Source organism: Neovison vison, chromosome 2, assembly GCF_020171115.1.
Source record: "Neovison vison isolate M4711 chromosome 2, ASM_NN_V1, whole genome shotgun sequence".
Taxonomy (NCBI): domain Eukaryota; kingdom Metazoa; phylum Chordata; class Mammalia; order Carnivora; family Mustelidae; genus Neogale; species Neogale vison.
Window position 1 is genome coordinate 201,614,144 of NC_058092.1, and position 72,089 is coordinate 201,686,232.

Sequence of the window (72,089 nt, forward strand, 5' to 3'; positions counted from 1 at the left end):
CTGTTGCTGCATCTAAAGGTTTTTTTTTTAAATTTTCAAAAATTTTATTTTATTTTTTCAGTGTTTCAAGATTCATTGTTTATGCACCAAATCCTGTGCTCCACTTAATAGGTGCCCTCCTTAATACCAAACACCAGGCTCACCCATCCCCCACACCCTCCCTTCCAAAACCCTCAGTTTGTTTCTTAAACTCCACAGTCTCTCATGCTTCCTTTCCCACTCCAATTTCCCCCAATTCATTTTTCCTTTCCTTCTCCTAATGCCCTCCATGTTTTGATGTGGTGTTCCGTGATTCATTAGTTGTGTATAACACCAAGTGTTCATTACAACCTATGCCTTTTTTTAAAATCTGATCTTGGTTTTCTCCCTCAGACTGTTGGAATTCTTTTCCTGCTTTAGGTCTTAAAATTTCTAGGGACATCATCACCATCATCACTATCATCATAATTATCTCCATCACAATAAATATGTAGGTCACACAGCTAAATCCATCTCAGACATTACGTTGCATTATTTATATTAATTTACTTAGTCTTAATCTTGTTTCACAGATAAGAAAACAAAGTTGCAGTTTTTACTTTTTCTGAAGATAGAGATCATTTGGTTATTTCATGGGAACAAATTATCAAGAATTTAAGTAGAAGATGCTGCATGAAAAGCAAAGTTTATAACTCCTAGCTGCTCACTAAGTGTTTATAATTCAACATTTTGTCAATAGCTGAATGGTGGGAGATTCTGCACTGAAAATCATTCGCCCAAAGCCTAAAAGCCTCAACCTACTTTCTCTTAATATCAAAAGTTGCAACAGAAGTTGATAGATGGAATTCTGTGGTCTTTTGCAGAAGGGGTATTTTTATTTATTTTTTAGTCTGGAAAGATTTTAAGATTTCTTTATATTTGGTGTTTGTAGGCTGTATCATGCATGTCTAGATACCAACATTTTAATTTTTAAGCTGTTCATACAAGCAATTTGGAATTTGTCTTGACCGTTTATGTAATAATTTATTTCCCTATTTTTTCTGTGTTCTCTATGCCAAAATCCCCAATAGACAGAATTTGGGTATTTTGGGCCAAATTACTCTCCCTACAAATTTTCTACCTCCTTCTCTGTCTGTATTTTACTTTCTGAAATGTCTCCATTTGCTTATTTGCCAACAATCCTAATGATTCTTTTCTTTCAGCTATTACACTTTTAATTTATAAAAGCTTTTTCTTTTTTTAATAGTTGACCTCAAAACTTAGCAGTGTTTTAAGGATGCAATATTATCTTGGAGCAACGTGTGCTAAATTTTGTTTATCATTTTCTTTTTCGATGGGTTTGGAGGGAAGAGGTAACAGCAGTTGTTTCCACTCTGCTCTACCCTACCCTCTAGATCACAGCAGATGGCACTCATTTTAGAGACTCCCTTGCCAGTAGTGATCCAGATTGAATCCCACTAGTGAAAAACATAGTGTGATGGCTGGAAGGTAGAAGGAAGAAGAGCCATTATTGTTCCCTTAAAAGTGATGGTTGCATGTGCTACTAAGAAAATGGTATCAAGGAATTGAAGGCTGGAGAACTCAGTGTGGTTGTGGAAAACATTTAATAAAACTGCAGACTCCAGTTACTCTTAAAACAACTCACATCCCCACTGAAGCCATAATGACCCTACTAATGCAAATCTGACCTAGCTTACCAGGGTTTCAACCCTAATGAATACCCTGTTGCCCTCAATAAGCTAAAATCATCACTCACAAGTCTTCCTATTTTGGTTCCTGAATGTCTGTCTATTTCCATTCAACTACTGAAAAACTCTCTTCCTGCATGTGGTATTTGACATCACTGATAGTTTAGACTCTGCCTATGCCTTCAGCTCATCTTGTTCTATTTCTTTTCCATCTCACCATCCCTGTAAGCATATGGAAACATGATTTTATAGAGACATGCTTCACAAATGCTGTTGACCCTCTTAAAATACCCTCTATTTTCATTACCAAAATGGAAAATTTCTTGTGTGTTCTAAGACACAACATTTCTTATGTCTTCCTTCTGTTCAATAGATGAATTTAATTTACCGTGGTATCCCATAATAAAGACTAAACTTAGCCAAGACACAATGACAAGGTGATCATTGCATTATTATGTCCCTGATCCAATGGATCTATACGTATACAAAATGAATGTTTTTGGTGATAGTGTATGTGTAGGCATGTGCTATTGATGAATGGCTTTCTGCTTTAAAACATATGCATTGGTATACAATTTGGGTTTCTTTTGTTTTAGTTTTTTTATTAATTATTTTTATTAACATATAATGTATTATTTGTCCCAGGGATACAGGTCTGTGAATCGTCAGGCTTACACATTTCACAGCACTCACCATATCACATACCCTCCCCAATGTCCATAATACAATTTGTTTTTACCATTACATGGCCCTACAACTGCTTTGAAGCTATAATCCAGTTATATAATGGGAATCAGATATTAGATATTTGAGCTCAATGAAATTATTCCAGCCATTCTTCCTTCTGGTAGTTCCATAACTCAACATGTGAGATGGGTTTGAATCTGTCTTGTTTTTGAAGAACTTATAAAAAATGATCTACTTAACAGAGAGAGCAAAGAGTAGCTTTTAGCTCTCAGCTAAACCATGAATTTAACAAACAAAAAAACTTTCTGATTGTCTTCAAAACATATAGAGTACTTTCTCCCATTCTGTGAGTTGCCTCTTTGTTTTGCTGATTGTTTCTTTTGCTGTGCAGAAGTTTTTTATCTTGATGAAGTCCCAAAAGTTCCTTTCACTTTTGTTTCCTTTGCCTTTGGAGACATGTCTTGAAAGAAGTTTCTGTGGCCCATGTCAGAGAGGTTACTGCCTATGCCCTCCTCCCGCTCCCAGGATCCTGATAGATTCCTGCCTCACGTTGAGGTCTTTTATCCATTTTGAGTTTATCTTTGTGTGTGTTGTGAGAAAATGGTCGAGTTTCATTCTTCCATGCATAGCTACCCAATTTTCCCAGCACCACTTATTGAAGAGACTGTCTTTTTCCCGCTGTATATTATTTTTTCCTGCTTTGTTGAAGATTATTTAACCATAGAGTTATGGGTCCATATCTGAACTCTCTACTCTGTTCCACTGGTCTATGTCTGTTTTTGTGCCTGTACCATGCTGTCTTGCTGATCACAGCTTTGTAGCAAAGCTTGAAATCAGGGCTGATATCCATGATCTAAAAAGAACTCCTCAAACTCAACACACACAAAACAGATAATCACATCAAAAAATGGGCAGAAGACATGAACAGACACTTCTCCAAAGAAGACATACAAATGGCTATCAGACACATGAAAAAATGTTCATTATCATTAGCCAGCAGGGAGATTCAAATTAAAACCACATTGAGATACCACCTTATACCAGTTAGAATGGCCAAAATTAACAAGACAGTAAACAACAAATGTTGGAGAAGATGTGGAGAAAGGGGAACCCTCTTACACTATTGGTGGGAATGCAAGTTGGTACAGCCACTTTGGAAAACAGTGTGGAGATTCCTTAAGAAATTAAAAAATAGAGCTACCCTATGACCCTGCAATTGCACTACTGGGAATTTATCCCAAAGATATAGATGTAGTGAAAAGAAGGACCATCTGTACCCCAATGATCATAGCAGCAATAGCCACAATTGCCAAACTGGAAAGAGCCAAGATGCCCTTCAATAGATGAATGGGTAAAGAAGATATGTCCCATATATACAATGGAGTCTTATGCCTCCATCAGAAAGTATGAATACTCTACATTGTATCAATTTTGCATCAACATGGACAAGACTGAAGGAGATTATGCTGAGTGAAATAAGCCAAGCAGAGAGAGTCAATTTTCATATGGTTTCACTTACTTGTGGAGCATAAGGAATAACATGGAGGACATTAGGAAAAGGAAAGGAAAAGTGAACTGGGGGAAATCAGAGGGGGAGACTGTGGACTCTGAGAAACAAACTGAGGATTTTATAGGGAAGGGGGTAGGGGGATGGGTGAGCCTGGTAGTGGGTATTAAGGAGGGCATGTATTGTATGGAGCACTGGGTGTGGTGCATAAACAATGAATCTTGGAATACTGAAAAAAAATAAAATAAAAATTTTTAAAAAACATATAAATAGACAAGAAAACAAACTATTAAAAAAATGGAAGAAGAAACTGAATAGACACTGTTCCAAAGAGGAAAAACAAATGGTCCACAGGTACATGAAAAGATGCTCACCACCACTAATGCAAATGCAAATGTCACTAAAGAAAAAATACAAATAAGACCACAATCATATATCACTTCACACTTCTTTAGATAGCTTTTACCAAAACTCCCCACAAAGGATAAGAAGAGTTAGGAAGGATGTGAAGAAGAAGGGACGCTTGTACACTATTGATGAAAATGTAAATTGATGAAGCTTGTCTGGTAAACACTGTATTTTCTGAAACATTTCAAAATAGAATTACCATTTGATCTAGCAATCCCACCTCTGGGTATATAGCCAAAGAAATTGAAATATGGATCTCAAAGAGATATCTGTACTCCGTGTTCACTGCAGCAGGTTTCACAATTGCTACAATGTGCAAATAACCTTAAAGTCCACGTAAAGAAGAATGGATAAATAAAATGCAGTATATATACATTATGGAATATCATTCAACCTTTGCAAAGAAGAAGATCTTGCCACTTGCAACCACATGGATATATGTGGAGGACACTATTCTAAGGAAAAATGCTGGCAACAGAAAGACAAGCATTGCATGATTTCACTTATACGTGGAATCTAAACAAATACCTGGAAGCAGAATGTAGAAGGGTGATTGACAGGGGCTGAGGGAGAGTGAAATAAGGAGGTATTGATCAAGTTTCAGTTATACATAATAAGTAAGTTCTGTAGGTCTGTATAGCATAGGACCTGTGACTAAGAATAGTTTATTGCCTATTTAAGATTTTGCTAAGAGATTTAGATCTTAAATTAACTGCTTTTACCTACCATGTAAGGGCAAAAATTCAACAACAAAAGGGTCAGGAAGAAATTTTTGAAAGTGATAGATAGATTAATGGCATTGATAGTAGTGATGGTTTTAAGGGTGTATACTTATTTCTGAATACATCGAATTATAAACATGATATCTACAGCTTTTTGAATGTCAATCATACATCAGTGAAGTAGTTTAATTTTTATATTTGGAAATGTCATGAATACAGAATTGGCTTAGGGAACTTGTCTCAATAAAATGTTTTAAGGATCACAATTTAGTGCATTAATCTCCAAATTAGGGTATGTCCTTCACGGGGGACCATATACAGCTGGCAACGACCATCCTGGATTTATAGACTCAGTTTTGGATTTCTGGTCTTCATTTTTCTATTTGTCATGCTCAGTCTTCAAGTCTCTCTCAAGGTAATATGAAGTGCATTTAGTTACTTTAAGTATAATAAATTATCATCAAATCCTGGCTAACACCAGGATTTGATAATAATTTATCAAACAGAAAACTGATTCACACTGTTTTCTGTAGTTTGAACACAATTCCTTGATTTATTGCTAAATTATTGAAACTTATCTACTTCCATATACTCTTCAGGAGTTCAAATCACAGGGTGGAACATTATTTCCATGTTTCTGCAGCATCTTGCTGCTATGTCCATGAGTATTTTCAAGTGGACCCTAGAGATCATCTGGCTCAATCTTCGTATTTTATGAAGAAGAAGACTTACATATTTTTGGAAGTTGGCCAGTTGAAGGCAGCACAGGCTTGTCCAGTGCAAATGATTCAGAGTCTACTTTGGCCCCTTTGTATTCCATTCCCACTGGCACTTCCCTAAGCCATTATTCTTTTTCTTGGGAAAGAGAATGGGTACAGTGTCTGTACCCATTGTTGTACTCTGATCTTGGCTTTTACAATTTCTGTTCAATACAATGTGTACAGTCATTTGTGAATTTTAGGGCATCTTTGATATTTCTTCATTGTCCATCAGGTGAAATCTGAACTTTGTAATGGAACCATCAAGGCCAAATAAGATCTTATATTGGTGTAGAATATGTTTCATAAAAGGTATTTGAGATTATCTAACCTTGGGGTCTGGTTTAAAAATAAAACAAAAATTGTGTTAATCTTTGTAAAGATATCTCCTCTGAAGAAAATATAGATACATCCTAGTTGGGAAATAAGTGTGAAAGGTACAAAAGTTTAAGGATTGAGTTCATGGAAATGTTAGTTCTAATGTGGGTTATTTACTAATAACCCACATTATTATTATTAACAAGGTTCTTCACAAGATAACTTTATAGTTGACAACACAAGTCAAGCAAAAAAACTGTTTCATTAGTTTCTTTTCATTAGCACTATGAAGTATGTAAGCAAATAACTTAGGTTCCCTCAACCTGAAACTTCAGAAGAAATTTTGGAAGTATGAGATAAGTGCTCCCTTCCACAGATGTACACAAGTACTCTGTGACAGCTGTAGGAGAGGGATCAATCATAAGTATGCATTATGATCTGAGGGGTTAGAGCTGGAATAAATAACTTAAGAAATAGGAGCTAGTCAGCTGTGGAATGATGTAGTCATTCCTTCTTCCTGGACAGTGGTCTAAGCCTGAAAAGAATTCTGTTTCTCTCCAGCATGGGATGATGCATACATATATACCTAAGCTAACAACATTTCAGAGCATACCTGAATCAAACCAAATATAGTCCAAGGTGCCAGAATGCAGACAAATGGTTCTCTGAAGTCCTCCACTCTAAGGCCATGTCATTTTTTTTCATCTTCATCTTTTCATTCTGCACATCATCTCTCTCAGAGCCCGGTGGACCTGCTTGTTCCGCAGAGTATAGATGACAGGGTTCAGCAGTGGGGTCACCACTGTGTTCACAAGGGCAGCCTCCCTGTTGGAGTCCAGCCTGTTCTTTTGCCTTGGTTTCACATATATAAAGACACTACTTCCATACATCAGAGAGAGGACTATGAGGTGAGAGGAGCAGGTGGAGAAAGCTTTCTGTTTCTCCTTAGCTGATGGGAGTCATACAATTGTGACTACTATGTTGCTGTATGCAATGATGGTTATGATAAGGGATGTCAACAAAATAAATAAGGCAAGGAAAAAAGCCAACATTTGGATAGACCAGGTGTCAGAACAGGAGAGTTGAATCAGGGGGCCTACGTCACAGAAGAAGTGGGGGATGACATAGGGACCACAGAAGGATAACTGGGAAATCTTCACTAGTGGACCTGTGATAAGACTGAAGGACAATGTGAAGCAGGTAGCGACCAGGATAAAGCAAGTCTTCAGGTTCATGATAGTCGGGTAATGCAGAGGCTTGCAAATGGCCACATACCGATCCAGAGACATTACTGCTATGAGGAGGAAACCTGTTGCTCCCAGAAATACAATAAGAAATGCTTGTATGAAACAGGCAGGAAAGGAAATAGTTTGCCTGCCTAAAAGAAAGATGAGCAACAACTTAGGGATAACAGCATTTATGAAACAACACTCCAAAAAGGAAAAGATGCTCAGGAAAAAGTACATAGGTGTGTGGAGTTGGGAATCGGCACAGGTGATGGTGATTATGATCGCATTGCCTACAGTGGATGCCAGGTATGCCAGCAGGTGTACAAAGAAGAGGACCTTTCCCAGGTGCTGGATGGCAGGAAACCCTTCCAAGGTGAATTCTTGGACAGTTGTCCCATTCCTCATTTCCATGGACATCTTCTTCTATAGCAGCATCCCTGCTGATCTTATCCTTCAATAGAGACATCAAGGAGAACAAAGGTTTTAGAGGACCATATGATCCAGTTATCTGCCTATCCAAAAAGGTGACTAGGCTGATAGGAAAGTAGTTTAGGCAGTTGGTCCTTGAGTCAGAAGGACCTGAGTTCAATACTAGTTCAATACTAAGTTCTAACTCTGAAGGGATGGATCTCCTTTGGAAGGGATGTTAAGCTTTGCGAACTTCACTTTCAGCCTCTTAGAATGAAAATGATAGGAACGACCTGTTCATGTTCTTGTGAGAATTAATTAAGATAAAGCATGTAACTCACTTGGCATATGATGTTAATGTTTCCTTTGTGTCCCTGAAAGTCTAATTGTAATGTTATGGTCATTAATATAATGCTTAAATAGAGCATCACTAGGAGGCAGGAGTTGGTATTTTTGTAATTATACTACATTTTATTGTTTTTAATAATATTATCAATTTGTAAGTAAGCATAACAGTGATATTAGTAATATTCTTTTGGATATCTGCTTTAATAATATGATACATTTTATAGTCCAAGTTGTCAGATCATCATCATTTGTTGAGGACTTATGCATGGTACTATGCTTATCACTGATATTCAGTATTTCTATTTTTCTTCAAAATAACCATGAGCCCCTTCCTCTCCAGAAACAGAAACTGAGGCTTAGAGAGTTCCAGAGAGCTTAGGTCACAGAGTTAGTTCTTTAGCTGGAACTGCCAGATCTTAGAGCCCCTCCTGTTTTTAACTACAGTGTTAAAATATTTTAAAAGGGAAACAAATGTATTGCTGATGAAAGATTTGCTTTATTTATCTTGATTCCATCCTTAGTTAGAGTCGCTGATGAGTTACTGACCTGTGGAATGACATGGGGCTTACAGAGGATCTACATTAACACAAGCATTTTATAGAAGAGACTGGAGACTAGAGACATTATGGACCACTCAGTGGCATGACATAAAATAGAAATCCAGGATTTAACACCGCCCCCACCCAAGGTTCATGCTGGGTTTTGGTGGAGGTGGGAGTGACAGTAGGTCATAGGATTAACCCTGTTAGGTGAATATGATGGACACCTGGTATTCATATACTCACTCTTACATCAAAGCTCAGGAACATTTTCTCTCTTCAGTCCTCTCAGTGACTTCTCTGAGGATGGTTTTTGGCTCCTGCATATCAATAATAGGGTAAAGGGTGGCAGTGTGGTACGTGTCACTCTCACTTACCAACTGTGGGCCCGGTCCTCTGGGTCTTGAAACCGAACTCCTCACCCCCGAGTGGTACAGCATCAAGGAGCCCCTGCTTCTGTTCCTGTTGACCCCATTAAGTCCATCAAGGCACCAGGACCCTGTGACCAGGTGTACACACAAGTCACCAAATGGGGGGCAGGGCTTCCTCCTCTTGCAGCTATTGTATTCTAAGAAATCAAGAGCTTGCTCTAGGCTGAGGGGAAAGGAGAGAGAAGGAATCTCATTTGTTACAGCCTGTTGTCCTTGAGGAGGGTGAATGTGCATCCCATGCTGTCAGGGTCTGGCCGACAAAGCCCTGTTTCCACAGCCCAGAATGTGTCATAGCACAAGTCTGCAGGGCAGCCTTGACCACTGAAACCCTAGAAAGGATCAGAGAGATTAAAACAACCATATTTCACTGCCTCCAATTCATGACTGGAGCTTGACTCCCAGACTACGTAGGGTTCTGATAAAAGGTCTGGCCCTGCCTCCTCAGTGGGTTAAAGCCCACCAAACATGCAACGTTGCTGCCCACCTCCCATACTCTTCAGCAGGAGCTGGCATCTTCTATGTTAAGCTCTGGGTGTTACCAAGACAAGGCTCCCTCTACTGCAGTGCTCCTCATAATGGGTTCCACTCTTCCAAGACACCTTCTAAGTTACAAAGCTCCTCCACCAAATGCTCACCTTTCCAAGGGAGAAGCAGCCTTATTTTACTATATTCTAATGAGAAGGTGCTGACAGGCAAGTTTGAGGCTCTGTGATAATTTTGCCATAAGACTGGTCACCAAGTAGGATGGACCCAGGCAATGAACAAAGAGTGAAGGCCCCCAAACCTTATGAGATGCTGAAAAGACAGGTGAAGAAAGGAAAGACATGACTAGTGTGCTGGGTGCAGCTAATTGGTCACTGTTGAGGATAGGTGTTGTTGGTGCAACCCTTATATTTGTCTTTCCATTGTCTGTGGTGATGCTGACTCCCAGATGTCTGCATTGTTCTCTGCCAAGATTTTTCAAGGAAATTATATGAAAATTTCCCAAGGGTTTCTAAAACCCCAAGTTGAATATTGCTACTGATAGGAAGTAAAAGTCCAGACTACAAGTTTCTACATGTGGTTTATGCACGTTGGCCAGAACACTGTTGTTAACAGAATAGATTTTATGGTGAATAAGAGCTGGTTTACCCCCTGGCTTTCATCAGACTTTTGGGAAGATACTGGGGGAAGTCCTTCTGAGTGTTTGGATCCTCTTTCCTCTACTCTCCCATTGATCCTCAAGCCACATTCTTCATGTCTACAACTTTATGGCCTTCCACTAAATGGTTTTCTCTACACTTTTAATTTCTATCCCTCTGTCTCTCAAGACACAGGATCCACAGTGACTGTGATACCTTCCTGTTTTGTCTTTTTACATATCAGTGGTTTAAGAGAGAAACAATACAATTCTTACGGACTCTTTCAAAAGGTGTGGAAAGAGTTTATGAAATTAAAAAAATATATAAGTAGAATATTCTCTTTTCCTTCAGCTTTATTATGATCTAATTGACATATAACTATCTAAGTTTAAGGTGTACAAAGTGATGATTTGATATACCTATACTTTATGAAATGTTTACCACAGTAAGGTTAACTAACACCTCCTTTGCATCACATAGTTACCATTTCGTGGTGGTGGTGGTAAGAACATTAAAGTTCTACTCTCACAGCACTTTTCTGGTGTGCAATACAGTATTGTTAGCTATACACACTGTGCTGTATCTTAGATCATCAGAACTTATTCATTTCATAATTGAATGTTTGCACCCTTTGGCCAACATCTCCTCCTTTCCCCCACCACTCAGCCCCTGACAACCACCATTTCACTATCTGTTACTATGAGTTAGATGTTTTTAGTTTTCACACACAAATGAGTTCATACAGTATTTGGGTTTCTCATCTGACTTATTTGACTTAGCAATAAAATATACACCAGCAGATATATGACAAAAATGACGGTGTAATGCAGTAGAGCAGTGGAAGTCCTTCAATAAAGGTAGATGGTGCTTTGTCAAGTGGGTATTCAAATGGAGAAAATACATCTTGACCCTTACTCTTTATCATACCAAAAAAAATTTTTTTTAAGAGGAAAAAAAAAACATTGCAGAAGATGCACTGTAGATCTAACTGTAAATGGTATAACACTCATCTAAAAGAAAACACATGTTGTTTCCTGTCTTGCTAATTTTGGCCATTCTAACTGGTGTAAGGTGGTCCTCAATGTGGTTTTTTTTTTTTTTTTTTAATATATGTGCTTTTTTTTTTCCCCCAATTTATTTATTTTCAGAAAAACAGTATTCATTATTTTTTCACCACACCCAGTGCTCCATGCAAGCTGTGCCCTCTATACTACCCACCACCTGGTACCCCAACCTTCCACCCCCCCGCCACTTCAAACCCCTCAGACTGTTTTTCAGAGTCCATAGTCTCTCATGGTTCACCTCCCCTTCCAATTTACCCAAATTCCCTACTACTCTCTAACGCCCCTTGTCCTCCATGCTATTGGTTATGCTCCACAAATGAGTATCTTCTCTTGATACAGATCAGTACAGGGAACCAAATGTCCATTTTTCTAAACCAGCAGATTATGCTCCTTCTTGAACAACATGACCCAATAAAACATTCACTTGACATCCCTAACATTAAACGTTATGTGTAAACAATGAGTCTTTTGCCACAAAAAGATAACTCAAAATGCTGTCTGGTGAGAAATAAATATTAGTATGTTGGCTTACATTAAAATTCCCATAAGGTAATTAGCATTTCATTAATATGCAGCTCATTTTTTTTTGTGAGTTCAGCTTTCAGTTTAATTTTTTTAATAATTATACTTTACAGCAACTTTACTACTATTTTTTTTTCCCAATTTATTTATTTTCAGAAAAACAGTATTCATTATTTTTTCACCACACCCAGTGCTCCATGCAAGCTGTGCCCTCTATAATACCCACCACCTGGTACCCCAACCTCCCACCCCCCCGCCACTTCAGACCCCTCAGACTGTTTTTCAGAGTCCATAGTCTCTCATGGTTCACCTCCCCTTCCAATTTACCCAAATTCCCTACTACTCTCTAACGCCCCTTGTCCTCCATGCTATTGGTTATGCTCCACAAATGAGTGAAACCATATGATAATTGACTCTCTCTGCTTGACTGATTTCACTCAGCATAATCTCTTCCAGTCCCGTCCATGTTGCTACAAAAGTTGGATATTCGTCCTTTCTGATGGAGGCATAATACTCCATAGTGTATATGGACCACATCTTCCTTATCCATTCATCCGTTGAAGGGCATCTTGGTTCTTTCCATAGTTTGGCGACTGTGGCCATTGCTGCTATAAACATTGGGGTACAGATGGCCCTTCTTTTCACGACATCTGTATCTTTGGGGTAAATACCCAGGAGTGCAATTGCAGGGTCGTAGGGAAGCTCTATTTTTAATTTCTTGAGGAATCTCCACACTGTTCTCCAAAGAGGCTGCACCAACTTGCATTCCCACCAACAGTGTAAGAGGGTTCCCCTTTCTCCACATCCTCTCCAACACATGTTGTTTCCTGTTTTGTTAATTTTGGCCATTCTAACTGGTGTAAGGTGATATCTCAATGTGGTTTTAATTTGAATATCCCTGATGGCTAGTGATGATGAACATTTTTTCATGTGTCTGATAGCCATTTGTATGTCTTCATTGGAGAAGTGTCTGTTCATATCTTCTGCCCATTTTTTGATGTGTTTGTCTGTTTCGTGTGGGTTGAGTTTGAGGAGTTCATTATAGATCCTGGATATCAACCTTTTGTCTGTACTGTCATTTGCAAATATCTTCTCCCATTCCGTGGGTTGCCTCTGTTTTTTTGACTGTTTCCTTTGCTGTGCAGAAGCTTTTGATTTTGATGAAGTAAAAGGATCTGTACTTGAGGAACTATAGAACACTCATGAAAGAATTTGAAGAAGACACAAAAAGATGGAAGACCATTCCATGCCCTTGGATCGGAAGAATAAGCATTGTTAAAATGTCTATACTGCCTAGAGCAATCTATACTTTTAATGCCATTCCGATCAAAATTCCACCGGCATTCTTCAAAGAGCTGGAGCAAATAATCCTAAAATTTGTATGGAATCAGAAGAGACCCCGAATCGCTAAGGAAATGTTGAAAAACAAAAATAAAGCTGGCGGCATCACCTTACCTGATTTCAAGCTTTATTACAAAGCTGTGATCACCAAGACAGCATGGTACTGGCATAAAAACAGACACATAGGGGCGCCTGGGTGGCTCAGTGGGTTAAGTCGCTGCCTTCGGCTCAGGTCATGATCTCAGGGTCCTGGGATCGAGTCCCGCATCGGGCTCTCTGCTCAGCAGGGAGCCTGCTTCCTCCTCTCTCTCTCTCTGCCTGCCTCTCTGCCTACTTGTGATCTCTCTCTGTCAAATAAATAAATAAAATCTTTAAAAAAAAAAACAGACACATAGACCAGTGGAACAGAGTAGAGAGCTCTGATATGGACCCTCAACTCTATGGTCAAATAGTCTTTGACAGAACAGGAAAAAATATACAGTGGAAAAAAGACAGTCTCTTCAATAAATGGTGCTGGGATAACTGGACAGCTATATGTAGAAGAATGAAACTCGACCATTCTCTTACACCGTACACAAAGATCAACTCGAAATGGATAAAAGACCTCAACGTGAGACAGGAATCCATCAGATTCTTAGAGGAGAACATAGGCAGTAATCTCTTTGATATCAGCCACAGCAACTTCTTTCAAGATACGTCTCCAAAGGCAAAGGAAACAAAAGCGAAAATAAACTTCTGGGACTTCATCAAAATCAAAAGCCTCCATCCTTTCTTATGCCAGAAAGGATGAATACCTAACTCTTGTGTCAACATGGATGGGACCGGAAGAGATTATACTGAGTGAAATAAGTCAAGCAGAGAGAGTTGATTATCATATGGTTTCACTTATTTGTGGAGAATAACAAATAACATGGAGGACAAGGGGAGATGCAGAGAAGAAGGGAGTTGAGGGAAATTGGAAGGGGAAGTGAACCATGAGAGACTATGGACTCTGAAAAACAACCTGAGGGTTTTGAAGGGGTGGGGGGGTGGGAGGTTGGGGGATCCAGGTGGTAGGTTTTAGGCAGGGCACAGATTGCATGGAGCACTGGGTGTGGTGCAAAAAACAATGACTACTGTTATGCTGAAAAGAAATAAAAAATTTTAAAGAAAGAAAACATGGCAGAATATCTTATGTGTTTGAGGGAAAACAAAAAAAATTCTTGACTGAGACAAAGGAATTTATCAGAAAAAGCAGTGATATTAAGTACCTCTATTTACTGCAAGACAACATTAAGGAAATGAAAGTGGAAACCACAGTCTCCACGAAGCTATTTTTAATCTGACAAATCTACAGTTCAGTAAGGCAAAGACAATGTAACAAAGGAAAACTGGGCAAAATATTTGCAGAGTCCTTTTACAAAAAGAGACCATACAAATGGCTGGTATTATATTAAAATATCCAGGTTATTTCATTTCGAGGATAATACAAATTATAACCACAATACAATATTTCACAGGCACTGCCAAGTGTCATTGAGACTACTGGAACTCCTATTCATGACACTGGAAGGGTAAAATTTGGAAATCTATTGACATTGAGCATATTTTACATATTTGCTACAGGATCCAGCAATTTCATATTTATGTGTGTGGAGATTACATACATACACACACATATGTATATATCCTACACAAAAAATATTTAATGATTTTTTAATTATTTAATGATTTTTAATGATTCATTTATTTATTTTGGAGTGAGAGAATGAGTGTGAGTTGGGGGAGGGGCACAGGGAGAGAATCTCTAACAGACTCCCTATTGAGCACAGAGCATGACATAGAGCTTGATGCACAACTCTGAGATCATGACCTGAGCTGAAATCAGGAGTCTCCTATGCTCAACCTACTGAGCCACCCAGGCACCCCAGTACACAACAGATTTTTATTTTATTTTATTTTTTAAAGATTTTATCCACTTTTTGACAAAGAGAGAGAGACAGCAAGAGAGGCAACATAAGCAGGGAGAGTAAGAGAGGGAGAAGCAGGTTTCCTGTGCTAAGCAGGGGAACCCCATGTGACACTTGATCCCAGGACCCTGAGATCATGACTTGACCCGAAGGCAGATGCTTAACCAACTGGGCCACCCAGGCACCCCTGATTACATTAATTTTAAACCTGCTTTTTTTCTTTAAAACTTCTTACTTAACTTTTCACTTTGCAAAAACTTCAGACTTAGCAAAAAATATTGCAAACTGAACACAGGGAATTCTCATATACCCTTCATACAACATCCTCCAAAATTACCATATAACCAGAGAGCAATGATCAAAACCAGTAAATGAACATTTAATTTGTAGATCTTTTTCATAAGTTGTCAGTTGTTCTACTAAATGTCCTTCGTCTGGTCCAAGATCCAATCTGGGTGATGTGACGCATCTGTGCATAGTTTCTTGTTTCCTAGACCCTCTCTGATCTGGGATAGTTTCTTCTATATTTCTTTGCCTTTCATGACTTTGATACTCCTGAAGATGCTGTTTATTATATAGCAATGCTTAATGTGGGTTTGTCTGATTAAAGTTAGCTTGTGCAATTTTGTCAAAAATACTATAGAAATGATATTGTGCCTTTCTCAGGGATATGATGTCACCATATCTTATTATTGGTGACCTTAGTTTACTGTCTGTTACAGATAATCACTTGGTTAAAGTGGTGTCTGTTTAAAACTAGTAAAGTTACTATTTTTCCCATGGTAATTAATATTTTATTGGAAGATGCTTTGAGATTATGTAAATATCCATCTTTACACTTTTGCCCACTCACTTATTATCCAGTGATGATTCTTATCTGAAACAGTTATTACCATGGTATTTTTCAAATTGTGAGTTTCTATTTCCATCATTCCATCTACACTTAGAATTCTACTCTAAGGAAGTGGTTTTCCTTCTCCCTTATTTATTTATTTCATTTTTTTTAACTTTTCCTTTCTTTTTTCTTCAATTTAAATTTAACTAGCCATAAAATAGTATGTCATTGGTTTTTGATATAATGTTCAATGACTCAATAGTTCTGTGTAACACCCAGTATTTATTCAATTCTTTACCCATCTCAGCATGGATGGACCAAGAGTAATTGTTTTGTGTAATGGTCCATGTCTATTAATATTACTGTTCACGTATTGCTCAAATTGTTCCATAATTGTGGCCACTGGGTTCCCTTTCAAGTTAGTTAGTTAAGGCACTCCTGTGCCTTTTGAAATGTTTATATTATTCTGGGGGCACCTGCTAACATCAAAAGGATCTCCAAGCTCATCGTGTTCTTTCTTTCTTTCTTTCTTTCTTTCTTTCTTTCTTTCTTTCTTTCTTTCTTTCTTTCTTCTTTCTTATATTTTATTTATTTATTTGTTTGACAGAGACACAGTGAGAGAAGGAACACAACCAGGGGGAGTAAGAGAGGGAGAAGTAGGTTTCCCACCGAGCAGGCAACTGCTTCCTGGGGCTTGATCCCAGGATGCAGGGATCATGACTTGAGCCAAAGGCAGAAGCTTAAGGACTAAGCCACCCAGGCACCCCCATTGTGTTCTTTCTTGCAGCAACATTGTAATCAGCCATTTTCCAAAGAGCTCTGGTCTTTTTGGGGGGTTGACTTGAGCCATTTCAGCCCCATCATGACTGATACATGTCCCCATTGGTCATCTGAAGTTTTCAATTCTTTAATAGAGTTTCTTACCACTGAATCTAGCTGCCTTTATTTTGTTTTCCTAAGACTATGTCCTCATGCCCTCCCACATGCTTTAATTGATTTCTTAGTTTTTGGGCGCCTGGGTGGCTCAGTGGGTTGGGCCACTACCTTCGGCTCAGGTCATGATCTCAGGGTCCTGGGATCGAGTCCCGCATCGGGCTCTCTGCTCAGCAGGGGGCCTGCTTCCCTTCCTCTCTCTCTGCCTGCCTCTCGCCTGCTTGTGATCTCTCTCTGTCAAATAAATAAATAAAATCTTAAAAAAAAAAGAAAAGAAAATTCTTAATAGATAGGAATTTGTAATAGAAACTGTTCTTCTAGGAGAAGTACTGCCTTTCTATACTGTCATTTCCTTTCACTGTTATTAATGAAGTTCTGAAATAATTTTTCCTTTTTTTTTTTTTTTGGTCTATTTTGTCTGACCATAGATAGGTTCAATGTTAAGAAGTAAGCTTTTTAAGGATAGGGCTTTGGTAGAGATTTCCTTATCATTCATCTGGCTTTGGGGACTAATTGGTATGCACATGCTGTTAGACTAACTTTTGTTTTTGTTTATTTTTGGAACAAAAAAACTTTTCTCTAAAAAATGCTCAATGAGAAGGTCCTGTCTTGTCTGTTTATAAGAGAAAGCACTTTAACATAGGAGGTCTTCATTTTTAGTTTTCCTGCTCCAGATCTAATGATTTCTAGGCTATTAACTATATAGTTTTATCATCAAATCCCGATACAGAATTTCATAAAGAACCATGGATGTTAGCTATTGAGACTTGCTCTTTTGTGTGTGTGTGTGTGTGTCTGTGTTCCACAATGGGTTTCTCTCTGCCTACGTCAAACCTTCTTCAATCAGAACTCAGATGTATTCTCACTATAATCATAATCCTTGTGCTTAAATTCTAAAATAAGCGCAAGTTTACTAAGCATGATTTAGAATTGCAAAGACCATTACGGGAAACTTTTCAAATGGCAAAGACAAAGCATTTTGGAATAACTTCTGGAAAGAAGGAAATATACCAGATATTCAGAAGGCAGTTTTTTGGATTGGTATTTTGACTCCATTTCAGCATTCCTCAAAAATTCTCTGGGAAAACCTAAAGTTAGGAACACTCTATTCATATCACCATACACTGGTCCTCAGTGTCTTCTTATGTTCTACCTGCTGTTATTTCACAACTTAGACTACTTTCCTCCAGGTCTTACTCAGAAGGCTATTGCTTTAATGGGTCATTCCTCACTTCAGATTTTCAGAAGTTCAATCAGTGGAAGATGCATGTAAGCAAAGTCATATTAGAGCCATAATAGAAGTCTTCCAAAGCCATAGAAAAACCAAAGCATTGCTATGTGACATTGAATTGTATTAGTCATTTACTGGCCGGGGATTTTAGACCTGGACCACTTCATCTTTCTCAGATAAAGACAAAATTTATTGAAAACTATCATGTGGGCAAGTTAAAAAGATTTTTAAAATTCCATCGTGGAAAACACCTATCAAAGCCCAGAAACAGTAAGAAAAGAAAAGTAGGGCTATTTTTGAATAGCTACATTTATAAAAACAACAACAACAAAAAATTCACCCTAGAGAAGAATCTAGAATTCTGTTTCAAGAACCTTTTGATTTCAAATCTTGCCATTTGCGACGACGTGGATGGAATTAGAGGGTATCGTGCTTAGTGAAATAAGTCAAGCAGAGAAAGACACTATCATATGATCTCCCTGATATGAGGAAGTGGAGATGCAACATGGGGAGTTAAGGGGGTAGAGAAGAATAAATGAAACAAGATGGGATTGGGAGGGAGACAAACCATAAGTGACTCTTAATCTCACAAAACAAACTGAGGGTTGCTGGGGGGAGGGGGGTTAGGAGAAGGGGGGTGGGGTTATGAACATTGGGGAGGGTATGTGCTATGGTGAGTGCTGTGAAGTGTGTAAACCTGATGATTCACAGACCTGTACCCCTGGGGATAAAAATATATTTTATGTTTATTTAAAAAAATAAAAAATTAAAAAAAAGAAACTTTTGATTTCTTTGGGAGATTCCACGCTGACATGGAATGATCACTGTTCTCTCTTTGTATAAATGGGCTAAAATCTGAAATAGGGAACTAACCAGAAAATTGTATTAGAAATTGTAGATCTGAGATTTCTCCAGTATTTGGCTGAACATTTTCAGATGGACTTAGAAAATTAATAAGTTTAGGGCTAACAACAAACTTACACCATTGAGATAAAACAAAGAGACCTTAAAGCAGAAATTGATTTGAAAGACCCTCCATCACCCAGGAATCATTGAACTATTAATGAGGGCATGTTTAGCTTTATAAACAAAAAGGTAATGGGAATAATGAGTGTTCATTTTATCTATCTACCTATCATCTATCTATCTATCTATCTATCTGTCATCATCTGTCTATCTATCATCTATCTATTTACTTCCAGTGGGTGCCCGAAAGTTTCCACATGCTTGGAATGTGTGTAGACCTTTGTTCTTTACCAGTGACACTCTTTTTTTTTCAGTGTTTCTTTAAATTCTAGTCAGTTAGCATACAATGAAATATTAGTTTCAGGTGTACAATTTTTGATTTAACACTTCCATGCAACACCTAGTGCTTATCACCAGTATACTCCTTAATCCCCATCGCCTATATAATCCATCCCTCATGCACCTATTCTCTGGTAATTATCAGTTTGTTCTCTATATTAAGAATATGTTTTGCCCCTCTCTCTCTCTCATTTTTTCCATACCTGAAGTTTTGTATTTTGGTGTAGTCCCAATAGTCATTCTTGCTTCTGTTTCACTTGCCTCAGGAAACACACTGAATAAGAAATTGCTCTAGCCGATATCAAAGAAATTATGTCCTGTATTCTTCTCAAGGATTTTTATGGTTTCATGTCTCACATATAGGTCTTTCATCCATTTTGAATTTATTTTTGTGTGTGGTGTAAGAAAGTGATCCAGTTTCCTTCTTTTGCAGGTAGTTGTCCAGCTTTCCCAACAATATTTGTTGAAGAGACTGTCTTTTCCCCATTAGATATTCCTTTTTTCTTTTGCAAAGATTAATTGGCCATGTAATTGTGGTTTCATGTCTGGGTTTTTAATTCTTTTCCATTGATTTTTAATTATTTTCCATTGATCCATGAGTCCTTTTTTTGTGCCATTACTGTAATATTTTGACCAATATAGTTATTCAATATAACTTGAAGTCCAGAATTATGATGCCTCTAGCTTTGTTTTCCTTTTTCAAGGTTACTTTGGCTACTTGGGTCCTTTGGCTATATACAAATTTTAGGATCATTTGATTTAGTTCTGTGAAAAATACTGTTGGCATTTAGATAGGGATTGCATTAAATGTATACATTGCTTTGGGTAACCTTCTGCACAGTGATGGAAACAATCAAAGCTAAAGGCAACCTATGAAATGAGAGAAGATAATTGCAAATGACATATCTGATAAAAGGTTAGTATTGAAATTTATTTAAAAAAAAAAACCAAAAGCAGGGGGGTGGGAGGTTGGGGTACCAGGTGGTGGGTATTATAGAGGGCACAGCTTGCATGGAGCAATGGGTGTGGTGAAAAAATAATGAATACTGTTTTTCTGAAAATAAATAAATTGGGAGAAAAAAAAATAAAAAAAAAATAAAATAAAATAAAAAAACCAAAAAACTCACATCCAAAAAATGAGTACCCTATTAAAAAATGGGCAGGAGATGTGATAAGACATTTTCCAAGGAGGAAATACAGATGGCCAACAGACACATGAAAAGATACTCAATGTCACTCATCACTAGGGAAATACAAATCAAAACCATAAGTGACTCTTAATCTCACGAAACAAACTGTGGGTTGCTGGGGGGAGGGGGGTTGGGAGAAGGGGAGTAGGGTTATGGACATTGGGGAGGGTATGTGCTTTTGGGTAAATTGGAAGGGGAGATGAACCATGAGAGACTATGGACTCTGAAAAACAATCTGAGGGGTTTGCAGTGGCGGGGGGGTGGGAGGTTGGGGTACCAGGTGGTGGGTATTATAGAGGGCACGGCTTGCATGGAGCACTGGGTGTGGTGAAAAAATAATGAATACTGTTTTACCGAAAATAAATAAATTGAAAAAAAAAACTACAATGAGATATCACCTCACACCTGTCAAAATGGCTAAAATCAACAATGCAAGAAACAACAAGTGTTTGTGAAAATGTGGAGAAAGGGGAACCCTCTTACACTGTTGGTAGGAATGCAAACTGGTGAACCACTCTGGGTAACAATTTGGAGGTTCCTCAAAAAGTTAAAAATAGAACCACCCTGTGATCCAGTTATTGCACTACTAGTACCGAAAAGATACAAAAATCCTAATTTGAAGGAATACATGCATCCCAATACTTATAGCTGCATTACCCACAATAGCCAAATTATGGAAAGAGCCAAAATATCTATTGACTACTGAATATATAAAGAGGATGTGGCATATATATACAATGGGATATTAGTCAGTCATCAAAAAGAATGAAATCTTGCCACTTACAAAATGTAGGTGGAGCTTAAGAATATTATGCCGAGTGAAAAAAGTCAGAGAAAGACAAATAACATGATTTCAGTCATACATGGAATTTAAGAAACAAAACAAAGGAGCATGGGGTGGAAAGTGAAAGAGAGAGGCAAATCAAGAAACAGCATCTTGACTATAGAGAACAAACTGATGGTAACCAGGGGGGATGTGGCTGGAGGGATGAATGAAGTAGGGGGTGGGGATTAAGTTCACTTGTCATCATGAGCTCTGGGTGTTGTATATAAGTGTCGAACCACTAAATTGTACACCTAAAACCATTATTACACTGTATGTTAACAAAGTGGAATTTAAATAAACACTTAAAGAAAGTGGGAAAAAATGGACAGAGTAACTGAATACACATTTTTCCAAAGAAGACATGCAAATGACTAACAGATACTTTGAAAGATGCTTACCATCACTAATGGAATTGCAAACATTACTAAGGGAAATACAAGTAAAAACCACAATGAGATATCACTTTCCAGTTTATTTGGATGGGTATTACCAAAAACCCACAAAAGAAAAGACACGTCAACAAGGTTGTGGAGAAAAAGGAATCCTTGTACACTCTTAATGAAAGTGTAAAATGGGGAGATGGAGAGAAGGGAGTTGAGGGAAATTGGAAGGGGACGTGAACCATGAGAGACTATGGACTCTGAAAAACAACCTGAGGGTTTTGAAGGGGCGGGGGGTGGTAGGTTGGGGGAGCCAGGTGGTGGGTATTAAGGAGGGCACGTATTTCATGAAGCACTGGGTGTGGTGCAAAAACAATGAATATTGTTACGCTGAAAAGAAATAAAAAAAAAAAGAACTATACACACACACACACACAAAGAAATAAAATTGAATCGAACAAAAAAAAGTGTAAATTGGTGTAAACAATCTGGTAAATAATAGTCTTGCCTGAAAATTTCAAAATAAGATTTCTATTGATCCAGCATCCCACCTCTGGGTATATATCCAAAGTAATTGAAATATGGATGTCAAAGGGATATCTGTACTCCCATGTTCACTGTAGAATTTTTTACAATAGCTAAGATGGGGAAATAACCTAAAAGTCTGTGTAAAGAAGCATGGATAAATAAAATGTGGCATGTATACATTATGGAATATCATTCAGCCTTTACAAAGAAGAAGGTCATGCCACTTGCAACCATGTGGTTATGCTTGGAGATCATTATTCTACAGAAAAAGTCTGGAAACAGAAAAAACACTGCATATCTTCTATGTGGAATCTAAACTAATATGTAGAAGCAGACCATAGAATGGTGGTTTTGGGGGCTGGACAAATAGGGATTATTGATCAAGTTTCAGTAATAAATAATAAATAAATTCTGGAGATCTGTGTGATATTGAGCCTATGATTAAAAATACTTTATTGCCTACATAAAAATTTAAGAGGCTAGATCTTAAAGTATGTGCTTTTACCTGCAAAGGAAAAAAGATTGACAATAAAGGGACCAGGAAGAAACTTTTGGAGGTGATTGGTTCCTGGCATTGATACTGATGATGGCTTCAAGGGTGTATTTTTATCTCAAAACACATCAACTTGTAAACATTATATATCTATAGCTTTTTATATGTTAATCACATGCTAACAAAGTGACTTAAAAATATGACTGGTTGTATCTTCAGTATAGAATTAGCTTAGGGATTTGTCTCAATAAAACATTTTATAGAATCATAGATTCTTCTCCTACCCGCTTAAGCCCCCATGTTGCATCACCACTTCCTCATATCAGGGAGATCATATGATAGTTGTCTTTCTCCGCTTGACTTATTTCGCTAAGCATGATACACTCTAGTTCCATCCATGTTGTCGCAAATGGCAAGATTTCGTTTCTTTTGATGGCTGCATAGTATTCCATTGTCTATATATACCACATCTTCTTTATCCATTCATCTGTTGATGGACATCTAGGTTCTTTCCATAGTTTGGCTATTGTGGACATTGCTGCTATAAACATTCATGAAACAAGATGGGATAGGGAGGGAGACAAACCATAAGTGACTCTTAATCTCACGAAACAAACTGTGGGTTGCTGGGGGGAGGGGGTTGGGAGAAGGGGGGTAGGGTTATGGACATTGGGGAGGGTATGTGCTTTTGGGTAAATTGGAAGGGGAGATGAACCATGAGAGACTATGGACTCTGAAAAACAATCTGAGGGGTTTGCAGTGGCGGGGGGGTGGGAGGTTGGGGTACCAGGTGGTGGGTATTATAGAGGGCACAGCTTGCATGGAGCACTGGGTGTGGTGAAAAAATAATGAATACTGTTTTTCTGAAAATAAATAAATTGGAAAAAAAACATTTTATAGCATCAGAATCTAGTGCATTAACCTCCACATGAGAGTTTGTCCTTTACTTGATACTGTCTTTGGCTGGTAATGACCAGACTGGATTTGTAGACTCAGTTTTGGATTTCTGGTCTTCAGTATTGTTTGTCAAGCTCACTCTTCAATCATGGCTGATCTCAAGATAATATAAAGTGCATTTAATTAGTTTACATCTACTAAATAATTATCTAATCCTGGCTAAAACCTTGGGGAAACTCACTCTTTTCAGAAATTTGGCCACAATTCCATCATTTATTCCTACATTATGAAACCTCGGCCACATCCATACACTCTTCAGTTATTCAAATCTCAGGGTGGAACATTATTTCCATGTTCCTGCAGCATCTCACTGCTATGTCCATGAGTATTTTCAAGTGGACCTTATAGATTAATAGCTCAATCTCCATATTTTATGGAGAATGTGACTTACCTGTTTTTAGAAGTTGACCAGTTAGTTGAAGGCAGCACCAAGTCTTGTCCAATACAAATGTTTCAGTGTCTACTCTGGTCCCTTTGTATTCCATTCCCACTGCCACTTCCCTTAGCTGTCATTCTCTTTCTTCTAATTCCTGTACAGTGTCTGTACCCACTTTTCTACTCTGATCTTGGCTTTTCCAAACTCTGTTTAATACAGTGTGTATAGTAAATCATCTGTGATTTTTTAGGACATGTTTGATACTTCTTTATGTCAATCAGATGAAATCTGAACTTTGTAGTAGGACCATCGAGGCCAAATGGGATCTAATCATGGTGTAGAATGTGTTTCGTAAAATGTATTTGAGATTATTTAACCTCAGGCTTTGGGTTAAAGACAAACAACATTAAAAATTATCTTAATCTTTTTAGAGATGTTTCTTCTGAATAATAAATAGATACATTCCTGTTGGGAAGGCGTGAAAAGTACTCAAAGCTTAAGGATTGAGATAATGGAAATGTTGGTTTTTAAATATGTTATCAATCAGAAGATAACTTTAACTGTTGACAACACCACTCAACCAGGAAATATGTTTAATTTGTTTATAATTCATTAGCAATATGAAGTAGATAAGTAAATAACTTAGATTTTTAAGAACTTGAATTTTGGAAGTTATTACAGAAATATGAAATAAGGGCTTCCTTCCATTGACATGCAGAAACATTTTATGGCAACAGTTTTAAGAGATGAACCAATCATAAGTACACATTATGCATCTGAGGTAATGGAGCTAGAATAAATAAGAATTTATTATAATAATTAAGAATTAGGAGTATTGGTCTGCTGTGGAATGCTGGGGTTATTACCACTATTTAGAATTTGGTTTTCTAAGTCTGGGAACAATTCTGTTTCTCCCTAGCATGGGATTGATGCATACACATATAGCTAAGCTAAGGGCCAAGAATAAAATTTAAGGGCAAACCTGATGCAAACCAATTATATTCCAAGTTGACGGGTACTACGACCATTATTTCCTTGGTCTAGGCATGGAGAGAATGTGGACTGAAGCATTTGTACTGTTTCCATCCCTGCCTTCCTAAATACATTGCAATATATATACCCTCCTATTATTTTAATTATTTAGATGCCTTTCTTAAAGCATCATTAATTCTGTTGAATCATGTTTATGGCTAAAGAGAAGTAAAATTAAATTTTATATATTGCTAAAATTTAGAAACTTCAAGCATAGGATTTTTATCAGTGGTAATAATAAAAATTCAGTAAAGGGTATTGCAATTAATCAATTGTCATCAATATGTGGAATATTTAGGGAGAAGATAGTTATGCACAGCAATGTAAAATATGTCTTATAAAACAAATTTTTATTTTGCTAGTGATGTACAGATCAACTGTGGTTGCCCGAGACATTGCAGTACAACTCTGTGAACTGCTAAATTGGGCAGAATGAAGACAGATGGTTCTCTGAAGCCTTCCACTCCAAAGCCATGTGAATTTTTTATCTTGATATTTTCATTCTGCAAATTGTTTCCCTCAGAGCCTGGTGGACCTGCTTGTTCCTCAGAGTATAGATGACAGGGTTCAGCAGTGGGGTCACCACTGTGTTCACAAGGGCAGCCTCCCTGTTGGAGTCCAGCCTGTTTGTTTGCTTTGGTTTCACATATATGAACACACAGCTGCCGTACATCAGTGAGAGAACAATGAGGTGGGAAGAGCAGGTGGAAAAAGCCCTCTGTTTCTCCTTAGCTGATGGGAGTCGTATGATTGTGACTACTATGTTGCTGTATGCAATGATGGTTATAATAAGGGATGTCAAAAGGATAAACAAAGCGAGGACAAAAGCCAACATTTCAACAGACCTGGTGTCAGAACAGGAGAGATGAATCAGGGGGCCAACATCACAGAAGAAGTGGGGGATGACATGGGGACCACAGAAGGATAACCGGGAAACCGTTACTACTGGACCAGTGATGAGAGTGAAGGCCAAAGCAAAACAGGCAGTAACCAGGAGGGAGCAAGTCTTCAGGTTCATGATGGTCGGGTAATGCAGAGGCTTGCAAATGGCCACATACCGATCCAGAGACATCACTGCTATGAGGAGGAAACCTGTTGCTCCCAGAAATACAAAGACAAATGCTTGTATGAAACAAGCGGGAAAAGAAATGGTTTGCTTGCCTGAGAGAAAGATGACAAGCAACTTAGGAATAACAGCACTTATGAAACAACACTCAAAGAAGGAGAAAATGCTGAGGAAAAAGTACATAGGTGTGTGGAGCCTGGAGTCAGCACAGGTGATAGTGACTATGACTGCATTGCCTGCAATGGATGCCAGGTATGCCAGGAGGTGTACAAAGAAGAGGACTTTTCCCAGGTGCTGCATGGCAGGAAACCCCTCCAAGGTGAATTCTTGGACAGTTGTCCAATTCCCCATTTCCATGGACATCTCTTTCCACATCATCATCACTGCTGGTCTAACCTACGTCAGGGAACACAAAGGTTTTAGAGAAGCATGATTAAGTTATTTGCCTGTCAAAGAAGGTGGAGAAGCAGATAACAATGTGGTTTAGCCCACTGATCCTTGAATCAGACGGACCTGAGTTCAGTACTAGTTCAATACTGAGTTCTAACTCCTGAGGAATGGGTCTCCTTTGGAGACCTTTGTGAACTTCACTTTCACCCTCTGTAGAATGAAGATGATAGTATCTACCTATTCATGTTCTTTGAGAATTAAGTAAGATAAACCATGTAAGTCACTTGACAGATGATGCCACTGTTTCCATGTGTTCTTCAAAGTCTATGTGTAATATAATGATCAGTAATATGATGCTTAATAGAGCATCATAAGTAGGCGGAGTTGTTGACATTTTCATACTTACAAATATTTTATTTTTAATAATATTAATTTGTAAGTAAACCTAACAATAATGTTAGTAATATCTCCATTGAATATCCCTTGTAAAATCTGCAATACATTCTATGGTCTAAGTTGTCATCATCATCATCTGTTGAGGACTTACGCTTGTTCTTTGCTGGTCACTGAAATTCAGTATTTCTATTAGTCTTCACAATAACCATAAGCCCCTTCAATGGAAGCAGAAATTGAAGCTTAGAGAATTCCAGAGAGCTCTCTGGGACACATAGCTGGGGCTTTAGCTGGGATTTTAGGCAGAATGCCAGAATCTGGAGAATCTGCTATTTCCAAATGCAGTGACAAAATATTTTGAAATGGGATAATAACTATTATTGATGATCTCTCAATCTTAAGTGAAAGATTAGCTTTATTTATCATAATTGTTTCTACCCTTGGTTAGATTCACTGGTGGGTTACAGACCTGTGGAATGAGACAGGGCCGAGAGAGCAACTACTTTAGCACAAACATTTTATAGAAGAGACTGAAAATAAAAGACATTAGGGGCTGCTCAACTTGAGGTAAGTTGTAAATCCGGGATTTACCTCCCCTTATCCTCACTGCAGGGTTCATGCTGGTCTGTGATGCAGGTGGGAGTGATAGTTTACAAGATCAACCCACTATTATGCAGGTTGTGCAGGGCACCTGCATTCATAAATTACTCTTACATCAAAGCTCTATGAACATTCTTCTCTCTTCAGCCCTTTCAATCAGTTAACTTCTCTCGCGATGGTGTTTGGCTCTAGCATCTCAATGCTAGGCTAAAAGTCTGGTGTGTGGGATGTGTCTCTCTCAGTAATGCACCCTGGGCCAGGTCCTCTGAAGGGCAGCTCATGAAACCAAACTGTTCCCTCTGAGTAGCACAACCAGAAGGAGCCTTTGCTTCTGTTCCTCTTGACCCCAGTAAGTCCACCTGGTCATCAGGGACCATGAGGCCAGGCACACACATGAATCATCTCATTGGGGAGTCAGGTTTCCTCTTCTTGCAGTTACTGTCTTGGAAGACATCAAGAGCTTGCTCTGGGCTGAGAGGAAAGGCAAGGAGAAGGAAACACATTTTTCACAGCCTGTTGTCCCACAGTGGGGTGAATATGCATCCCATGCTGCCGGTGCCCTGAAAGCCGAAGCCCTGTTTCCATAGCTCAGGATGTTTCATAGCACAAGGCTACATTCAGCTTTGACCACTGAAACCACCGAGGGGAGAAAATGGACTAAAAGAACTGCATTTCACTGGCCTCAATTCTGGGCTAGAGCTGGACTCCCAGACTGCTTAGGATTCTGAGGGAAAGTCTGTGTCTGCCTCCCCCAGTTGGTAGAAGCCCACCTAACATGCAACATTGCTGTCACCTCCTATGCTGTCACCTCCTAAACCAGTTAATGGGAGAAGGCAGCTTCTTAAAGGTTTAGCCCTAGGTGCTGCTGAGACATAGGACCTTCTGCAGCAGTGCTTCATGTCATGGGTGCATCTGCTCCAAGTCACCTTCTACTGCATTATGGTCCTCCATAATATGCTCACCTTTCTATGTGGAGAAGCATTCTTATTTTACTGCATCAACAGTTAGAAGGTGCTGATATGAAAATTTGAGGCCTCGGTAATGGTTTTGCCACAATACTGTTTGGTGACCCAGCGAGAAGGACCTATCCGGTGAGCAGAAAATGTAGGCATGCAAACCTTACTAGATGTTGAAGAGACAGGGGCAGAAAGTGAAGGCACCGCTGTTGCCTGGGGATAGCTAATAAGTCATTGTCGAGAACAAGAATTACTGACCTAGCCCTTCCTTATATCTATCTTCCCATTGTCTCTGGTGATGCTGACTCCCAGATGTCCCCATTGTTCTCTGACAAGAGTTTTGGAGGAAGTTATACTACCATTTCCCAGGGGTTTTTAAATCCCAAGTTAAACATTGCTACTGATTTGAGGTTAACAGTCCAGACTACAATTTTCTACTGTGATATTTGCACTGAGCCCAGAGCACAATTGTTAAAAAAACAGACTTTATGGTGAAAAACAGCTAGATTACACCCTGGCTTTCATGAGGCTTTTGGGGAACTCGGCCTTTCTTGGTCAATGATTCCTCATTCTTCCACCAATATTATGATTCTTTTCATTGCATATTTTCATCTGAAAAATACTTGCATTGTGCTCTCCAATATCCTTGAAAAAAGGAAAGCGCACATTGTCCTTTTCAGGGAAGAAAGGGAAATTCTAGGTGGTTTCTGTACTATCTCTAACCTGGCAGGCCCCACTCTTTTTAAATGTATCTGGGATGTGGAACCCCAGATTTTTTCTAAATGTAGAAGACTATAGATGTGAGCTTGAGGGGGGAAAAGCTATATCCATAGCAACCACTGTGTTAGAAACCTGCTGCTTCTCCTCTTTATCTCAGCTGGGCTGCCAGAGCAGAAGTGACCCAATTTTTTTTTCCAATTTATTTATTTTCAGAAAAACATTATTCATTATTTTTTCACCACACCCAGTGCTCCATGAAAGCCGTGCCCTCTATAATACCCACCACCTGGTACCCCAACCTCCCACCCCCATGCCACTTCAAACCCCTCAGATTGTTTTTCAGAGAAGTGACCCAATTTTCTGTGACCTCTGGTTTCCCATCCAGAGTCCAATAAGGAGACAAAACTCCCAAACTATTTTCTGGCAGCCCTGGAGCACATAGTACTTGGCAATCTGTCCTGCATGAATCTGCCCTCATCATAATTGGTCTCACAAGGTCAAGGCAATTACTATAGAAAATTTCATGAGTATTCATGGGCCCCATCTATCCCAATATACCAAATCATTTTTATAATATCTGTCCATCCACACACTTCTACTTTCCATCCAGGCCAAACTTGGACCCCATGGTTATTTTCTCAGTTGGAAGTGAGGGAAAATAAAGAGTAATGGGAGAAGAGTTACAGAAGCTACAGCAATATGAGACTATATATTTTAATCCTAAGATAAAGGCACATTTGCATGAGGTTTTCATTTTATTCAGTGCTAATTCTTGGTGCAGAAATACCTATCATACCCGAATGAGTCCCTACGGCAACATGATGGTGGGAATGTGGGAGGAAAAGGTCTGGGTTTGATGTAAAGTTTTACAAAGTGGACAAAGAAATGGGCTGCAGCAATTGCACTACTGGGAATTTACCCTAAAGATACAAACGTAGTGATCCAAAGGGGCACGTGCACCCGAATGTTTATAGCAGCAATGTCCACAATAGCCAAACTATGGAAAGAACCTAGATGTCCATCAACAGATGAATGGATCAAGAAGATGTGGTATATATACACAATGGAATACTATGCAGCCATCAAAAGAAACGAAATCTTGCCATTTGCGACAACATGGATGGAACTAGAGCGTATCATGCTTAGCGAAATAAGTCAAGCGGAGAAAGACAACTATCATATGATCTCCCTGATATGAGGGAGTGGTGATGCAACATGGGGGCTTAAGTGGGTAGGAGAAGAATCCATGAAACAAGATGGGATAGGGAGGGAGACAAACCATAAGTGACTCTTAATCTCACGAAACAAACTGTGGGTTGCTGGGGGGAGGGGGTTGGGAGAAGGGGGGTAGGGTTATGGACATTGGGGAGGGTATGTGCTTTTGGGTAAATTGGAAGGGGAGATGAACCATGAGAGACTATGGACTCTGAAAAACAATCTGAGGGGTTTGCAGTGGCGGGGGGGTGGGAGGTTGGGGTACCAGGTGGTGGGTATTATAGAGGGCACAGCTTGCATGGAGCACTGGGTGTGGTGAAAAAATAATGAATACTGTTTTTCTGAAAATAAATAAATTGGAAAAAAAAAAAGAAATGGGCTGAACTAACTCTACATTGTATCTAGCATAAGGAGTGGTGAGCTGGTACCAAGAAATATTTCTAATTGTCCTTGGTCTATTTTCTCTTTTCTGGACAGTGCCTTCTTGGTCTATTCTTCACCTACTATTTCTTTGTGTTTTTAAATGGTACCTTGATTTCATTTGTTATGGCTATTTTACAGCATTGCTTGTGTTTTGAGTGTTTCGTTATCCCATTAGAGTAAGGAAAGGGACAGTTCTTCAAGTTGTATTTGTGATTATCAAACTTAGAAGGATAAAGCACCAGTTTATGGATTCTCCTCTTCAAAATATTATTATGTTTTCCATTCCTTCCTTCAGCTATTCTTGAAAAATTAGGTTGCCCCTATATTCAGGATTTAGATAATAAGAGTATTTTTGGTTTGTAGTATATTTGGTTAATATGATCTATTCCTAGAATGGTTCCAATTTCTAGTATTATCTCCCTAAAGAAGAAGGCTAAGTTAAGGCCTAAGGAAAGGTAAATCCCATCATCTATGATATTGTGGGAGAGGGCAGAGGGGATGCTAATTTGAACAGAAAGTAGGGATCAGGATGGAGAGAAGCATTCATTAGATCAAACCCCAGGCTGAGGGTGGAGTGTTGGATTATTAATAATACTTTGTCAACCACCGTCCTTCATGGATTTTCCATTAAAAATAAGGCAACAATGGCTTTGGGGACCCAGAACACATTGGTTCTGATCTAGAATTCTCATTAATACTATACCCAATATCTATCCCTCCACATAAGCAAAAGTATAGTAGTGTTTGATAGTAGCTTCCAACTTGGGGTCGTGAGGTGAAATTGAAGGTATAGGGTAATTTATTCTATCTGGGCATCTTTGTTTTCTTTCTAATGCATGCATGGAAAAAAGAAATTTTTTCCTTTTTAATGAACCTGCCTTTGCATGGAGAATGATTAATTAAATTGAATTATGTGTGTGGGATAGAAAGAAGTAGAAAAAGCTGTCTATAAATTTCAGAAGTGCGACTCTTTTGTAAGGGTCTGCCTCCTGCACTTCTGTTGCTTTCTTAGTAGGGTTTCTTGTGCTTGTCTCACCTCTGATGGATGGATGCTCCAGGTGTTCACACATGTGGTTCTAAGCGGTGTTTTTAGCACAATATTCTTAAGTATCTTTATTTCAGGACTTTTCCAGAATGTAATGGTGAATGTTACATTTTGCAAGGTTAATATTTTACACAAAGAATGGAAGAGCCATCAATAACCCCTCCCCCCCAAACAAACTCCTTTGAGGTGGCAAAACTTACTTTTTAAGTTCACACCTCTTCTGATAACACCTTTACAGCTTATTACATGAACTAGTTTTACTCTTAATGGAGGGGAACTACTTAGAGGAGAAGGTGAAGAAATTGCAATGGAGAAAAAACTAATTTGTATGATCCCCTTTTAGTAAATGGGATCCTTTTCACTGGGCTTGAGACATCACCTTACCAATAATTAGTATTATATTCTTGGGTGTCAGAAAGTCAGTGTCCAAGATTCCTAAGATTCAGTAAACCAGACTGATCTTTTTTCATACGTGTAACTCTGGGGATCTCAGACTGGTCAGAGCTTTTGTAAGATATGGGTAGAGGGAGATGTTCTCTGGACTGACAACACAATCAAATTCTGTTTTCCTATTCAGCACTTATCACTGCTTGGAGACAAATCTCCTGAGATGAAGCCTCAGGAACCAGAGGAGATGAATTGGAATTCTTCAGCCTCCATAGGCTGGGTTGCTCAATGTGGGGTTGAGGTATCTATCAGCCTCTTCTTTAGTTGGGAGGTCAGGCCACCCACAAGGCAGGGAAGGAAAGTGGCCAGTGCAGGCATTGTGGGAAGCCCATGCTCAGACTGATCAAGAGGCATACTGCCAGGGTGAGCACCTGCTGCATCCTCAGAAGGCTGGCTTCTTCTGGAGGCATGCCTCACCTTTGTCCATCAGGTCTGCTCTTGGGGAAATATTCGGCCACCAAAAATAGAGGAGCTCTGCTTTCTCCTCACCCATCTTAGTTTGACTCTGTTTTGAAAAGAGCATAAATCCTTCCAATCATGGACAATGAGGGTTTTTTACTTCACAAGTAGCATCTCATTCATAGAAACCCTGAATAGGAGTCACAATAGGCCTGGATGTCAAGGATACTAAAGGTGGGGAATGATTCTAGACTCGGGCAACTCTAGGAGCATCAGCATGTGGGTGTTTGGATTCTCTTTCCACTGCTCTCCCATTGACCCTCAAGTGACATTCTTCCTGTCTGCAATTTATGGCCTTCTACTAAATGGTGTTCTTTATACTCTTAATTTCTATTCCTCTATTTCTTAGTGACACAAGGTCCATAGTAACTGTGACATTTTCTTGTGGTACATCTCACTGTTTCATTTAAGGGAGGAATGATACACATCTTATGTACTCTTTCATAAGGTGTGAAAATAGTTTCCAACATTTCCAAAGAGCTTCATGGAACAGAATATTCTCCTTTTCCCCACATTATTGGGACATAATTGACATATAACATGCTATAAGTTTAAGGTGTACAGAGTGATGATTTGATATACGCATGTATTATGAAATGTTTACCACAGTAAGATTAACTAAAGCATCCTTCACTTCACATAGTTACCATTTTGTTATTTATGGTAAGAATCTTAAATGCTCTACCCTCAGCAATTTTCAAGTGTGCAATACAATATTGTTAACTATAGTCACCTTCCTATACTTTAGATCCTCCAAACTTCCTCATTTCATAACTGAAAGTTCAGACCCTTGACAAGCAATCTCCCCATTTCCCCCACCTCTCAGCCCTGACAACTAATATTTCACTGTCTATTCTTATGAGTTAGATGTTTTTAGATTCCACACACAAATGAGATAACAGTATTTGTCTTTCTCTGGCTTATTTGACTTAGCCATTAAATATACATCAGCCAATTTATGACAAAAATGACTGTCTAATGCAGTAGGGAAGTGACAGTCCTTCAATAAATGTAGACGGTGATGTGTCAAGTGGGTATTCAAATGGAGGAAATACAACTTGACCCTTTATATCATAGAAAAAAATAAATTTAAAGGAGGAAAAGAGCAAAGCTATACAGAAGATGCATTTTAGATCTAAATGTAAATGGTATCTAAAAGATAATACAGCTGAATATCTTAATGTGTTTGGGGGAAAACAAAAAAATATCTTGACCACGACTAAAGAATTTACCATAAAAACAATGGTGTTAAGTACCTCTATTTATTACAAGACAGCATTAAGGAAATGAAAGTACAGGTCACAGTGTGGGAGAAGCTATTTTTAATCAGACAAATCTACAAATCAGTAAGGAAAAGACAAAGAAACAAAAGAAAACTAGTCAAAATATATGCAGAGTTACTTCACAAAAAGAGATTTTACCAAAGGCTGGGATTATATTAAAATATTGAGGGTACTTAATGATGAGGGAAATATAAATTAAAACCACACAGCACTAATATTTCACATAAATCAGGAAGGTTAAAATGTAAAATTCAGACAGTGCCATGTGTCATTGAAATGATTCAGCTTTCAGATTATTTATAAAACTGAAATAACTATACATCAACAAAATAATTTTTTATTGAATTGAATAAAATTTATATGATATATGAATTGAATCCAAATTTATATGATAAAAATAGCAAAAAGCCAGCCAAGAAGTGTGAGTACATTATTGAAGTTACATATGGAGAGCATAATAATGTCATGTTTGTGAAGCCTAGTCATTAAAATTGTTTTTGTCAACTATTCCCAGGATCACTGAAGGGGAAAAATGCTGGAATAATAACGAGTGAATTTTTATTAGAAAAATACCACTGGGAATAATTGCCAAAGTGTATCAGTAAGTGGAGAGATTAATCTCTAGGCTAACAGATGGAGCAGGTAGGCAGAGAGGGAATGAAGGCTTTAGGCTTTGTCAGCCCATCTGACTCAACATTTATACTTTGACTCCCCTCCTACACCCCACTGAACCACTCAGGGTGCTAGCAAACATTCTTCTTCCAAACACAGTGGAAACTCGTTCAAAAGGTCCTTCCAATTTGACAAGCAATCCACATCTGAAACACTCTTTTCCCTCATTATGCCACTGCCAGGTGATTAACTCCCTAGTCACAGTGGTTCCCAAACACTGGCATGCATCAGTGTCAGCTGAAGAGTTTGTAAAAATACACATTACTGGGCCCTATCCCAAGAGTTTCTGACAGTGTGGGTGGTACCTATGGATTTGCATTTATAACAAGTTACCAGGTGATGTATTGCTACTGGTGTAGGGACCACACTTTGAGACCCAATGAAATATTTCACTCCTTTGACATCATTCCAATTCGCTTCCAGTAAGTATGAATTCATCTTCATGAAGATTGTCAGTAAGGGGAGGGAAGCTAAGGAAATAAAGCTGTTTTACATCCAGGAACAAAGTGGAGTATAAGCAAATCAATGCCATGGGAAATTGTAGTCTCAGGTGAGGGGCTTATTAGAATGGAACAGTTTGTAGAAAGGAGGAGTAGAAAGAATAAAGAGGCAGGGTGACAGGCAAGAGGAAGTTTATTTATTTATTTTTGCTTAACTAGTATGTGTCAACTGGCTCTGAGAGCCATAAGCAGAAGTGGCTTCAGAGTTAGTTAGTGGTAATTGTGATAGAGCATTAACAGGGAATTCTCCAGAGCTACACGGAAGCCTTTTCATCCCAGAACACCATGAGTAAGGAGCTACCACACAGAAATTCTCTGTGCACTTGGGCTTATAATAAGAAGTAACAAATTCATTTCCTAGCCTACTAGTGATTCCAGTGGGGATAAATTAGCAGATAATTAATTCTTTAGGGAGTATTTTTTCATTGTTTAGTTCAACTCGAAATATTTTTCTGTGAAACTTACAAGCTTGTGGGAAATCATAAAATATTGCTATCATTATCTTGTTGATACTCTTAAGTAATTAATGCAAGAAAATAGTCATCAGGCATTTCCCCTCCCAAAACCTCAGTGACTCTGGCCTTTGAACTCATAATGGGACCAGTTACAATACAAAAGCTAAGCAAGTAATTTAGCAATACAGCGACTGAGTATTGGGCTTTGACTGGTGAAGAAGAAACGTGAATCAAGACCAGAAGGTGTTCAAAAACTAGAGGTCCAAGATTGGATGAAGGTGATATACAAAAATAAAGAAGGAATTAAATAACCGTAGGAACTATTTTCAGGTACTTTGGAAAAACATGTTCTACCTTGTCTCCCTCACTGAAAATGGCTATAAACAGAATGGCTGGGGCAGCTGTGAGAGGATTCTGCCCTGTGGACCACAGCAGGAAGATTGGAAAGAAGACCAGATTTTGACATACCACCAAATCAGTGATGAGTTTACTATGCTTATTTATTATCTGGTTCTCTTGCTTCTTGGTCCAGTCACAAAAGTGAGCAACAAATAAGTCAAGCGAAGAAAGACAACTATCATATGATCTCCCTGATATGAGGAAGTGGTGATGCAACATGGGGGCTTAAGTGGGTAGGAGAAGAATAAAAGAAACAAGATGGGATTGGGAGGGAGAGAAACCATAAGTGACTCTTAATCTCACAAAACAAACTGAGGGTTGCCGGGGGGAGGGAGGTTGGGAGAAGGCGAATGGGGCTATGGACATTGGGGGGGTGTGTTTTGGTGAGTGCTGTGGGGTGTGTGGACCTGGTGATTCATGGACCTGTACACCTGGGGATAAAAATATATGTTTATAAAAAATAAAAATTTTTTTAAAAAAGTGAGCAACAAAGAAGAGTAACTAAGGCCCCATGCTTCTGGTCACAAAACCCAAAAGAGGCACTTCAGGGACATGAGATGTATTGGGGAGATTATGACGAGGGGTAACCAGAGGAAAGAGATCCCATTAATTTGTTCAGTAACTCAAAGGTGTACTCCCAAACTGTGCATGACGGGATCTGATCTTGATCAGCATAATCAAGACTTTGAAAACAGAATTACCAGAAAGATTTCTGCCCTTCCCAGTCTGCCACTGGTGGTACACATGTGGGACAGATTTGAATAGCTTTGCAACGGTTTTGAAAACTGCACTGACATTTAAACTGCCTATAGAAGATGGGAGGACACATATGCCCTGAGATGAATCAGGTCCATTTCTTGCCAAAATAAAGAAATCAACATTTTCAAAAGCATGTTTAAAAAGACTCAGAATTTGAAAACATGATATCCAGTTCAAAATTAGTCAGCACATGAAGAACCAGGAAAATCTTGGTTCTCTTAGGAAAAGATAGTCAAGACACATCAACTCTCACATGAAAAGATATTGAAATTATCTGACAAAGACTTTAAATCAATTATTTAAAAATATTATAACAAGTAATTATAAGCACTTGTAAAGTGAATAGAAACATAGGACTCCACAATGATGTTTAAAGAAGAAGCCAATGGAAATATTAGAACTGAAAAATACAATGATTAAAGTAACACTTAGTGACTAGGCTCAAAAGTACAGGTGGAGATGATGTAAAATTGTCCATGAAAGTGAAAATAGATCAGGAAAAATGATCCCACATGGAAAAAAAAAATAAGAGAAAAAGACTTAAAACCAATGAATAGAGCCTTAGGGACCTATAGAAGAATAGAAGGTAAAACTTCTTTTCATCTGAAGTACATGCACAAGGAGTTCACTGCTGAAAAATGTATTTCAAGAGACTATGGCTGAAAGCTTCCTAAATTTAGCAAACCACATAAACCCACAGATTCAAGAAGCTGAAAAAACCTTAAAGAAGTTAAACCCAAAGACATTCTATCCTCAGAACAAACATCATTAAACTGTTGAAAATGTTTTTAAATTTTTATTTTTTAAATTTCTTATCAGTGTTCCAGAATTTATTGTTTATGCACCACACCCAATGCTCCATGCAATACGTGCTCTCCATAATACCCACCACCAGGCTCACCCAACCTCCCTCCCTCCACCCCTCCAAAACCCCTCAGATTGTTTTTCAGAGTCTACCGTCTTTCACAGTTCGTATCCCCCTCCAATTTCCCCCAACTCCCTTTTCCTCTCCATCTCCCCATGTCCTCCGTGTTATTTCTTATGTTCCACAAATAAGCAAAACCATATGATAATTGACTCTCTCTGCTTGACTTATTTCAGTCAGCAAAATCTCTTCCAGTCCCGTCCATGTTGCTACAAAAGTTGGGTATTCATCCTTTCTGATGGAGGCATAATACTCCATAGTATATATGGACCACATCTTCCTTATCCATTCGTCTGTTGAAGGGCATCTTGGTTCTTTCCACAGTATGGGGACTGTAACCATTGCTGCTGTGAACACTGGAGTACAGATGGCCCTTCTTTTCACTACACCTGTATCTTTGGGGTAAATACCCTGTAGTGCAATTTCAGGGTCATAGGGAGTCTCTTTTTTTAATGTCTTAAGGAATCTCCACACTGTTCTCCAAAGTGGCTGCACCAGCTTGTATTCCCACCAAGAGTGTAAGAGGGTTCCCCTTTCTCCACATCCTCTCAATTGTACTTTTTGTAACCAGCTAAAGAAATCTATGCCAGTAGATATTATTTTTAAAAACGTGATGAATTAAAATGGAATAATAGCAATATTCTAAGACCTCAAATGAAGGCAGGATTTGAGGACATGAAGAAAGAATAAACAGGGAAAAAATATAAAACAAATTAAAAAATGGTACACCTAAATCTAAAGATACCAATGATTGCATTAAGTGGAAATGACCTAAAGTCACCCACCTAAAAGTCAGAGATTGGTATAAGAAATACTGCAAGGTTCTTTTTATATGAGATATCTAAAGTACTCAAACTCTTAGAAATAGAAAGTAGGATGGTGGTTGACAGCAAGGGGAGAAGGGGGAAAGAAAGATATTTGGTGCATAAAGAGTTTGAGTTTTGCAAGATGAAAAAGCTCGAGAGATCTGTTACACAACAATATAGATATATTTAATGCTAATGTACTGTACACTGAAAAATGGTTTAGATGCTAAATTTTATATTACATGCTTTTTACAACAATAGAAAGACAGAGGCTGTCAGATTGAAAACATAGAAATGAACAAATAAGACATGAATAAAATAAATGTAGTTTATAAGAAACTAGCTTGAGATATAATGATATAGGTAGTTATAAGGAAAAGGATGGAAAATGACATAGCATGCAGGTGCTAATCAAAATAATGTTAGATTAGCTGTGTTAATATAAGACAAATACACTTCAGAGCAAAGATAATTATGAAGACTTAAAGAGAAAGATAACATAATGATAAAATTGTCAATTCACAGGGGGACTTAAGATGGTAGAGGAGTAGGAGGACCCTGGGTTTGTCTTGTCCCTTAAACACAGCTAGATAGTTGTCAAATTATTCTGAACACCAAGAAGTCAATCAGAGGTCTGAGAGAACAAAATCTGGAAGTCTATACATAGAAAAGCTACCACCTTTTGGAAGATAGAAAGTGTGGAAGTTCACTTGGGCTGTAGTGATGAGGAAGGATCCTGCCTACAGAGGCTACTGTGAAGTATTAGAAGTGGTAAAGCAAAAAATCTGAACTTTAAAAATTTACTACCTTAAGAATTGTGCCTGGATTAAAGGTCCTCATATGGCAAAGAGGGGCAGAATCCCAGGAATGAAAGGGTGGTCTAAGAAGCCGTGGGGTCACAAGAAGAATGGGTGGCACCAAGGTGTGACACTGTTCCCAGGCATAGCATCTGGAAGTTAGTAGAGAGCACAGGATCTTGGTGTCAGCTTTCTGCTATAAACTGCAGACCTAGCAGGCATTGTAAGACCTTCCTTAGGAGGAAACTGGGGGTCTGTGCTGTAAGCATCCCTGAATGTTGAGTTTTGAAACTTGGTTACACACCTGAGATAACAAGGCTGGGACACTGACAGGGTTCAGGTGGAAACTGGGGAAACAAATAGGGTGACTGATTACTCTTCTGTGAGGGCTCACTGGAATAGGGACATGAATATTTCAGCTCTGAGGCTAGAGAGTAGGAGGCAGCCATTTTCATCCAGCCCATCACTGCTGAAAGACTTAGGGAGGAAACAGCTTTGTAGTAAAACTTGAAATCAGGTAACATGATGCCGCCAGCTTTATTTTTGTTTTTCAACATTTCCGTAGCGATTTGGGGTCTCTTCTGATTCCATACAAATTTTAGGATTATTTGCTCCAGCTCTTTGAAGAATACCGGTGGAATTTTGATCGGAATAGCATTAAAATTATAAATTGCTCTAGGCAGTATAGACGTTTTAACAATGTTTATTCTTCCGATCCAACAGCATGGAATGGTCTTCCATCTTTTTGTGTCTTCTTCAATTTCTTTCATGAGTGTTCTGTAGTTCCTTGAGTACAGATCCTTTACCGCTTTGGTTAAGTTTATTCCCAGGTATCCTATGGTTCTTGGTGCTATAGTAAATAGAATCGATTCTCTAATTTCCCTTTCTGTTATTTTCATTGTTAGTGTATAAGAAAGCCACTTATTTCTGTACATTGACTTTGCATCCTGCTAAGGAAATGTTGAAAAACAAAAATAAAACTGGGGGCATCATGTTACCTGATTTCAAGCTTTACTACAAAGCTGTGATCACCAAGACAGCATGGTACTGGCATAAAAACAGACACATAGACCAGTGGAACAGAGTAGAGAGCCCAGATATCAACCCTCAACTCTATGGTCAAATAATCTTCAACAAAACAGGAAAAAATATACAGTGGAAAAAAGACAGTCTCTTCAATAAATGGTGCTGGGAAAACTGGGCAGCTATATGTAGAAGAATGAAACTCGACCATTCTCTTACACTGTACACAAAGATAAACTCAAAATGGATAAAAGACCTCAACGTGAGACAGGAATCTATCAGAATCCTAGAGGAGAACATAGGCAGTAATCTCTTCGATATCAGCCACAGCAACTTCTTTCAAGATATGTCTCCAAAGGCAAAGGAAACAAAAGTGAAGATGAACTTTTGGGACTTCATCAAAATCAAAAGCTTCTGCATAGCAAAGGAAACAGTCAAGAAAACAAAGAGGGAACCCACGGAATGGGAGAAGATATTTGTAAATGACAGTACAGACAAAAGGTTGATATCCAGGATCTATAATGAACTCCTCAAACTCAACACACACAAAACAGACAATCATATCAAAAAATGGGCAGAAGATATGAACAGACACTTCTCCAATCAAGACATACAAATGGCTATCAGACACATGAAAAAATGTTCATCATCATTAGCCATCAGGGAGATTCATATCAAAACCACATTGAGTACCACCTTACACCAGTTAGAATGGCCAAAATTAACAAGACAGTAAACAACAAATGTTGGAGAGGATGTGGAGAAAGGGGAACCCTCTTACACTGTTGGTGGGAATGCAAGTTGGTGCAGCCTCTTTGGAGAACAGTGTGGAGATTCCTCAAGAAATTAAAAATAGATTTTCTTTATGACCCTGCCATTGCACTCCTGGGTATTTACTCTAAAGATACAGATGTAGTGAAAAGAAGGGCCATCTGTATCCCAATGTTTATAGCAGCAATGGCCATGGTCGCCAAACTGTGGAAAGAACCAAGATGCCCTTCAACGGATGAATGGTTAAGGAAGATGTGGTCCATATACACTATGGAGTATTATGCCTCCATCAGAAAGGATGAATACCCAACTTTTGTAGCAACATGGACGGGACTGGAAGAGATTATGCTGAGTGAAATCAGTCAAGCAGAGAGAGTCAATTATCATATGGTTTCACTTATTTGTGGAGCATAACAAAAAGCATGGAGGACATGGGGAGTTAGAGAGAAGGGGGTTGGGGTAAATTAGAAGGGGAGGTGAATCATGAGACTATGGACTCTGAAAAACAATCTGAGGGGTTTGAAGTGGTGGGGGGGGTGGGAGATCGGGGTACCAGGTGGTGGGTATTATAGAGGGCACGGATTGCACGGAGCACTGGGTGTGGTGAAAAAATAATGATACTGTTATGCTGAAAATAAATAAAAAAAAAGATCAAGATCATACCACATATATTTTCAGATTATAACCCTATGAAACTGGAAGTCACCCACAAGGAAAAATTTGGAAGTACCTCAAATACATGGAGGCTAATGAATATCCTACTGAAGAATGAAAGAGTTAATTGGGAAATTAAAAAAATAATTTTTAGGGACGCCTGGGTGGCTCAGTTGGTTGGACGACTGCCTTCAGCTCAGGGCGTGATCCTGGAGTCCCGGGATCGAGTCCCACATCAGGCTCCCAGCTCCATGGGGAGTCTGCTTCCCTCTCTGACCTTCTCCTCGCTCATGCTCTCTCTCACTGTCTCTCTCTCAAATAAATAAATAAAATCTTTTAAAAAAATAATAATTTTTAAAAATACATGGAATTAAATGAAAAATGAAAGCACAACATCCCAAAAAACTTTTGGATGCATCAAAAAATGTCTTAAGAGAGAAGTATATTGCAGTGCAGGCTTACCTCAAGAAGCAAGAAAAGTCTCAAATATACAACCTAACCTAATATCTAAGGGAGCTAGAAAAAGAACAACAAGAAGAACAAGAAAAACAACAACCAGAAAGACTAAATCCAGCAGAAGAAGGGAAAAAATGAAGAGTAGAGCAGAAATTAATGATGTAGAAACAAACAAACAAAAACACCCCAATAGAACAGGTTAACAAAACTAAGAGCTGGTTCTTCATAAGAATAAAATAGATAACACACAGTAGACTTAATAAAAAGAAAGAAGAAAGGACCCAAATAGATAAAATCACAGACAGTAGAGAAGAGATCACAACCAACACCACAGAAAAACAAACCATTATAAGAGAATACTATCAAAAGCTATATGCTAATAAACTGGGCAATCGGGGAGAAATGGACAACTTCCTAGAAACTTACAAACTACCGAAACTGAAACAGGAAGAAATAGAAAATTTGAAAAGACCCATAACCACCCAAGAAATTGAATCAGTAATCAAAAATCTCCCAATAAACCGAAGTCCTGGGCTTGTTGTCTTCCAGGGGAATTCTAGCAGATTTTTAAACAAGAGTTAATACCTAGTCTTCTGAAGTTGTTAAAAAAAAAAAAAAAAGAATGAAAGAAAGAAAAAGAAAAGAAATGGAAGGAAAACTTCCAAACTCATTCTAAGAAGCCAGGATTACCTTGATTCTAAAACAGACAAAGGCCTCAGTAAAAGGAGAATTAAAGACCAAATACCTGGTGAATATGGATACAAAAATTCTCAACACAATTCTAGCAAATTGGATTGAACAGTATATTAAAAGAGTTATTTGCCAAATCAAGTATGATATATTCCTGAGCTGCAAGGATGGTTGAATATTCCCAAATAAATGTGATATACCATATTAATAAAAGAAAATATAAGAACCAAGTATTTCTGTCAATAGAGGCAGAAAAAGCATTTGAGGACATTCAGCATCCTCTCCTGATAAAAACCCTCAGCAAAGTAGGGATGGATGGAACATACTTCAACATCATAAACGCTATATACAAAGACACATAGCCAATATCATTCTCAATGGTGAAACACAGGGCCTTTTCCAGACAGTCAGATATAAGATAAGGATGTCCACTCTCACCATTACTATTTAACATAGTACTGGAAGTCTTAGCATAAGCAATCAGACAAGAAAAAGAAATAAAATGCATACAAACTGGCAAGGAAGAAGTCAACCAGTCACTGTTTGCAGATGACAGGATACTCTATGTAGAAAATCTGAAAGACACCACCAAAAGTTTGCTAGAACTCATATATGAGTTCAGCAAAGTCACAGGATATAAAATCAATGTGCAGAAATCTCTGTTGCATTTCTACACACCAATAATGAAGCAGAAGAAAAAGAAACCAAGAAATTGATTCCTTTGCAAATGCACCAAAACCAATAAGCTACCTAGGAATAAATCTAACTAAAGAAGTAAAATATCTGTACTCTGAAAACTGTAACACATTTATGAAAGGAACTGAAGAGGACACAAACAAATGGAAAAGCACTTCATGCTCATGGATTGAAGAACAAATATTGTCAAAACGTCTATACTACCCAGATAATTTACACATGAAATGCAATCCCCATCAAAATACCACCAGCATTTTTCGAAGAGCTAGAAAAATCAATCCTAAAAGTTGTATGGAGCCACAAAAGACCCCGAATAGCCAAATCAATTCTGGAAAGAAAAAAAAAAAAACTGGAGGCATCATGATTCTGGATTTCAAGCTATATTGTACACCTGTAGTCATCAAGACAGTATGTTACTGGCAAAAAAAAAAGGCATATAGATCAATGGAACAGATAGGGAACCTAGAAATGGACCCACAGCTATGTGGTCAACTAATCTATGACAAAGCAGGAAAGAATATCCAACGGTAAAAAGGCAATCTCTTCTACAAATGGGTTGTGAAAACTAGGTGACAACATGCAGAAGAATGAAGCTGGACCACTCTCTTATACCATACACAAAAATAAATTCAATATAGATGAAAGACCTTGATGTGAGAAGGGAAACCATAAAAATCGTAAAGGAGAATATAGTCTATAAGCTCTATAAGCTCTTTGACATTGGCTGGAGGAACTCCTTATTAGGTATGTCTCCTGAGGGGAGTGAAACAAAAGAAAAAATAAACTATTGGGACTACATCAAAGTAAAAATCTTCAGGTACAGAAAGAGAAATAGAGAAAACATTTTCTTAACTAGAAAGCAAATTGATGGTCACCAAGGAGCAGATAGGTGGGGGAATGGTTTAAATAGATGATGGAGATAAAGGAATGCACTTATGATGAGCACTGGGCATTGTATTTAATGTTAAATTAGTAAATTGTATACCTGAAACTAATTACACTGTACGTTAAGTAACTAGAATTTAAATAAAATCTTACCCAAAAAATCCCATGTGTCATTGATGAAGAACTAAAGGCTACAAATATTCTAAGGTGTGGAACACCTTGGGCAACCACTGAAAGGAGTAGATAGGTAGGTAGGTAGGTATAATAAAATCTTTTTTTTTAAAGGAACGATATTTTCAAATGACATACCTGATAAAGAGTTAATATCTAAAATTTATAAAGAACTTATAACACTCAACATCCAGAAAATGAATAATCCAATTTAAAAATGGGCAGATGATATGATAAACCATTTTCCAGAGATTACATACAAATGGCCAACAGATAGAGGAAAAGATGCTCAATATCACTTATCAGTAGGGAAGTACAAATCAAAACTACAGTGAGATACCAACTCACCCCTCTCAGAATGGCTAACAGCAACAATACAAGAAACATCAGTTGTCAATGAGGATGTGGAGAAAGGGGAACTCTCTTCCACTCTTGGTGGGAATGAAACTCCTGAAGCCACTCTAGGAAACAGTATGGAGATTCCTCAGAAAGTTAGAAATAGAGTACCCTATGATTTGGCAATTGCACTAAGTATTTAAGGAAAGGATACAAAAATACAATGGAAAGGGATACATACACCCCAATATGTATAGCTGAATTATCTGCAATAGTCAAATTATGGAAAGAGCCCAAATACTTATTGATTGCTAAATGGATAAAGAGGATATGGCATAAATATGCAATGGAATATTACTCATCCATCAAAAAGATTGAAATCTTGCCACTTGCAAGATGTGGATGGAGCTAAGGGTATTATGCTAAATAATATGTCCATTAGAGAAAGACAAATGCCATGTGATTTCACTCATATGTGAAATTTAAGAAAAAAATGGAGCATAGGGAAATAAAAGAGAAAGAAAGAGAGGAAAACCAAGAAACAGACTTTTAACTATAGAAAACAAACTGATGGTTACCAGGGGGCAGGGGGTTGTGGCTGGAGGGATGGGTAAAATAAGGGATGGGGATTAAGGGATGCAATTTTCATGATGAACTCTGGGTGTTGTTTGTAAGTATTGAATCACTAAATTGTATACCTGAAACTAATATTACACTGTGCATTAACTAACTGATATTTAAATGAAAACTTAAAGACAGTGGAAAAAATAGGCAGAGAAACTGAATAGACATCTTTCTAAAGAAGACATACAAACAGCCAACATGAAAAGGTACATGAAAAGATTCTCATCATCACTAATGAAAATGCATGCATCCTTAAAGGAAAAATACAAGTAAGACCACAATGAGATATCACTTCACACTTCTTTGGATGGCTATTACCAAAAAAAAAAAAAAAAAACCCTCACAACATTAAAAAGTGTTAGCAAGGATGTGGACAAAAACAAACCCTTGCACATTGCTGATGAAAATGTAAATTGGTCCAGCCAATCTGGTAAACAATGTAGTGTTTCCTGATACATTTCATAATAGAATCATTTTTTGATCCAGGAACCCCACCTATAGGTATATAACCAAAGGAATTGAAATATGGACCTCAAAGAGATATCTGTACTCCCATGTTCACTGCAGCAGGTTTCACAATTGCTATGATGTAGAAATAACCTGAAAGTCCACGTAAAGAAGAATGGATAAATAAAATGTGGCATATATACATAATGGTACATCACTCAGTCTTTACAAAAAAAAAAAAAAAGATCCTGCCACTTGCAACCACATGGATATACATGGAAGACATTATTCTAAGGAAAAGGCTGGCAACAGAAAGACAAACATTGCATGATCTCACTTATATGTGTAATCTAAACAAATATGTGAAGCAGAGTATAGAATTGTGGGTGTCAGGGGCTAAGGGAGAATGAAATAAGGAGGTATTGATCAAGTTTCAGTGATACATAATAAGTTCTGGAGTTCTGTGTAGCATAGGGACTGTGATTAACGATAGTTTATTGCCTACTTAAAATTTTACCAGGAGGGAATACCTCAAAATAAGTGCTTTTGCTTACCATGTAATGACAAAAAAAATCAACAAAAGTAGCTAGGAAGAAATTTTTGGAGGTGACAGATAGGTATGGTAATGGTAGTGATGATGGTTTCAAGAGGGTTTACATATCTCTGAACACATCAGTTTCCATACCTTAAATATCTACAGCTTTTTGTATGACCATCATTAATTAAGTGGTTTAATTTTTATGATTGGATATATCTTCAACACAGAATTATTTCAGGGGATTTGTCTCAATAAAATATTTTATAGGACCACAATCTAGTGCATTAATCTCCACGTTAGGATTTGGGTTTGTCCTTCACTGATTATGATCTATGGCTGGTAATGACCATCCTGGACTTATAGACTAAGTTTTAGGTTCCTGTTATTCATTTTTGTGTTTGTCAAGTTCACTCTTCAATCATAGTCTATCTCAAAGTAACATAAAGTGCATTTATTGAGTTTATGTGTAATAAATTATTATCAAATGCTGACTAACACCTTGGGAAGGCTCACATTCTTTTCATTACTTTGACCATGATTCTTTGATTTATTCTGTACATTCCTGAACTTTGACCATTTCACAACACTCCTCCATAATTCAACTCTCAGGGTGGACAATTATTTCCATGTTCATGCAGCATCTTGTGGCTGTGTGTATGAGTATTTTCAAGTGGATTCTAGAGATTATATGGCTCAGTCTCCATATTTTATGAAGAAGATGACTTATGTGTTTTTGGAAGTTGACCAGTTAGTTGACGGCAGCACCAGGCTTGTTCAATACAAGCACCAGGCTTGTTCAGTGCAAATGATTCAGAGTCTACTCTGGTCCATTTACATTCCATTCCCACTGCCACTTCCCTAAACCATCACTCTCTTTCTTCCAATTCCTGTAACACTATCTATACGCTTTCCTACTCTGATCTTGGCTTTTCCAAACCCTTTTTCATACAATGGATAACAGCCAATCATCTGAGATTTTTTTAGGACATGTTTGATATTTCCTTACTATCAATCAGATAAATTCTGACCATAGCAATAGGACCATGCAGGCCAAATAGTATCTAATCATGGTGTACAATGTGTTTCATAAAATATATATGAGATTATCTAACCTCAAGGTTTGGTTAAAGAGAAACAAAATAAAAAATTGTCAATCATTTTAGAGAAGTTTCTTTTGAAGCATAAATAGATACATTCGAGCTGTCAAATAGTTGGAAAAAGCACAAGTTATAAGGATTGAGATAATGGAAATGTTAGTTTTAAAATAGATGATCAGGGTGCCTGGGTGGCTCAGTGGGTTAAGACTCTGCCTTTGGCTCAGTTCATGATCTCAGGATCTTGTGATTGAGCCCTGAATTGGGCTCTCTGCTCAGTGGGAAGCCCACTTCCCCCTCTATCTCTGCCTGCTGCTCTGCCTACTTATGCTCTCTCTCTTTGTCCAATAAATAAATAAAATCTTTTTTGGAAAAAAAAGCTTAAAAAATAAAATAGATTATCAATCAGAAGATAACCTTATAGGTGACAACACACTTCAGTGAAGGACAATTTTTAATTCATTTATTTTCATTAGTAACATGAAGCAGATAAACCACTTGAATCTTTGGAAGAAATTATAGAAATATGAAATAAGTGCTTCCATCCACCGATATACACAAGCATCTGTGGTAACAGTTTTAGGTTAGGAATGAATCATAAATATGTATAATGCATCTGAGAGGCTGGAGCTAGAGTAAATAATTTAGGAGATAGAAGCTGGTCAGCCATGGCATGGTGCAGTCATTCTCTCTCTTTAGAGAATGGTCTAAGCCTGAGAAAAATTCTGTTTCCCTCCAGAATGGGACTGACACATGCATATGTAGCTAAGCTAAGGGCCAAGAACAGCATTTCAGAGCAGACCTGAGGCAAACCATACATATTCCAAGGCGAAGGGTACTATGACCATTATTTCCTCAGTCTACGCATGAAGGAAATGTGAACCAAAGTATTGGTAATATTCCCATCATTTCCTTCATAACCAGAAAGTAATAGACAACCTTCTATTGTTTTAATTATCTAAATGCCTTTTGGTTAATCATCAATCCATTGTGCCATGATTATGGCTAGAGAGAAGTGAAATAAAAAGTGCATAAATTACTAAACTTTGGAAATTTCAAATACGTCTTTATATCTGAGGCAAGAAAAAATTCAGTAAAAGATATTTCGATTAATCAATTGTCATCGAATTGTGGTATATTTAGGGAGAAGATAGTATGTGCATCAAGGTAAAATGTGACCTTGAAAGACAGATTTCCATTCTTTTTTTAGGGATGAGCAAGGAAAAGTGAGATCTGCCAGAGACACTGTACCAGAACTGTGTGGACTGCTACATTGGCCAGAATTGAGGACACAGGGTTCTCTAAGGTCTTCTAGTCAAAAGCCATCTGATTCTTTTTATCTTGATATTTTCATTTTGTGCATCATCTCCCTCAGAGCCTGGTGGACCTGCTTGTTCCTCAGAGTGTAGATGACAGGGTTGAGCAGTGGGGTCACCACTGTGTTCACAAGGGCAGCCTCCCTGTTGGATTCCAGCCTTTTTGTTTGCTTTGGTTTCACATATATAGACACACAGCTGCCATACATCAGAGAGAGAACTATGAGGTGAGAAGAGCAGGTGGAGAAAGCTTTCTTTTTCTCTTTGGCTGATGGGAGTTGTATGATTGTGACTACTATGTTGCTGTATGAGATGATGGTTATGATAAGAGATGTCAAAAGGATAACCAAAGCGACGACAAAGGCCAACATTTCAGTAGATCTGGTGTCAGAGCAGGAGAGATGAATCAGGGGGGCAAGATCACAGAAAAAATGAGGAATGATATGGGGACCACAGAAGGACAACTGGAAAACCTTCACTACCAACCCAATGATGAGAGGAAAGGCCAAAGCGAAGCAGGCAGTGACCAGGAGGAAGCAAGTCTTCAGGTTCATGATGATCGGGTAATGCAGAGGCTTGCAAATGGCCACATACCGATCTAGAGACATTACCGCTATGAGGAGAGAACCTGTTGATCCCAGAAATACAAATACAAATGCTTGTATGAAACAGGCAGGAAAGGAAATGGTTTGCCTGCCTGAGAGAAAGATAACTAGCAACTTAGGAATAACAGTACTTGTAAAACAACACTCCAAGAAGGAGAAAATTCTGAGGAAAAAGTACATAGGTGTGTGGAGCCGGGAGTCAGCACAGGTGATGGTGACTATGACAGCATTGCCTGTAATGGACGCCAGGTATGCCAACAGGTGCACCAGGAAGAGGACCTTTCCCAGGTGCTGGATGGCAGGAAACCCCTCCAAGGTGAATTCTTGGACAGTTGTCCCATTCCCCATTTCCATGGATATCTCTTTCCACATCATCATCACTGCTGGTCTAACCTATTATAAAGACATCAGGGAGCACAAGGATTTTAGAAGAGCATGATTAAGTTATTTGAGTATCCAAGAAGGTGGCTAGGCTGTTAGCCAATGAATATGATAGAATCTACCTGTTCATGTTCTTGTGAGACTTAATTAAGATAAATCATGTAACTCACTTGGCATATGTTGCCAATGTTTTTTTATGTGTTCCTCAAATTCTAAGTGTAGTATTATGATCACTAGTATTATGCATAGAGTTTAAGTAGGCAGAGTTATTAACATTTTTGTATTATACATCTTATTCTTTTTATAACATTAATTTGTAAGTAAACATTACAATAATGTTAGTAATATTCCCTTCGACCATCCCTTTTAAAATCTGCAACACACTCTATGGTCCATCATCATCTGTTGAGAACTTACATTTTTTCTCTGCTCATCACTGAAATTCAGTATTTCTACCACTCCCCATAATAATCATAAGTCCCTTCTTCTAAAAGCAGAAACTAAGGCTTAGAAAGCTCTAGGAATCTTAGATTACATAGCTGGGACTTTAGTCAGAATGCCCAAATTTGAAGTAACTGCAGTTTCCAAATACAGTGACAAAATATTTTAAAACAGGAACAAATGTATTCATGATGGCCTCTCAACCTTAAGTGAAAGATTAGCTTTATTTATCTTAATTGTTTCTCTCCTCAGACAATAGCACTGATATGTTACAGACCTGTGGAATGATAAGGGGCTTAGAGAGGATCTACTTTAGTACAAGCATCTTATACAAGGGGCTGGAGACCAGAGATATTAGGGGCTGCTCAACAGTACGAGGTAAGTTGTAAATCTAGGATTTACCACCCATCTTCACATGGTTCACGCTGGCCTGTGACACAAGACGGTATGATAGTAGTTCATAGGATTAACCCACTTATGAGGATGTGCTGGGCACCTGACACTCATGCACTCACTCTCACATCCAAGTTCAGTGAACATTCCTTCTTCAGTCCTCTCCATCAGTAACTTCTCTCAGGATGGTGTTTGGCTCCTGCATATTAAAACTATGCTGAAGGTCGGCAGTAAGGAATGTGTCCTCAGTAAACCACCGTGGGCCTGGTGTTCTAAAGGCAGCTCATGGAACTGAAGGACTCACCCCTGAGTGAACAGCCTGAAGAGTCTCTCCTTCTGTTCCTGTTGACCCCTGTTAAGTCCACCAAGTTACCAGGATGCCTGAGGCCAGGCACTCAGCCAAGAGTCACCATATGGGGGGGCAGGGCTTCCTTCCTTCACAGCTATTGTCTTCTAAGAAAGCAAAAGCTTGCTCTGGGCTGAGGGGAAAGGGAAGAGAAGGAAACTCATTCCTCACAGCCTGTGGCCCTGGGCTGGGGCAGGAATGGGGGGTGGGGGGATGAGGGGTGGGGGGAGGGCAGGGGTGGTTTGGGGGGCTGTGAATATGCATCCTGTGCTGCCAGTGTTCTGGCTGCCAGTGCCCTGTTTCCAAAGTGAAACAAGGCTATGTATCACCCTGGACCTTGAAACCCCAGAAAGGAGCAGAAGGACTAAAACAACCACATTTCACTGCTCTGAATTCTGGACTAGAGCTGGACTCCCAGACTACTTAGGGTTCTCATGAAAGGTCTGGCTCTGCCTTCCCACTGGTAGCCCACCTAACATGCAATACTGCTGTCACCTCCTATAGCAGTTAATGGGAGCACACAGCTTCTTACTGGTTTAGCCCTGGGTGCTGCTGAGACAAGGATCCTTCCTCGGCAGTGCTCCATGTCGTGGGCACACCTGCTCCAAACACCTTCACTTGCATATGGCCTTCCATCATATGTTCACCTTTCCACGTGGAGAAGCATCCTTGTTTTACTGCATCAACAGTGAAGAGATGGTGACACGCAAGTCTTAGGCACTGTGATAGTTTTACCACAAGACTGTTTGCTCACCCAGCCAGTGAGCAGAAAGTGTGGGCCTCCAGGCCTTATTAGATGCTGAAGAGAGAGGGGCAGAAAGTAAAGCCACAGCTGGTGTCTTAAGGGCAGCTAATTGGTTACTGTTGAGAATGAGAATTACTGATGCAACCTTTGTATTTATCTTCCCTTGTGTGTGGTGGCGCTGACTCCCAAATGTCCACACTGTTCTCTGCCAAGATTTTTCAAGGAAATTATATGACAATTTCTCAAGGGTTTTTAATATTCCCTTGAATATTTACCTGATTTTAGGTAAAAGTCCAGACTACAATTTCTACAGGTAATGTATACACTGAGATCAGAGCATAGTTGTTAAAATAACATATTTTATGGTAAGAAACAGTAGGATCACACTCTGAATTTCATGAGGCTTTTAGAAAGATACTGGAGAAGTCCTCCTTTTTATTAACAAATTCTTCATGCTTTCACTGACATTATAATTCTTTTCATTGCATATTTTCATCTGAAGAATATGTTCATTGTGCTCCCTAGTCTTTTTGAAAAAGGAAAGCATGCACTTTTTCCTCTTCAGGGAAGAAGGGGGCATGACATGGTAGGTGGTTTCTGTAACATCTGTAACAAGTCAGACCCCTCGCTCTTGAAAAGTTTCTGGGATATGTCTCCCCAGATCTTTCTAGATGCAGAAGAATAAGAGATGTGAGCCTGAGGGTGGGGAAGCTGTACCCATAGCAACCACTGGGTTGGAGGGTGCTTCTCCTGGGTATGTCAGCTGAGCATTGGTGGCAGGAGTGCCCCATTTTTCTATGGCCTCTGAATTCCCATCCAGAGCCTGAGAAGGGGACTAAACTCTTGTATTTGCTGGAGATCATGGGGTATACGGTAGCTGGATTTGTTCGTCTGAATCTGCCCTCAACATTACTGATCTTACAAGGTCAAGGCAAATATTATAGAAACTTTCATGAGTATTCATATGGGTTCCACCTTCCCACAAGTATACAAAATCACTTTTAGAACATGTGTCCATCTATACACCCTGTTCTCAGTTCATGGCAAACTTGGACCTCGTGGTTATTTTCTCAGTTGCAGGTAGGGAAAATAAAGACTAATGGGAGAAGAATTACAGAAGCTAGAGCCATGTGAGACTATACATTTTCATGCTCAGATCAAGGCTCATTTTCAGGTGGTTTTAATATTATTCAGTGCCAGCTTCATGGTGCAAAAATACCTATCATACTTGAGCAAGTCCCAACCCAATATGATAGTGGGAATGTTGGAGGGAAGGATCTGGGTTTGATGGGAAGTTTTACAAAGTGGACACTCAAAGAAATGGGTTGAATTAACTCTACATTGTATCTAGCAAAGGGGTGGTGAGCTGATACCAAGAGATATTTCTAATTGTCCTTGGTCTACTTTCTCTTTTCTGGGTAGTGCCTTTGACTCTCCAGTACACTCTATATCTTTATGTTTTTTAAAGGATACCTTGAGATCTCTTTTTTCAAGGACATTTCAAGCATTCCATTTGTATACAGTTTTAGTTAGGGAAGGAATAGTTCTTGGGTTTTATTTGAAATTATCAAAATGTTCAGAGATTAAGCAAATATCAGCTGTGGATTCTCCTCTTCAGAATACTATTATGTTAGCCCTTCTGGCCCTTGGCCACTCTTAAAAATAGGCTACACATATATTCAGGATATAGATAGTAAGACTATTTTGGTTTATAGTGTATCTGGTTAATATGATCTATTCCTAGAATGGTTCCAATTTCTAGTATTATATTCCTAAGGAAGAAGGCTAAATTGAAGCCTGAGGAAAGGTAAATCACATCATCTATGATATTGTGGGAGAGGACATAGGGGATGCTAATTTGAACAGAAAGTGGGGATCAGAACCAAGAGAAATTCTCATTAGGCAGAAACCCAGGGCGAGGCTGGAACTGTAGGAATACTAGTAATACTCTGAAAACCACTGTCCCTGATGGAATTTCCATAAAACTAAGGGAACTACAGCAATAAGGACCTAGAACACACCAATTCTGAAATAGGGGGTTCATTAATATCATGCCCATTACCCATCCATCCATGTGAGGAAAAACATGGTAGTGTTAGTAGCTTCCAATTTGGGTCCAGGAGGGGAAGTGAAGGCATACAGTATATTATCCTGTCTGGATTTCTTTGTTGCCTTTTTTACTCATGCATGGAAAAAAGAAATCTTTTCCTCTTTAATGAAACTCCTACTATGTACATAATGATTATATAAGCTGAACTATGTGGGTGGGTTAGAAGAGGAAGAAAAAGCTGTAAATCTCCAAAGAGAAAGTACTTTGTAAGGTTCTAGAGACACCAGGTTTTTTTTTTTTTAAGTTTGTAGTTAAATTCCAGTTACTTAACATACAGTGTCATATTAGCTTCAGGTGCACAATATAATGATTAAGCACTTACGTACAACACCCAGAGCTCCTCACCACAAGTGCACTCCTTAATCCATAGCCACTATTTACCTCCTCCCCCCCCCACACTTCTCCTCTGGCAACTCTCAGTTTGTTCTCTATAGTTAAGAATTTGTTTGTTGGTTTGCCTCTATCCCTCTTACCCACCCCATGCTCCTTTGAATGAAATCTTAATGTATGTGGTGTCTTCTTCATATATTCATCTGAAGATGGACACTTGAGCTGTTTCCTTAATTTGGATATTGTGTATAATGCTGCACATATCACTTTGAATTAGTATTTTTGTATTCTTTTGATAAATACCTAGTAGTGCAATTGCTTGAGCTAGAGTAGTTCTATTTTTAAATTTTGAGGAAACCCCATATTGTTTTCCAGAGCAGCTATGCCAGTTTTCATTCCCAGCAACAGTGTAAGAGGGTTCCCCTTACTCTACAACCTCACCAACACCTGTCATTTCTTGTGTTGTTGATTTTAGTCATTCTGACAGGTGTGAGGTAATATCTCACTGAACTTTTTTTTTTTAAGATTTTATTTATTTATTTGACAGAGTGGGATCACAAGTAGGCAGAGAGGCAGGCAGAGAAAGAGAGGGAGAAGCAGGCTCCCTGCCAAGCAGAGAGGTCGATGCAGGGCTCGATCCCAGGACCCTGAGATTATGACCTGAGCCAAAGGTAGAGGCTTAACCAAATGAGCCACCGAGGCACCCCCTCACTGTACTTTTGATTTGTGTTTGTATTTGATGATGAGAGATGGTGAACATCTTTTCATGCATCTGTTCACCACGTGTATATCTTCTTTGGAGAAATGCCTATTTGTGTCTTAGGAGAAATGCCTAATCGTGCCCATTTTTAATTGGATTATTCATTTTTGAGTACTTAGTTTTATCATTTCTTTATATATTTTGGATACTAACCCTTTATCAGATATCATGTGCAAATATCTTCTCCCATTCCACCAGTTGCCTTTTAGTTTTGTTGATTGTTTGCTTCTTTGTACAGAAGCTTTTCATTTTGAGGTAGTCCCGTAGTTTAACTTTGGTTTTGTTTCCCTTGACTCAGGAGACATATCCAATACAAATTTACTCAGGCTGATGTCAAAAGGTTATGGCCTTTTTTTTTCAATTTATTTATTTTCAGAAAAACATTATTCATTATTTTTTCACCACACCCAGTGCTCCATGCAAGCCGTGCCCTCTATAATACCCACCACCTGGTACCCCAACCTCCCCCCCACCCCCCCACCTGTATTCTTATGTCTTTCCCTCTTAGGATCACTTTGGTTGAATCCCAAAGATTTTGGACCATTGTATTTTCATTTTCATCTATTTCCATGTGTTTTTTTTAAATTTCTTTTTTGATTTCCTAGTTGACCCACTCACTTTTTTTTTTTTTAAGAAGCATGTTGTTTATCCTCCATGTGTTTTTTTGTCTTTCCAATTTTTTTTCTTTTAAAGTTTTATTTATTTGACAGAGAGACACAGCGAGAGAGGGAACACAAGCAGGGGTAGTGGGAGAGGGAGAAGCAGGCTTCCTGCCGAACAGGGAACTTGATGTGGGGCTTGAACCCAGGACCCCAGTATCATCACCTGAACCTAAGGCAGACACTTAATGACTGAGCCGCCCAGGCGCCCCTCCAATTTTTTTTCTGTGGTTGACATCCAGGTTCATAGCATTGTACTCAGAAGAAATGCAGGAATGGTCTCAACATTTTTGCATTTGTTGAGGCCTGATTTGTGACCCAGTATGTGATCTATTCTCAAGAATGTCCCATGTGCTCTTGAAAAGAATGTGTATTCCATTTGTTTTAGGATGGAAAATGTTTCCTTCTAATGTTTCTTTACAATCAAAGAGTCCACTTCAATATTTCTTGCAGGGCTAGTTTAGTGGTAACAAACTCTTTTAGTTTTGGTTGGTCTGGGAAACTCTTTATCTCTCTTTCTATTCTGAATGATACCTTTGCTGGTAAAGTATCTTGGCTGCATATTTTTCCCATTAAGCACATTGAATGTAGTACACCACTGTCTTCTGGCTTGCCAAGTTTCTGTTGAGAAATCTGCAGCTAGCCCTATGGGTCTTCCCTTGTAAGTGAAGGACTTCTTTTGTCTTGCTGCCTTTAAGATTTTTTTCCTAATCCCTATATTTTGCAAATTTAATTACAACATGCCTTGGTGGTATTGGCCTGCTCTTGTTGATAGGAATTCTCTGTGCCTCCCAAACCTGGATGTCTGTTTTCTTCCCCAGATTAGGGAATTTTTCAGCAATTATTTCCTCAAATAAATTTTATCCTCCCCCACTTCTGCTTCTGGGACCCTAGACCATGACTGTTATTACATTTAATGGAGTCACGGAGTTCCCTATGTCTATTCTCATGCTGTATAATTCTTTTGCTCTCTTTTATTCAGCTTCCTTATTTTCCATTATTTTGTCTTCTAATTGACTAATTCATTCTCTGCTTCTTCCAGCCTGCTGTTCATTGCATCAATCCTGGTTACAATCTCAGTGACGGCATTCTTCATTTCTGGCTGATTCTTTTTCAACTCTTTTACTTCTGTGGTCAGAGTCTTCCTGAAGTCTTCCATTCCTTTATCAAGCCCAGCAAGTATCCTTATGATCATTGCTTTACATTCTCCTTCAGACGTATTGCTCACTTAGATCTCTGGCTGTGGCCTTATCTTTTATTTCAATGCAGATGAATTCTTCCATGCTGGCATTTTGTCTAAGTTTCTGCTTTCCTCTGTGTGTTGAAAAAGCCAGCTATGTTTCTTCCTCTTGAGAGTAATGGCAATGAAGAAGAGATCATGTATTATCCAGGGCCTAGCACTTCAAGGAGTGTCTGTGGTGTCTGTTTGTGTGGTTAGTTGCAGAGGTTCTCCTTACCTATGGTGGGCAGCGTTTGTTCCTTAGCCAGAATGTGGTGAGTTTCAACTCAGTGTGCTCTGGTCTGTTGTGAAATGAGACGTCATTTGCTTCTAGACCTGAAGCCCTGCATAATTGCATAATTGTGGTGTGGGCTAGGGCTTGGGAGGGCTTACGCAGGTCTTCTGGGGAGAGGTCTGCCAAGCTGAGTCTGGGACAAGCTTCACTGAGAAGGGTAGTCCCACCAGAGTACAGGGGCATGGGACTTGATGTAAGCTATTTAGGCTGCCATTGCCAGTGCTTTGCTGCTTCCTGCAGCTGGCTCCATGTTAATGCTGGGGTAGAGGGAGGGAAATCACACTGGCCAGCCCCTTTCTTCCCAGAGAGGTATCTCTGAGAATGCTGTCTCTCAGGGATGTGCTCTAAGAAGAGTGAATAATTCCCTTCTGTGTGTCCCAGGCATTCTTTGCACAGCTATTTCTACACCATTTCCCCTAGGGCATCTGCCTGCTTTCTGTGCAGGAGTAGAGCAGTGCCCTCTATCTTAGCCAAGCCTGCTCTCCTTTAAATTTCAGGCTTTCAGCCCCGCTGGTTGCAAGAACTCATGAAAATCAGCTGTGTTCATTTCCCCAGCCAATAACTTTGGGATATGTTCTCCTTGTGCAGTCTCCTTTTGTGTTCCACACTCCTTTGTCCTTCTCCATGACCATGGCTCTCTCCCTTCTGCAGCACATGTGATCATTTCTCCACTAAACCACACTTCCTATCTGCTTTGATGTGGCCTCTTATGTGTCTTTAGTTGTGGAGTTTATTCTGTCAGTCTTCAGGTTGATTTCTGGGGTTTAGGATGATTTGACAGTTAAGTAGTTGTGTTTGTGATGTAAGATGTGCCTATGGTACTCCTACTCCTCCACTATCTTTTCACCTCACCCCCCACCCCCATCCAGGATATTTAAATTTAAAAAGGGAAGACCTGGGGAAAAAAGGGATATTCCACCTTGGTGGAACAGGAAGTCCTTAATGAACTCCTTGAAATCAAAGTTATTTTGAAATGAAAGGCATTTCTTTGGAAAAGCTTTCCTCAAATGGCAGCTCATGAAATTTGAGGTAAGGATTGATTCACAGAAGAACTTTCATATTATTATTATATATATAATTTGCACTAAAGGTATGAATTTCTGGAGAAATAAAATAGGTAGTAGAAGAAAACTGTGTCTTCACTTGAGGTATCCTAGAAACAGGCCCAGAAGCAAGGATTTGAAGACAAGTAGTTTATTGGAGAGTTGGTTCCAGGGAAGACCAGTAGGGAGAAGGGGAAGTGATATAGTAAAAAGAATTTTGTATTATCAAACCAGTTACTCTTTTGGAAAATTGGAGCCCGTGTCACTGTGGAATTCTGTGTAGCAGTGTAGAACACTCTTCAGAGTTATCCAAACCCAGAAGAAAAGAAAATGGGGTGTGTATGTAACAATTCTCCACCCGTCATTCACTGAGTATTGCTTGTGGGAGTGTTCCTTTTCTAGCACTTCTAGCATGTCTTTACACGGAATGACTGTCTGGCATGTCTTGTGCTCCCAGGCCCAGAACACAGTGCTCTGGCAGAGTTTGCAGCAGTTTTCAGTAAACACTCGCCAGGTTGCCTGATAAGTTGAATACCAAGGCAATACGGTTGGGGTCTAGCAGTGTCTTCTTCATTCCACCCTTTACATTAATTATATTTACCTGCCCATCACCTTAAGTTCACCCTGTCCTATTATTTATTCTTCAGTGTAGTGGTTGGTCACCTTTATTAAAGTAAAAAACCTGACTTATAGCCAAATGCTAAGTGGGTGAGCTATAGTGCCTGTGCTGTTGTGTTTCCAAGGCAAAATACATATTGTATCATCTCCTTTCATGATCATTCATTCTGTATGTTTATCTTCACCCTTTGCCATCATGACTGCTGGCTTCATTTCCTTGCCTTCTAGGGTAACATAGATCTTCAGCCTGAGGGGTCTGAATCCCTGGTTACTGTGTCTTTAACAGATCATTGTCATGGCTGGTGTTAATTTCCAAAGTTATTATCATGCAGACAGCAAGAAGCATCCTAGAGAATTCTGTTAGTTTCCATATTTCTTCCTTCCTCTATTATATTGTAGAAACCCTGTCTCCTCATGTTAGTCAGCATTGCTTATCCTTGCCTATTTATTCTACCTCCTTTCATCTTTTTTCTCCCCATTCAAATATATAACATTTTCTTCATTGGGAAAAGTTCTTTGGTTCCTGTTACTGTCTAACCCCACCACCACGCCCAGGCCCTAGCAATTCATGGTATTTTATATCACTATAGGTTAGTTTTGCTTTTTCTAGAGTTTCATATAAATGAAATTGAATATGCACTCATTAGTGCCTGGTCTCCCTTCTCAATACAATGTTCTTGAGATTCATTTATTTCATTGTATCAGTAGTTTATTCTTTTTTATGATTGAGTAGTATTTCACTATCTGGATAAGCCACCATTCATCTGTTGATGGACTATTAGTTGTTTTTATTTTTGGCTATTATGAATAAAGCTGTTATAAGCACTGTATACAACTGCAGACATGCACTTTAATTGCTCTTAGGCCAATACTTAGATGTGAGATTGCTAAGTTATATGGTAAATATATGTCTCATTTTTACCAGTAATGGCCACATTGTTTTCCAAGTGATTGTATTATTTTACATTCTAAACTTCAAGATGTTAGAATTCCAGTTGCCTTGCATCTTTTCTAGCCCTGGGTTATCCACATTGTAACATTTAGCCATTTCAGTGGGGTTGTCATTTATTATGATTTTTAAATTTATAAGAAAAATTTAATTTTTCCTCTTGCATAGTAGATCATATTTTTGTGCCCCTCAGCAAAATAATTAGAAAAAATTAGTAAAATTCACTTAGTAAAATTCATATATATATAGTAAAATTCATATATATATATGAATATTGAATTTTACTAATGTCCTCTAATTATTTTCTAATATATTTTGCTGACGGGCACAAAAATATGATCAACTATGCAAGAGGAAAAATTAAATTTTCTTTTAAACTTAATATAATATATAAACTTCATATATATAAATATTGAAATATTGAATTTTACTAATGTTACTAATGTTACATATATATATATATATTTCAATATTCCTTTATATTTTTGCCTACTGCACACCAAAGGGAGCATTAACTTTGACTCTCTTACAGAGAAGTATACCCATGTTTTTGTCAGTGCTGCCCTCAATTTCTCAAGTCCCTGAGTATGGCTGGGTCAGTACCAAATCGAGGAGAAATTGTTATATATATATATATATATTTATATAAATTTATAAATTATTATAATATTATATTATATAATTATATATATATATTATATATATAATATATATATATATTAAATATAATATATATATATATAATATATATATAATATATATATTATATATATATATTAATATATATTATATATATATTATATAATTAAATATTATTATAATTTATAAATTATTAAAATTTATAAATTTATAAATATATAAATATAAATAAAATCATGTATATATATATAAATATAAATAAAATAAATAAAATCATGTATATATATATATATATATATATATACAGGTGCCCTTAACATATATATATATATGTTTAAGAGAATAAGGAATTTGTAGCAAGACATATAATTCAACCAATTTGGAATAGTCCAGTTACTATTTTATCACCAAATATTTGTTTTTTCATTCTCAGTTTTGATAGAGTTAAAACCTCACCTACAGTTAGTTGCCTTTCTGAATCCCCCATGATAATTAATCTGTCTGCCCTGAAATGCTGATAGACCCTTATGTTCAATGGATTATGGTGATGACAGTGACAATGATGATGACGGTAAAGATAATGAGGGAATGTGTAATGGTGATGGTTGCTTAGCACAGTCCAAGCAAGTATAGGTGCTCGATAATATATATTGAAGGATTAAATGAATGAATGAAAAGTGACTTTATGGAAGATTTAATACCTGCCAAATACTGTGTTCATTTGAGTTTATCTCCTTATTCTTAAAATGATCCTTTTCTGTAGTTAATTTTGTTTCCCTTTTATTAAATTTATTCCCCTTTACTTCCCCTTTATTAGTAAGGCATGTAATAACTGTTTACCTGAGTTGGATGTGATCACTCAGAATTCTAGTTCATATGCAATATTTAGATTTAAATATTCCTTCAGTGTGATGTTTGGTTAGGTTCTCAGGATGTCAGGAATTAGAGATAGAGTCAATACTAATTTTCCAGACAGTTTGGTACTTTAGCCCTGCCTTATTCCAATAAATGTTTGTCCAGCTATAAAAGACATTAAATGACCTGCGCAGTACTGTAGCTGTATTCAGAGATCATGTTGTAGGTGAACTTCTCTGTGCATATATTGTCCAGGAAGTTAACTAAAAGGAAGTTATGTCCAAGCCAAGGTAGTGTTCCTGAGTTCCATGGCCTAATGCCATCAAAGAATATCTTAATAACATGGCAATTTATTTGTATATAACACCCAGTGCTCCAGGCAATATGTGCCCTCCTTAATCAAAACTAATGTACTCTATGGTGACAAACATAACATAATAAAAAAATTAATAACAGGGCAATTTAACCATAGCCTATGACAAGTTACAACTGTGGAATGTATAGGTGAACAATTGCTGAGCTCTAACTAAATATTTTACATGTATCTCAAGTCACAATAATATGTATAATAATGAGTAATGCTTAAGATACCATGTTAAGGAAAAAAAACAAAACCGAGTGTGAAACTTTAATTAATTGAGGCCAAGTCACACCTTGCCTTCCCCTCCCTGACTGGTCACATGGTATCATGGTAAGTAAATGAAGATCTTGGAGAGCCCTTGGTTTCACTCATATGTGAAATTTAAGAAACAAAACAGATGAATATAGATGAAGGTAAGGAAAAGTAAAATAAGATAAATTCAGAAGGAGGCAAACCACGAGAGGTTATTAACTATAAGAAATAACCTGAGGGCTGCTAAGGGGAGTTGGGTGGAGGGATGGGGCAGTTGGGTGATGAGGATTAAGGAGCGTATTTGATATCATGAGCGCTGGGTGTTATATGTAAATGATGGATCACTATATTTTACTCCAGAATCCAAAAGTGCACTATATGTTTACTAAACTGAATTTAAATAAACCTTTAAAAGAGAGGAAAAAAAGAAGAAAAAATACTCGATAAAACTAAAATTACAGAATAATAATCAAGTAGAAATATAAGAAAATGTCAGAAATCCTAATTACAGTATAATGTGTAGAAACAGTAAATCCTAGATGGATGTAGTACACACCCTTAGCAGATCTCAGGAATATATAGGCAATTCCTGTTTAATGGCAGAACCTGGTAATGAGAATCAAATATGGTTTGTGAAAATATAAACTGGGATCCTACTTCCCACTATTTTACATGGGAAAAGTATAATCTGTGTTAAGTCAGTTCTAACTCTCAACAAATATTCTAAAACACAGTAAAAAATCTCATTATATAAATAATAACCCCCTTGCTAGGGTATAAATACTTAAACCTTTGCTTCACGATTTCTGAGAAGCTAATGTGATTCTTGACAAACCATTGCTTTTTCTGCATGAAGGTGGCAATTTTTAGTACTGCAAAATGCCAAAATCTCCTACCACTTTGTTGACATTGTGTCACATGACATGTCTTTCAAATATTCATCATCGTAACTGAGACTTGCACAAAATTTGTTTTCATGTTGTATTAAGTTTTGGAGTTAGAAATACTAATATTTTGCAAATACTGCTCATTGACAAGTTCTACCGAGAGATATATTATCTGAAGTTTAAGCACTAAAACCACAAATTTTGTACCTGGAAGTTGTTCTGCAGGGTAGATGGAGAAGTTTGGATTAATAGGTATATGTACACATACCAATGACCACAAACCCTTCATGTATTAGACTGGGATTTCTGTTAATTGCTAGCTCATATTTCTTTTAGATCAGGTTTTTATCCATCAGAGATGGCTTCAGTAATGGTCAACAAATAACATGGAAGAAAATACCCAGAAAAATATAAAGGAAAACTCACTTTTCTACAGAAACTAATGAGATGAAACCACAGAGACTTTGTATAGAAGGAACATTCACCCTATAAAGAGAAAAACAAAACAAAATGGTTTCCTTGCATAAAAATCCATATTAAAAAATAAAGAAGATAGTATAGACCTCATATTCTCTCTTCAAAATGAATAAGAAACAGAAATTAATAATAGCTTCTGGGCAATTAAAAAAACCTTCCTATATAACATCAAAGAGTTATTTGAAGTCACCACTAGAGAAATCTAAACACTTTAACCTACTGGAATTTCTAATGACCCCTCTCCTTACATCATTGCTTTGGTTTTTTTTTTTTTTCCTCCTTGTTTTAAAATATGATCTTGGTTTTCTCCCTAAGACTCTTGGAATTCTTTTTCTGCTTTAGTTCCAGGGATTTCTGGATTCCTCCTTCTCCTCCTCCTCCTCTTCATCATCATCATCATCATCGTCACTGTCATCACCACCACCACCACCATCACGCTGCTAAATACTAAATTTTAAAATTGCACTATTTGTATTAATTTACTCAATCTGCATCTTATTTCACAGATGAGGAAACAATGGTGCAGTTTTTACTTTTTTGGCGGGGGGGGGGAGATCATTTGTTTATTTCATGGGGACAAACTGTCAAGCAGATGATATATGAAAAGCAAATTTTATGATTCCTAGCTATCCTCAATGTTTGTAACTTATTTTAACATTTTGTCAATAGCTGAATGGTTATGGGATTCTACACTGAAAGTCATTCACCCAAAGCTTAAAACCCACATCCTACTTTCTTCCACCAACAAAAGATGAGACAGAAGTTGATATCTGGAATTCTTTGGTCTTTTTCAGAAAAGACATTTTTATTTATTTTTGAATCTGGAAAGATGTTAAGATTTCTTTATATTTGGTATAAATGTCATGTCTAGGTACCAGCCATTATAATTTATTGAGCTGTTCATACAGGCAATTTGGAGATTGCCTTCATTGTTTATGTAATAATTTATTCCCCTCTATTTACTGTTCTGTATGCCAAAATCCCTAATAGGCAGAATTTGGATATTCTGGACCAAATTATTTTTCTACCTTCTTTTCTGTCTGTATTTTACTTTGAAATGTCTCCATTTACTTATTTGTAAGAATCCTTATGATTCTTTTCTTTCAGCTATTATACTTTTGATTTATAAAAAGTTTTTTCTTTTGTCGATTGTTGACCTCAATACTTAGTGGTGTTTTAAGGATGCAATATTATCTTGGAGCACCCTGTGCTGAATTTTGTTTTTCATTTTCTCTTTTGATAGGTTTGAAGGGAAGAGGTAGCAGCAGTTGTTTCCACCCTGCTCTACCCTACCCTCTAGATCACAGCAGCTGGCACCCTGGGAATCTACCTTTTAGAGACTCCCTTGCCAGCAGGGTTCCAGATTGAATCCAACACTATGAAAAGTATAGTGTGATGTCTGGAAGGTAGAAGGAAGGCAGAGCCATTATTGGTCCGTTAAAAGCAATTGTTATGTGGGTTGCAAAAAAAAAATTGTATCAAGGAATAGAAGGCTGGAGAACCCAGTGTGCTAATGTCAGAACATTTAATAAAACTGTAGACCCCAGTTACTCTGAAACACACTCACATTCCCAATGAAGCCATAGTGATCTTATTAATTCAAATCTGACCTAGCTTACCAGCATTTCAACACTAATGAATCCCCTGTTGCCCTCAGATAAACTAAATGTCACCCAAATATCTTCTTATTTTGGTTCTTGAAAGTCTATTTCCATTCAACTACTGAAAAACTTTCTTCCTACACGAGGTATTTGACATCACTGATAATTTAGACTCTGCCTATGCCTTCAGCTCAGCTTGTTCTTTTTCTTTTCCATCTCACCGTCACTAAAGCATATCAAGAAATCATTTTATAGTTGCATGCTTCACAAATGTTGACCATCTTGAAATGCCATTCATTTCTATTGCCAAATGGAAAATTTCTTGTGTCTTCCAAAAATCACCTTTTCTTTTTTTTAAGATTTTATTTATTTATTTGACAGAGAGAGAGAGAGAGATCACAAGTAGGAAGAGAGACAGGCAAAGAGAGAGGGGAAGCAGGCTCCCTGCTGAGCAGAGAACCCAATGTGGGGCATGACCCTGAGATCATGACCTGAGTGGAAAGGAGAGGCTTAACTCACTGAGACACCCAGGTGCCCACCAAAATCACCTTTTCTATGAAATATTCAAAACATATAAGGAGAGAGAAATGCAAACATCACTAGGGGAAAAATACAAGAAAATCACAATGAGATATCATCTCACACTCTTTAGATGGGTATTACCAAAACCCCAGAAAGGATGAGAAGTGTTAGGAAGGAAGTTGAGAAAAAAGGATCCCTTGTACACTATTGATGAAAATGTAAATTGGTGCAGCTTCTCTGGTAAACAATATAGTGTTTCCTGACACATTTCAAAATAGAATTACCATTTGAGTCAGCAAATCTCACCTCTGGGTATATATCCAAAGAAATTTAAATATGGATCTCAAAGAGATATCTGTACTTGCATGTTCACTATAGCAGTTTTCACAATAGCTAAGATAGGCAAATACCTTAAAAGTCCATGTAAAAAAGAATGGGTAAAGAAAATGTGGCATATATACATACAGAATATCATTCAGCCTTTATAAAGAAGATCCTGCCACTTGGAACAACGTGGATATACTTGGATGAAAGCATCCTAAGTAAAATAGACCTGCAACACTGCACTGCTCTCACTTATATGTGGAATCTAAACAAATACATGGAAGCAGAGTGTAGAATTGTGGTTGTCAGGGACTGAGGGAGGGAGAATAGGTAGGTATTGATCAAGTTTCATTTATACATAATAAGCTCTATAGATCTGTATAACATAGGGCCTGTGACTAACAATATTTTATTGCCTACTTAAGATTTTGCTAAGTGGGCATATCTTAAATTAAGTTCTTTTACCTACCATGTAAGGGCAAAAAATATCAACAAGGGGGGCCAGAAGGAAGTGCCTGGAAGTGATAGATAGGTTAATGGCATTGACAGTGATGATGGTTTCAAGGGTGTATACTTATCTCCGAACACATCAAATTATAAACATTATATCTACAGCTTCTTGTATGTCATTCATACCTCAATGAAGTGGTTTGATTTTTTTATTGGAAGTATTATAAATATAGAATTAACTTAGGGAATTTGTCTCAATAAAACGTTTTATAGGACCACAATCTAGTGCACTAATTTCCTCATTAGGGTTGTCCTTCACGGGGGCTCCATATATGGCTGGTAACGACCATCCTGGATTTATAGACTCAGTTTTATATTTCTGGTCTTCACTTTTCTATTTGTCATGCTCACTCTTTAATCGTAGTCTCTCTCAAGGTAATACAAAATGCGTTTAGTGACTTTAAATATAATCAGTTTTTATCAAATCCTGGCTAAAACTTTGGGAGACACTCAAACTCTTTTCAGGAATTTGACCATCATTTCCTGATTTATTACTGAATTACTGAAACTCATCTACTTCCATACACTCTTCAGTAGTTCAGATCCCAGGGTGGAACATCATTTCCATGTTCCTGTAGCATCTTTTTGCTATGTCCATGAGTATTTTCAAGTGGGCCCTAGAGATTTTATGGCTCAATCTTCATATTTTTTAAAGACCTTATTTATTTACTTGACAGAGATTACAAGTAGGCAGAGAGGCAGGCAGAAAGAGAGAGGAGGAAGCAGGCTCCCCATTGAACTGAGCAAGAGCTCAATCCCAGGACCCTGGGATCATGACCTGAACTGAAGGCAAAGGCTTAACCCACTAAGCCACCCAGGCACCCCTCAATCTTCATATTTTGTGAAGAAGAGGACTTACATATTTTTGGAGGTTGACCAGTTAGTTGAAGGCAGCACCAGGCTTGTCCAGTGCAAATGATTCAGAGTCTAATCTGACCCCATTGCATTCCATCCCTACTGCTGCTTCCCTAAGCCTGCATTTTTTTGTTGGGAAAGAGAATGGTTACAATGTCTGTATACATTTTCCCACTTTGATCTTGGCTTTTCCAAACTCCTGTTAATACAATCCGTACAGATGTGTTAATTTTTAAGGAATGTTTGGTATTTCTTTATTGTCAATCAGATAAAATTGAAATTTCTAATAGGATGCTCAAGGTCAAATAGGATCTAATCATGGAGTAGAATATGTTGCATAAAATGAATCTGATATTTAGCTTCAGGGTTTGGTTTAAAAATAAAATAAAAATCATGTCAATCTTTTAGAGCTATTTCCTCAGAAGAAAAAAACAGACATATCCTAGCTGGAAAATAGATTTAAAAAGTAAGAAAATTTAAAGATTGACTTCATGGAAATGTTTTTAAAATAGGTTATCAATCACAAAATAACATTATAGTTGACAACATCAGTCAATCAGGAAAAAATGTTTAATTTGTTTGTTTTCAATACATTATGAAGTAGATAAGCAAATAACTTAGGTTCCCCCAACTTGAATATTTGGGATAAATTACAGAAGCCTGAAATAAGTGCTCCTTTCCACTGATCTACACAAACATTCTATGGTAACAGCTTTAAGAGAGGAATTAATCATATGTACGCATTATGCATCTGAGGTGCTGTAGACAGAATAAATAATTTAGGAAATAGGAACTGGTCAACCAAGGGGTGCTGTGGCATTCCCTGTCCTTAGAGAACGGTCTAAACCTTAGAACGATTCTGTTTCTCTCCAGCCTGAGATTGATGCATATATATGTAGCTAAGCTAAGGGCCAAAAACAGCATTTCAGAGCATGCCTGATGCAAACCATAGATATTCCAAGGTGAACTGCACTATGACCAATATTTCCTTGAGTTAGGCATGGAGGGAAGGTGGACCCACGCGTTGGTACTATTTCCATCCTTTCCTTTCTAACCACAACATAATATACAACCTTCTAAAATTAAATATCTAAATGCCTGTTGGTAAATCATTATTAATTTTGCTTTGCCATGTTTATGGCTAGAAAGAAGTGAAATAAAAAGTGTATAAATCTACAAAATTTTGGAAATTTCAAGCACATGGTTTATATCAGAGGGAGAAATAAAAAATCAGTAAATCATTTTTTTAAAAGATTTCCATTTTTCTAGGGATGTATGTACAGTGTTCAAATGAAGTAGCCAGGGAAAATGCATTAGGTCTCATATTTTGGGCCATAATGAAGACACCTGGTTTTCAGAAGTCTTCCGCTGCAAAGCCTTGTGATATTATTTTTATCTTGATATTTTCATTCTGCACATCGTCTCCTTCAGAGCCTGGTGGACCTGTTTGTTCCGCAAAGTGTAGATGACAGGGTTGAGCAATGGGGTCACCACCGTGTTCACAAGGGCAGCCTCCCTGTTGGAGTCCAGCCTGTTCACTTGCTTTGGTTTCACATATATGAACACACAGCTGCCGTACATCAGAGAGAGAACTATGAGGTGAGAGGAGCAGGTGGAGAAAGCCCTCTGTTTCTCCTTGGCTGATGGGAGTCGTATGATTGTGACTACTATGTTGCTGTAGGCAATGATGGTTATGATAAGGGATGTTATAAGGATAAACAAAGCGAGAGCAAAAGTCAACATTTCAAAAGACCTGGTGTCAGAGCAGGAGAGATGAATCAGGGGGCCAACGTCACAGAAGAAGTGGGGGATGATAAGGGGACCACAGAAGGATAACTGGGAAAATTTTATCAGTGGACCAGTGATGAAAGGGAAGGGCAAAGTGAAGCACACAGTGACCAGGAGGGAGCAAGTCTTCAGGTTCATGATGGTCGGGTAATGCAGAGGCTTGCAAATGGCCACATACCGATCCAGAGACATCACGGCTATGAGGAGGAAAGCTACTGCTCCAAGAAATACAGTAATAAAGGCTTGTATGAGACAGGCAGGAAAGGAAATGGTTTGCCTGCCTAAAAGAAAGATGAGCAACAACTTAGGAATAACAGTATTTATGACACCACACTCCAAGAAGGAAAAGATGCTGAGGAACAAGTACATTGGTGTGTGGAGCCGGGAATCAGCACAGGTGATGGTGATTATGACAGCATTGCCTACAGTGGACGCCACATATGCCAGCAGGTGCACCAGGAAGAGGACCTTTCCCAGATGCTGGATGGCAGGAAACCCCTCCAAGGTGAATTCTTGGACAGTTGTACCATTCCCCATTTCCATGGACATCTCCTTCTACAGCAGCATCCCTGCTCATCTTAACCTACATAGAGACATCAGGGAATTCAAAGGTTTTAGAGGAGTATATGATTAAGTTATTTCCTTATCCAAGAGATTGACTAGGCTGAGAGAAAAATGGTTTAGGCAGTTGGTTCTTGAATCAGAAGGACCTGAGTTCAATACTTGTTCAATACTGAGGTTGTTTTTTTTTTTTATTGTTATGTTAGTCACCATATAGTACATCATTAGTTTTTGATGTAATGTTCCAAGAGTCATTGTTTGCATATAACACCCACTGCCTCAATACTGAGTTTTAACTCCTGAGAGATGGGTCATCTTTTAAAAGGAAGTTAATCTTTATGAACTTCATTTTACCCTCTATTGAATGAAGATGATAGGATCTATCTGTTCATTTTCTCATGAGACATAATTAAGATAAAGCATGTAAATCATTTGACATATGATGCCAATATATTCTATGTGTTCCTCAAAGTTTAATTGCAATGCAGTGTTCATTACTATAATCTTTAAATAGAGCCTCAATAGTAGGCAGGGGAATTGATATTTTTCTAATTATATATAATTGTACTGTTTTTAATAATATTATTAATTTTAAGTAAGCATAACAGTAATGTTAGAAATATCCCTTTTGAATATCTGTTTTATAATTCAACACATTCTATAGTCCAAGTTGTCATCAACATCATATGTTGAGGACTTATGCTTGGTATTAGGCTGGTCACTGATATTCAGAATTTTTCTATTTTTTCTTCAAAATAACTATGACCCCCTTCTTCTACATTAGCAGAAACTGATGCTTAGAGAGTTCCAGAAGGCTTAGGTCTGATTCTTGAACTAGATCTGCCATATCTTAGAACACTTCCTGTTTCCAGATACAGTATTAAAATATTTTTAAAAGGAAACAAACATATTGCTGATGATCTCTAAACCTGAAGTGAAAGATTTGCTTTATTTAATTGTCTCTATCCTTGGTTAGAGTCGCTGATGAGTTACTGACCTGTGGTTAGAGTCGCTGATGAGTTACTGACCTGTGGAATGACATGGGGCTTAGGATCTACATTAACACAAGCATTTTATAGAAGAGACTGGAGACTAGAGACATTATGGGCCACTCAGCAACCTGACATAAAGTAGAAGTCCAGGATTTACCACCACCCCCACCCAGGGTTCATGCTGGGTTTTGGAGGAGGTGGGAGTGACAGTAGGTCACTTAACCCACCAAGGAGGATATGCTGGGCACCTGGTACTCATATACTCACTCTTACATCAAAGCTTGGGGAACATTCTTCTCTCTTCAGTCCTCTCAGTCAGAAACTTCCCTCACGATGGTTCTAGCTCTAGCATTTCAACTAGGTTAAAGGCTGGCTGTGAGGGATGTGTCACTCTCACTAACCGACCGTGGGCCAGGCCCTCTGCAGGGCTGCTCCTGAAAGCAAACCACTCACCCCTGTGTGGACAGCTTGAGCGAGACTCTCCTATTCCTGCAGACCCAATCCCCCAATCTGTCCAGCAAGCCACCACGTTCCCTGAGACCAGTCACACCCAGAGGTCACCTCATGGGAGGTGGGGTTTCCTCCTCATGCAGCTATTGTCTTCCAACAAGTCAAGACCTTGTTCTGGGCTGAGAGGAAAGGAGAGGAGAACGAAACTCATTTGTCACAGTCTGTTGTCCCAGAGAGGGTCGAATATGCATCCCGTACTGCCAGTGTTCTGGCTGACACAGCCTTGTGTCCATAGCCCAGAATGTTTCATAGCAAAACAAGGCTATGTGGCCGCCTTGACCACTGAAAGCCTAGAAAGAATCAGACAAATTAAAACAACCATATTTCACTGCCTCCAATTTGGGCTAGAGCTTGATTCCCAGACTACTTAGGGTTTTGATGAGAGGTCTGGCTCTGCCTCCCCCAGTGGGTAAAAGCTACCTCACATGTAACTTTGCTGTACCTCCAATAGTATTTAACAGGAACAGGCACCTTCTTCTATGTTTAGCCCCTCTTCTGCAGCACTTCACATCATGGTTTTCCTGCTTGAAGATACCTTTTATGCACTATGCGCCTCCATCACGTCCTTAAATCTCCATATGGAGAAGCATCCTTGTTTTACTGCATCAACAATGCGGAGCTGCTTACATGCAAGTCTGAGGCTCTGTGATATTTTTACCACCAGACCATATAGTCAACAAGCAGAATGGACCCAGCCAGTGAACAAAGAGCATGCCCCCAAATCCTATGAGATGCTAAAAAGACAGGTGCAAAAAGTAACGTCATGACTAGTGTCCTGGGTGCAGCTAATTGGTCACTGTTGAGGATAGGAGTTGCTGGTGCAACCCTTATATTTATCTTTCCATTGTTTGTGGTGGTGCTGACTCCCAGATGTCTGCATTGTTCTGTGCCAAGATTTTTCAAGGAAATTATATGAAAATTTCCCAAGGGTTTCTAAAATCCCAA

The 72,089-nt window shown here is 38.2% G+C and overlaps 3 protein-coding genes and 1 pseudogene across 3 annotated transcripts; all 4 read right to left on the reverse strand.

Annotated features, from left to right (window-relative positions):
* Positions 1-6,774: 6,774 nt before the first annotated feature.
* LOC122899268 lies at positions 6,775-7,731 on the reverse strand (annotated as a pseudogene).
* Positions 7,732-25,589: 17,858 nt separating this feature from the next.
* On the reverse strand, positions 25,590-26,552 carry LOC122898970 (olfactory receptor 6C74-like). The gene has a single exon (XM_044236626.1). It carries the CDS (start codon positions 26,550-26,552, stop codon positions 25,590-25,592), a length of 963 nt encoding a protein of 320 aa, XP_044092561.1.
* A 22,584-nt stretch (positions 26,553-49,136) lies between these two features.
* On the reverse strand, positions 49,137-50,099 carry LOC122898971 (olfactory receptor 6C75-like). The gene has a single exon (XM_044236627.1). The coding sequence runs from the start codon at positions 50,097-50,099 to the stop codon at positions 49,137-49,139; it is 963 nt and encodes a 320-aa protein (XP_044092562.1).
* An 18,586-nt stretch (positions 50,100-68,685) lies between these two features.
* On the reverse strand, positions 68,686-69,648 carry LOC122898972 (olfactory receptor 6C74-like). The gene is given in 1 exon segment (XM_044236628.1): positions 68,686-69,648. A coding segment is annotated over 1 exon segment (963 nt).
* Between the last annotated feature and the right edge of the window lie 2,441 nt (positions 69,649-72,089).

Coding starts and splice junctions, on each gene's coding strand:
- LOC122898970 (XM_044236626.1), bottom strand. CDS start 26,552: ATGATGATGTGGAAAGAGATGTCCATGGAAATGGGGAATTGGACAACT.
- LOC122898971 (XM_044236627.1), bottom strand. CDS start 50,099: ATGATGATGTGGAAAGAGATATCCATGGAAATGGGGAATGGGACAACT.